The sequence below is a fragment of the Acomys minous genome (assembly GCF_964271855.1).
Source record: "Acomys minous genome assembly, chromosome: 12".
Classification (NCBI taxonomy): domain Eukaryota; kingdom Metazoa; phylum Chordata; class Mammalia; order Rodentia; family Muridae; genus Acomys; species Acomys minous.
In genome coordinates this window covers 66,759,318-66,831,406 of record NC_140493.1, presented here as the reverse complement: position 1 = coordinate 66,831,406, position 72,089 = coordinate 66,759,318, and the positions used below count along the sequence as shown (strand labels likewise).

Here is a 72,089-nt window from a genome sequence, read left to right as displayed (position 1 = left end):
ATGTCTGTGTCATCTCCTGGTACCACTGGATGCTGCCAGGTGTGTACTGTCCACAATAGCACCTCCCACCACTGCAGTTCTCTCTCTCTCTCTCTCTCTCTCTCTCTCTCTCTCTCTCTCTCTCTCACACACACACACACACACACACACACACACACACACACACACTATGGTTCATTCACTGCCTATACCCCACCTTCTCCAGGCCCTTACTCCCCTCCTTTTCCCCAATAAACCACCTCTACACCAGGAAAATGAAAAAGAATTTCAAGATGAAGCTCTACAACTGCTCAAGGAAAAATAGGGTTAGACTAAAAGATATTGGCCTAGGTAAGGATACTATAAATGGGATGCTGTTAGCTCATTATATGGAGAAATGCTACATCATGAAGTTAAAATGTTTCCATACAAACAGACACTGAACTGGAAGCACCCTGTAGATTGGGAAAAGACATTTGGCTGGTATACATATTACAGAGGATTAATATAAATATTAAAAACTGTAAATATCAAGAAAACAAACAACACAATAAAAATGGGCTCTGCACAATTGAATAAGATTGCATACCATATGTTTACCACATTTTCATTATCTAGTCATCAGTTGAAGATCTCTAGACTGTTTCTGTTTCTATATATTATGCACAGAGCATCAATAAACAAGAAAGAACACATATCTATGCAGTAAGATATGGGGTCCTTTGGGTATATGGCCAAGAGTAGTATAACTGGTTTAGTTAGTAGATATATTTCCTAGCTTTTTGAGACACATTCATAATAATTGGAATGGTGGTATCAATATATTTCATCCCAACCAACACCAAATAAGAGCTCCCTTTTCTCACATCCTCACCAGCATTTATCAACATTCATTTTCTTAATCTTTGCCCTTATGCCTGTGGTCAGATGAAATGTTATAGTCATTTTTATTTCCATTTCTCTAATTGCTAAGGATATTGTGTGCTAGGAGTGGGAGCACACCCATGTTATCCCAGCACTCAGGAGGCAGAGGCAGGTGGATCACTGTGAGCTCAAGGCCAGCCTGTTCTATAGAGTGAGTCCAAGACAGCCAGTGAGACACAGAAAAAGAAAAAGGGAAAAAAAGGAAAGAAAGAAAAGAAGAAAATGAAAAAAAAGGAAAAGAAAACTTTTTCAAAAGTTGTCTGATGTGTTATTTTTTAAAGAACTCTTTGTAGAGATCTAACAGATAATCATTTTTAATTCTTTTATTCTTTATTTTTACATATACATTTATATTATTACACATACAATAAACTGCATATAGCACAAAGTACCACAGAATAATTACAAATTATATAAATGTAAAATTCATAGTGTTTTGCCTATTTGTATTTAGCAACCTTGAAGAAAATATCAATCCTATCTTGATGAGTTTACAATTCTGAAGGTAAAACAATATCTATTATATCTCATCTCTATCAACCAAAAAGTCTCTATCTAGACCTAAAATAAACTTAACCCCTAAACAACTAAGCGTAATTACCAAACTAAAGTATCTGGTCCTCAACCTCACCATAGAATGGAGAAAGAATAAAATTAATTACCTGAGTAAACAGGAAGTGCAACATACCAGCTTCCAAAATGAGAAAATGACTCAGAGTTCAGTTCATGGCCTAGGCAATTCAATCATAATACAAGTTTACTTTCAATACTTTGAAGGTAGTCTTGCAGGATACTTAGGTAATACAATTTAATTGTTATCAACTCATGGTCATATAAACTACTAGTCTATTTTCATCACAAGAATATGCACCCTAGATTCATCAGATAGATATTATTCTATAGATAGATAAGGTAAAATGGTTAGATAAGGTCTTCAAAAACCACAAAGGCCAGCAGATTATAGCATTTAAAGATTATTTACATGATGGCATCGTAAGGTCTCTCTTTGTGAATTTTAATGAGTTAACTGCTCAGAAACATAAGGCTATGCATTCCGAAGACTTCAGGCCCACTAATCTATTGATGTTCCCAGCATCCTTGCAAAATGCTCTCAGGTGGGAGAGATGCACTTCCAGATGACTGAAGTAACAGATGATTTTCATGGTCCTCACACAGAAGTGATTTTTTCACCTCTGCATGGTAAGGCTGGATGATATCACAACATCTCAGCACATCTTAGAAATCCACAGACGAATAAGCAGGCTCTCAATGTGTGATGTTAAAAGTGGGAGCTGGGGGGGCAGTGGGTAGTTGTACTTATCTGTACAGGATTTTGGAGGCAGGAAAACATATAATTGAATTTTAGGTCTTCTTCTTAACGGCTGCAAGGTGATGACAAGTTACCCAACCTTTCAGAACATGCATTTTTATCACCAGAAACAGAATTGATGCTACTGATGGAATCATGAGAATAAAATTGTACGCAATGTACTTGGCATAGTGCTGAAACTGTAACAGGATTTCCTAACTACGTGGTCTCCAACTTCTGTTTAAAACAGAAAGTAAATAAAAGCTGTGATGTATCTTTAAAAAAAAAGATGTATTTATGATATTAAGAATCCTTTGACAGGACCTCTGGGCCCAGATCTGCCTACCATAATGTTCTACTTGTAGGTTTCTAGGACCCTCTGGATCCTTCTACTTTGCTATTCTCCCATGCTTCTCTCATCCAGAGTCTCAATGGGATGTCCTCCCCTCTGTCCCAGTTTCCTGGTAAGTGAAGGCTTTCATGAGACATGTCCCTTGGGCTAGTATGCAGATATAAATGAGTATATACCATTTGAGTCTTTCTGCTTCTGGGTTAACTCACTCATTAAGATCATTTCTAGCTCAATCCATTTGGAGATCTGGTGGCACTCAGAGGAAGGACAGCAGGTTACCAAGAAGAGACTTGATACCCTATGAGCATATACAGGGGGAGGTAATCCCCCTCAGGAACAGTCATAGGGGGGGGGGAATAAGGGGAAAATGGGAGGGAGGGAAGAATGGGAGGATACAAGGGATGAGATAACCATTGAGATGTAACAAGAATAAATTAATAATAAAAAAAAGACCAAAAAAAGAATCCTTTGACAATAAGACAGGTTAACTCCTGACAACATCCAGCCTACCTCAGGGAATAGGAAGAGCATCAAGTACCGCCTTATGGTGTTGGTTTCAAATGTGGCAAAGCAGCTACTGGGCAAAATGTTCTCATTTCTGTCACAGATAGAGTTCTGCCTAAAAAGTAGGCAAGGTTGGAAGCAGGCAGAGTCAATGGTCAAACTCTGCCAAGACAGGGTAAGCAGGTCCTTAACAGTTCCTGTTTCACAAATGTGTTTGCCACATATAATGGGCCTGAAGGCTGAAGATGATGCCCCAACATTATAGAGAGTTTTGCATGACTAACTGATAAATATTATTTGATTACTTATTTGATACTTTTCTTTTAAAGTTTTGAACTTTTGGAATTAGGGTTTTCTCCATCCTGTGCTCTTCTATTACACTAAGTTAACTGTTCTTTTGCTGTACAGAAGCTTTTGTAATTTTATGATGCCTTATTTGTTGACTCTTAGCAATAACTCCTACGCAAATGGAGTTCTGTTCAAAAAATCTTTACCTGTGCTTATATGCCTTTAAATTAAAGAAAATGATGGATGGAGTTGTAAAATTTATAATGAGATAGGTGATATTCAGTAAACAAACACTGTATGCTTTCCCCATAAAGAGAGCCTAGCTTAAAAATCTTTAAATTTTCATGTTTAATTGTATTAACTGTAGAAGACAATAAATTACAAAATGACCAGGAGCTTTTGGAAAAAGCATAATGGAGGTGAATAGTAAAGGACAGGTGGTATATAAAGAAAGTGGGTGGGTGACATTAAGGATGAAAAGGGTGTGGCAGTGTGAGCCAGAGGGTTTACTAAAACTAAAGATTTTGAAAAATATGCACAGCTAATCTTTTTAAGCTTCCATATTATGTTTATTATTTTATTCTATATATAGTACATTTATATTATTTGTACGAGCAAGACTAGCTAATTGAAATTTCCCAACATATATGGATAATGCTACTCCCAGAAGCCTTAAACACAAAGTTCACATGGGATACTTCCTTCTGCCTCAGAGAAGAATATGAACATCAAAGAACTTCCTTATGGAGTTGGCTTCAATTGTCTCGAACCAACCACTGGGCAAAATGTCCTCGTTTCTGCCACAGACAGAATTCTGCATAAAAAATGGGCAAGTATATATCCAGGCAAAGTCGATGGCCAAACTTTGCCAAGATAGGTTAAACAAGTCCTCAATAGTCCCTGTCTCGCAAATATGTCTGTCAGAGATATTGGGCCAAAAGACTTAAGATGATGCTCCAACACTATAGACAATGTTGGTGACTGTTCAGGCAGTAAACTGTCTCATTTTTTCATTTTGGAAGATGCTAACCTGTACTGCTGTTTCACTCAAGTATTTAAATTTTATCCCTTCTCAAGTCACTGATGGGTTTAAAGACCATATAGTTTAGTCTGTAAATTAAGCTTAGTAGGTTAGGGGTTAAGATGGTTTTAGATCAAGATAGATGTTTTAAGTTAATAGAGATGAGATATGATAGATATTAATCTCCATTCAGAAATTTAGACCCAATAAGATATGAAAGATGTTTACTTCAAGTTTGCCAAATACAAATAGCCAAATCACTATGACTATAACATTTATATAATTCCTGATTGTCTCATGGTTCTTCCTGCTGTATGTAGTTTATTTTACTCATGTGTAACAATATAAATGTATCTGTTTAAAAAGAAACATGATAAAAAATAAAAGAAAAAGAAAATGGATGTCTCACCAAAATCAATATACAGATTCAACGCAATTCCTGCACAAACAGCTGTCATTATTCACACTTAGGGAAAAAGTTAACATTCATATGGAAGCAGAGATGATCTTGAATATCCAAATAAATCAGTGAGTGAGTCCTTCAAATTGTAATAGAAATTCAATTGAAGATATTACTATACCTTATCTCATGGTATATTTCAGAGTCATAGGAGCAATAACAGCATCAATGGAGCACTACAAAGGTCCCATAAGTGCAGTCACACAATGTTTGACAATGATTCCAAATGCTCACAGACAAGAGAAGAGCCTAAATGAATGGTGCTGAGAAACTGAACATCTATGTGTGGGAAAAATCAATGAGTTCTCATTTCTAAATTTGCAAAAATATGAATTAAAAATGGATCCAAGCATTGAACAGTAGATATGACATAGTGATGGGTTCTGTTAGAGGAGAATCAGGGAAACAAACCAACAGACTAGAAGAGGTATGAAAAGAAGCCATTGCAGTGTCAGGAAATCATGGGCAGTTAGATATTCACAGAAGTGAATACACAGAGAACTTGAAGAAACAAATAAAAGGAAAAAATTTAAAATGGGCAAAGATTATATAGAGAGTTCTTGAAAGAGGAAATGTAAATTGCCAATACAAACTTTTTCAAGTATTAGACATCCCTCAGAACCAGGGCAATCAAAATGAAAATTACCTTGAAATTGCATTTCATTTCAGTAAAAGAGGCTATCATCATGAAAACTAATATCAACAAACACTGTCAAGGGCTTTATTCACTGTCATCCATGGTATATTGGTACAAAGATACGTTATGTGACAACAACAACAACAACAAAAAATAATTTTTGGTACAATGAGCTAAATAGACCTACCTTGAAAACATATTAATAGAAAGAAGCCATCCATGAAGAGATTACATTCATATGAAATATCAAGAATAAGAAAATCTTTAAGAACATAGAGTGGATTTGTCTGTGGATGTTTGGAGGTGAGAGTGTGTGTGAATGGGCACAGGAATTCTGTGGGGGATAATGGGTTCTAAAGTAGACTGTAAAATCCTTGAATGACACTAAAAATACTAAGGCCATTTAATTATACTTATAGAAGAAAACCTCAGAGTTCTTACAGATGATTGAATTAGAACTTGAGCCCACCATCCAACCATTTTTGTTTCTCATGTCAACCAAAACACAGAATAGATTTATCACCCTTCTCAGAGTAACTGAAACCAGTTGATTGGTAATAAAATGTGGTTTTTCTACAAACCAGAGCAGGCAGCACTGTGTCTAAATTCATGAAGACATCTTTAGATCCCATTTACTACATCCACATCCAAAGACAAAAGTTAATCATCTTTAGAACAGTGGAGGTTATACCAATAAGGATAAAAATTCCTTGGTGTTGATAGTTTGTGTCTCATTTTTATGTACAGACTTCATCCAATTGAAGACTGCCAAGTTTAGGAAATTAGCCTGAAGGAAGGAATTAATACATGCCACCAATGGCCTCATGATCAATGGTGAACTCACACAACTAACCGTTAAGAAGTACTCTCACATGTATGGAGAGGGGCTAGACAATGATTTTCACAGAGAGGTAAGAAAACAAAATAAGTGAACAGGCATGGAAACATGAATTGCTTCTATATTGGCTAAAGGAGACATTAAACATGGCGTATGTTTCCATGCCCTTTTCCCATACTGGCAAACATAGGATATTAGATGATGAAGTCTACATTTTTCCAGAAAGTTGCATGTCTGCCCTAAGTCCTTTTGCAGGTAGTCAGTAATTTTTAATTGAGATACTGTCCTTGGACAATTTCCCAGTGTGTGTGTGTGTGTGTGTGTGTGTGTGTGTGTGTGTGTGTGTGTGGTTTTCTACAGTCTCATTCTCCTTAAAAACTGTTAGTTGGGCTGGAGAGATGGCTCAGCAGCTAAAGGCTAGGCTCATAACCAAAGTTATAAAAACTACTGACTTTTTGTGCTAATTTTCATTGTATGGAACATTTTAAGTTATTAGTAATCAGAACACTTCTAATAATTTGGGGTGGTTTTCACTCACACTTCTTCACTCCCCCCAAAAAAAGTGGAGTACAATCAACAGAAGCCTGTTCATTACCTGAAAAGGCCATAAGTATTCATCCTCCCACACTTTTTTTTGGCTCTGTTTTACTTTGTTTTGTTTGATGTTGTTCTTTAAGTTCTACCTTTTCCTCAATGAAGAAAGGAATGATGGGGGCAGTGGAGTGATTTCTCAGAAGTTAAGATCACTGGCTACTCTTCCAAAGGGCCTAGGTTCAATTCACAGCACCCAATGGCAGCTCACAACTGTTTGTAACTCCAAGATCTGACACCCTCAGACATATAGGCAGGCAAAACACAATGCACATAAATTAAAATTAATAAAAAAGAAATGAGTGATTAGTGGTATAATTGGTCTCCACTAGAGATCCCTGAAGTAAATTGGTCCTAGGACTGTCCTGGATAATTGTTATGGCTTTAATGAGTTTTACACAGCATCTGGATTCCTTTGGGATGCAGGGTGCCTAAGGCCCAGGAATGACAGCAAGGGGATGTGGGTAGGGATGGTGCAGATAGATGATGAGGACAGAAGCTGCAAGATCCTGTGCCTGCAAATAAAACAAAGATGAACAGGAACCTGAACCAAAAACTGGGACTCACCTCAGCAGAGCTGGGTACATTCAGGAAAACAAGTGGATGACTTGCAGTCAATTAAAATTTCTATGTTATGCAGAACAGTACATCAGGTATGATAACTTTCTTCTACTCTCTGTCTTCCAAGACTTCCTCATACTATGCCAGTATTTGCTTCATGGTTATCATGTAACTGTTTTCATATTGATGGTTCCATTACAATTTCTCATATTTTTCTCTCACTATCATATCATTTCAACACAAGAGCAGCACTGTGAGGTAGAATTCACTGCTGTCTGGCTAAAGGGTTGCTTTCTATACTTTAACCTGTGGGATCTTAACAAACTCATCTTACCCAAGATGATTAATTTTATCTGCAAAGTTCACTAATCTGTGTTTTAAGGTTATTGTATGAGATTGCTCCTAAGCGCAGTTCATCATGGGTAGCATTTAACATCATCTAGAAGTTCATGTAACTGTACAATAAGAGCTACTCAATCAAACTCAATGCTTCTACAGAATACAAGGTGATGTGCAGGTGCGTAAAATGTTAGAAAACATTCCTTTGTGATTTTCTTTTTCTTTTATTTTTTATTAATTAACATTTTTATTTTTTACATATAAATTTCTACTGTTACACATATATGCAGTGAACTACCTATAGCAAAAAGAACCATGACACAATCAGGAATTATATAAATGTTACATTGTTAGTGTTTGGGCTATTTGTATTTGACAGCCTTGAAGAAAACATCTTTCCTATCTTAGTGCATCTAAAATTCTTAGTGTAAATCAATCTTCATCACATCTTGTCATTACCAACTTAAAACATCTGTCTAGACCTAAAAACATCTTAACTTCTAAACAACTAAGCTTCACTGTAAATCTAAGCTACCTGATCTTCAACTCTATCAAAGACTTGAGAAGAAACTTGATTACCTGAGTATGCAGGGAGTTCAGGTTAGTAATTTTCCAAATGAGAAGACGACAGAGATTTTGCTACCTGAATAGTCCCCAAAGCTCTCTTTAACAATGGAACATCATCTTCATCCTTCTGGCTCAATATATCTGAGAGACATATTTGTGAGGTGGGAACTATTGAGGACTTGCTTACACCGTCTTGGCAGAGTTTGGCCATTGACTCTGCCTGCATCCAAGCTTCTCCCCTTTTAAGCAGAATTCTGTAAGTGCTAGAAGTAAAGACATTTTGCCCAGTGGCTTACTTGCCACATTTGAAGCCATCTCCATAAGGAGTTTTTGATGCTCATCATCCTTTAAGATGTAGGCTGGGTGTTCTAAGGAGTTAACTTGTCTCATTTTCAGTAAATATTTAAAATAATAAAAAATTTAAATGCCATATTCTGCATGGCTCTGAAGTTTTTGAAGACCTTATCTAACTATACTTCTTTATCTTTCTATACAAATATATATATATATATCTTACATTTGAATTCTATACCACTGTATCTAAAACTAAATTAATTTTTGCATCTATATACAAAATTTTATACAAATGAATTAAAAATAACCTTGTGAGTGACAATTGAGGCATTAAGTTAAGAATTAAATTCACTAATCTACTTTTTGTTCTATCTTCCCTATATATTTCTATATCCACCTTTCTTTCTTTTCAACCCCTATCTCCTCTCTTGTGATTTTCATATGCTGTTTATTTTGAGGACTGTGGACTTAACATATAAAGAAGGTTCTGAAGTCCATTGGACCATCAATTGTAATAATTGGTGGTGATTTCCTTGGCTTATGATCTTTCCACACATGCATGCATAACACAAAGCTACTGTTTGTTTACATGAGAAGCAGAAACCGGGCATGGTGGTGACACATTCTTTTCATCTCAGTACTCAGGATGCTGAGAAAGGAATGTTGCATGTTTGAGGTCAATCTTGGATACATAAGGAAAGCATCTTGGTAAATTATGCATGCGGTTTTTTTCCTACAGGTTTTCCCTCTGTAACGCCAATCCATAATGTCTGAATATGCAAATTCTGAAGTCACCTGTATTAAATATGTCAGTTTGTAAAGGTACAAGAAGTCAGACTAGATGGTAGCATTTCAGAGAAAGTTTCTTAGACAACTTGGCACTTTTTCTGTTTTGTCAGCTTTGACTAGTGTGACATATTAATTATCTAGTTTTGTACCGAATCACAGGATAGTGTGTGTGTGTGTGTGTGTGTGTGTGTGTGTGTGTGTGTGTGTGTATGTGTGTGTGTGTATGTGTGTGTGTGTGTAAGAGAGAGAGAGAGAGAGAGAGAGAGAGAGAGAGACAGAGACAGAGACAGAGACAGAGACAGAGACAGACAGAGCCAGAGAGAGAGAGAGAGAGAGAGAGAGAGAGAGAGAGAGAGAGAGAGAGAGAGAGAGTCCATCCATGTGACTAGGATACAGACTGACAAGGGGAACATTTGAAGAACTGTCCTGAACGCTGGAGTCCATATGAAGACTGTATGGTGTAGACTTGCATCTAAGGCAGAAGATGCAATGTTTTTCTACACTGAATTGTCCTTTACCCCTAATTGCTTCATCTGAATGCAGGAAGATCACCATGCCATGAGGTGTTAGCTACTTTGCTCACTGTTTGCAGATTTTAATAACATATAGAGAACATATTCATAACAACTAGTATGATCAAAAAATCAGTACATGTTGCATAAACTAACCATCACATTCAGTATAGATATCTGGGGAATAACTCTAGTGACGATTCCTAAGTAACTTTTTGCTTCTTCTTTTTAATAATTTATAACTTTTGTCATCATATTTGTTTTGTGTACCATTATCAATGGCATTTTGAAAATTAAAACACATGGTTATAGTTTGGAGTCATCAGTATTACAGAGGAGGGATACAAATGATTAGCCCTAACACTGCAGGAACACAACATTATGTCTTTGACAATCAGTATAGAGTATAAAATTTAGGGTTAACTGCTCAAGTCTGTTTCATTAAATGGGAGCTTTTTCTACTTTTAAAGTTGAAGAAATCTGTAAAGTTTTAACAACAGGTAACAAATCCTCACTGGCCAAATTTATGCAAAATAACAGATATTGGCCCAAGTTGGATATTAAGAATGATTTTAAACAATCAAACAGAAGGAACATATATGTCAGCTTACCAGCATAAAGTTTATAATTTCTGGAAAGATAGATTAAAGCAGTGATCAAAGTATTAAGTGAATGGGATACATGTAAGATGCTAGGGAACTTGGCTGGATGTGTCACTAGTATAGAGAGACATAATAAATTTAGTTGTGGATGTGAAGAGCAATATGGCATATGAGTAATGATGAACAAGATGAAGGGGAAATAGAAAGGAAGAAGTGGTAGGGAAGGGAAGGAGGTACCCTAAAGTGTGAGAAGTGAAGAGATTACTCCAGCATTGAGTGATGAGAGAAGAGCATGACAGAACTTTTGGGGATGTGAGATATCAGGGGCAGCATTTGTGTCCCTGAAAGGAACTTTGTCCTTATCTTCAGAGCAAAGGTGCTAATCTGAAGAATAAGCCAGGAAAGATATGGAGGAACTCTTCCATTAGAATGCCTCTGAGTAATGAAGCTTGGTGAAAGAGAAGAGGATTATCAGGAGACAGAACATGAGCATGAACTGAGTCTGCTTCTCTATACCAGTGAGTATGTGTGAAAGCAAATGACTGTATAGGAATTCACATAGTTATAACTCAAACCTGAATATTATTAATCTCATATGACATGCTTAAAAGGTAGAAGAATGAGGAATGCTTTAGGAGACAATAAAGTGACATCATGAACTTCACCTGGGGCTTTTTAGCTTCTGATGTCTGTCATACGTGCTGTGTAAGAAAGATGGTTAGTGAAAGGTGAAGCAGAAATCTGTATGTTACAGGGACATGCATGTCCGGGTTTGAGTTGGCAATCTAATAGAAATGGCATAGAACTGTCTAGTAAAGGATAGAGGGTAGACACCTATTAAAAAGAAGTTGAGAAAAATTACTAATGTTATAATGATTACAGACATTAAGAGTTTTTAGATTATAATTTTATGATGGTTATAAGATCCCTTGCTATAATATGCATCCTTGATATATGTTTATTTTATTTTTTTTATTTTTAAAATCCTTACATTTTGTAATTAGATACAAAAGAAGAAGAATGATGAACAATAAAACTGTCATCTCCCAGTTTGTCCTCTGGGGACTGCCCATTGCCCCAGAGCAGAATAACATGTTCTATGCCCTGTTCCTGGCCATGTACCTCACCACCGTCCTGGGGAACCTCATCATCATCATCATCATTTACCTGGACTCCCATCTCCACACACCCATGTACTTCTTTCTCAGCAACTTGTCCTTTACTGACCTCTGCTTTTCCTCTGTCACAATGCCCAAGTTGCTGCAGAACATGCAAAGCCAAGACACTTCCATTTCCTATGTGAGTTGTCTGACACAAATATACTTCTTTATGGTTTTTGGAGACATGGAAATCTTCCTCCTTGTGGTCATGGCCTATGACCGCTATGTGGCCATCTGCTTCCCCCTTCATTACACCAGCATCATGAGCCCCAAGCTCTGTGCTTCACTAGTGCTGCTACTGTGGATGCTGACCATACTGCATGCCTTGATGCACACCCTGCTCGCAGGTAGATTGTCTTTTTGTGAAAACAATGTGATCCTAAACTTTTTCTGTGACCTCTTTGCTTTCATAAAGCTGGCCTGTTCTGACACTTACGTTAATGAGTTGATGGTTTTTGTTGTAATTGGTCTCCTTGTTATAATTCCATTCCTACTTATTGTTATGTCCTATGCAAAGATTGTCTCCTCCATTCTCAGGATTTCATCTACCCAAGCCATCTACAAGGTCTCCTCCACCTGTGGCTCACATCTGTCAGCAGTGTCTCTGTTCTATGGGACGATTATTGGACTCTACTTATGCCCATCAGATAATGATTCTACTGTGCAGGAAACTGTCATGGCCATGATGTATGCAGTGGTGACTCCCATGCTGAACCCCTTCATCTACAGCCTGAGGAACAGAGACATGAAACAGGCCCTGATAAGAGTTATCTGCAGTAAGAAAATGTCTTTGTTATGATAGCACATGGGATTTTTACTTAATTTTATGTAATAAAAATATTGGTGTTAATATTTTGTGTCAGATATTGTCCTTCATCATAGTACCTACATGAAAGGTCATAGTACATAAATGTTCAATACACAAAGGAAAGAAAGGGCAATACAGTAGTCAAAGTAAGGAAGATTGCTTTTGATGTCTGGCTACATCTTCTTTCTTACCTTGCATAAATGACCCTAGAAATGGATACAGGAAGACTTACTGTATAATATGATCTCCATTCCTTACATTGTTAAATTACTGTAACATTTTTTCATTTTATCCTGACTTCTGTGTATCAATTACAATAATTTAAATAATGAATTAATAACATTCGAAACAATGAACTCTGCCCACCACCCAGATTCCTGCTACAGGCTTTCCTACACTAATTTTGGCATAATTTTTCTCTTAGATACTTTCATTATTGTCCAAGTCATGGTATCTTTTTTTGACAGTCTTAACCATGAACAAATTTTGATTAATATGTTTTGTATCCTAATGTCATTTTTATAATTTTTGTCTTAATTTGAAATTGATATATTACTACGGAAAACGCAATTTATTTCACTATGATGAGGGAAAGAAGAAAGAAAGCTAGAAGCTGGTTAGGCCTCATGTATGTTCCATATTTTACTTTGTAAAACATCATTTATAGTGAATGGCTTTATTTTAACCTTTATATATGTATATATATAATTTATTTATTATTAATAAATATATATATATTTAATTAATTTATTCTTGCTATATCTCAATGGTTATCCCATCCCTTGTATCCTCCCATTCTTCCCTCCCTCCCATTTTCCCCTTACTCCCCTCCATTATGACTGTTCCAGAGGGGGATTACCTCCCCCTGCATATGCTCATAGGGTACAAAGTCTCTTCTTGGTAACCTGCTGTCCTTCCTCTGAGTGCCACCAGGTCTCCCACTCCAGGGGACATGGTCATCTATGAGGCACCAGAGTACGTGCAAAAGTCATATCCTACTCTCCACTCTACTGTGGAGAATGTTCTGACCATTGGCTAGATCTGGGTAGGGGTTTAAAGTTTACAGCCTGTATTGTCCTTGGCTGGTGCCTTAGTTTGAGCAGGACCCCTGGGCCCAAATCTGCCTATCATAACGTTCTACTTGGAGGTTCAACAACAACAGAAATAACAAAAAGCCTACATATATGTGGAAACTAAACAACTCTCTGCTGAATGACACCTGGGTCAGAGAAGAAATAAAGAAAGAAATCAAGGAGTTTCTGAAACTCAATGAAAATGAAGAAACAACATACCCAAATTTGTGGGATACAGTGAAAGCACTGCTAAGAGGAAAATTCATAGCATTAAGTGCCTTTAAAAAGAAATTGGAAGCATCGCACATAAGCACCTTAACGACACAACTGGAAGCCCTAGGAAAAAAAAAGCAGAACACCCAAAGGAGTAGACGTCTGAAAATAATCAAATTCTGGGGTGAAATTAATAAATTAGAAACTAAGAAAACAGTCCAGAGAATGAACAAAACCAAGAGCTGGTTTTTTGAGAAAATCAACAAGATAGACAGATCATTAGCCAAACTAACTAAAAGGCAGAGAGACAGTATTGAAATCAACAAAATCAGAAATAAAAAGGGACACATAACAACAGACACTGAAGAAATACAAAGAATCATAAGATGCTACTTTGAAGGCATATATGCCACAAAATTTGAAAATCTAAGGGAAATGGACGATTTTCTTGATCAATTTCACTTGCCAAAGTTGAGTGAAGAACAGATAAACAAGCTAAATAGTCCCATTTCCCCTACAGAAATTGAAGCAATCATTAATAGTCTGCCAACCAAAAAAGCCCAGGGCCAGATGGTTTCAGTACAGAATTCTACCAGACCTTCAAGGGCGAGCTAATACCGATACTCTTGAAGCTACTCCAAAAGATAGAAAGGGATGGAACATTACCAAATTCATTCTATGAGGTCATAGTCTCATTGATACCTAAACCTCACAAAGACGCAACAAAGAAAGAGAATTTCAGACCAATTTCTCTAATGAACATCGATGCAAAAATACTAAATAAAATACTTGCAAAACGAATACAGGAACACATCAAAGATATCATTCATCATGACCAAGTAGGCTTCATTCCAGGCATGCAGGGATGGTTTAATATATGGAAATCCATCAATGTAATCCAACATATAAATAAACTGAAAATAAAAAACCACATGATCATCTCTTTGGATGCAGAGAAAGCATTTGATAAAATCCAACACCCATTCATGTTTAAAGTTTTAGAGAGATTGAGGATACAAGGCACTTTCCTCAACATAATAAAGGCTATATATAGAAGCCAATAGCCAAAATCAAAGTAAATGGTGAGATACTCGAGGAAATTCCTCTAAAATCAGGAACAAGGCAAGGCTGCCCACTCTCTCCATATCTCTTCAATATAGTACTCGAAGTTCTAGCCAGAACAATAAGACAACAAAAGGAAATCAAGGGTATTCAAATGGGAAAGGAGGAAGTCAAATTATCCCTACTTGCAGATGATATGAAAGTGCACATAAGTGACCTCAACATTCCACCAGAGAATTCCTACAGCAGATAAACACCTTCAGCAAATTGGCTGGATACAAAATTAACTCAGAAAAGTCTGTAGCCTTCCTATACACAAATGACAAGCTTGCAGAGGAAGAAATTAGAAAAACCACACCCTTCACATTAGCCACAAGCAATATAAAAAAATTAGGAGTTACTCTAACTAAGCAAGTGAAGGACTTGTTTGAAAAAAATTTCAAAACTCTGAAGAAAAAGATTGAAGATGACATGAGAAGATGGAATGATCTTCCTTGCTCCTGGATTGAGAGAATTAACATAGTAAAAATGGCCATCCTACCAAAAGCAATCTACAGATTCAACGCAATCCCTATCAAAATACCTACACAATTTTTTAAAGACATTGAAAGTTCAATTCTGAACTTCATATGGAAAAACAAAAGACCCAGAATAGCTAAAACAATCTTGTACAATAAAAGGTGCTCCGGAGGAGTCTCCATACCTGATCTCAAACTGTACTATATAGCAATAGTAATTAAAACAGCATGGTACTGGCACAGCAACAGGCTGGTTGATCAGTTGAATGGAATCAAAGACCCAGATATGAATCCACACACATATGGTCACTTGATTTTCGACAAAGAAGCCAAATCCATTGAATGGAAAAAGGATAGCATCTTCAACAAATGGTGCTGGTCTAACTGGATGTCTATGTGTAAAAAAATGCAACTGGACCCATATTTGTCACCTTGCACAAAACTCAAATCCAAGTGGATTAAAGACCTCAACATAAAACCAGAGACACTAAGTCACTTAGAAGAAAAAGTGGGGAAGAGCCTGGAACATATTGGCACAGGAGACAACTTCCTGAACAGAACACCAACGTCCTAGGCCTAAATGTCAACAATTAATAAATGGGACCTCATGAGGCTGAGAAGCTTCTGTAAGGCAGGAGACACTGTCAAGAGAACAAAGCAACAGCCTACAGGCTGGGAAAAGATCTTCACCGACCCTACATCTGACAAAGGTCTAATATCCAAAATATATCAAGAACTCAAGAAATTAAACACCAACAGACCAAATAACCCAATTGAGAAATGGGGCTTGGAACTAAACAGAGAATTCTCAACAGAGGAATATCAAATGGCTGACAAACACTTAAAGAAATGCTCAACCTCCTTAATCATCAAGTAAATGCAAATCTAAACAACTCTGAGATTCTATGTTACACCCATCAGAATGGCTAAGATCAAAAACTCAAGTGACACCACATGCTGGCGAGGATGTGGGGAGAGAGGAACACTCCTTCATTGCTGGAGGGAATGCAAACTAGTACAGCCACTTTGGAAATCTATCTGGTGCTATCGCAGAAAAATGGGAATAGGGCTTCCTCAAGACTCAGCTATTCCACTTCTTGGAATATACCCAGAAGATGCTCCAGCACACAACAAGAACATTTGCTCAACCATGTTCATAGCAGCCTTATTCATAATAGCCAGAACATGGAAACAGCCTAAGTGTCCATCAGTAGAAGAATGGATTAAGAAACTGTGGTACATATACACTATGGAATACTATTCAGCTATTAAAAACAAGGAATTCTCGAAATTTGTGGATAAATGGATTGAGCTAGAAATGATTATAATGAGTGAGTTAACCCAGAAGCAGAAAGACTCAAATGGTATATACTCACTCATATCTGCATATTAGCCCAAGGGGCATGTCCCATGAAAGCCTTCACTTACCAGGAAACTGAGACAGAGGGGAGGACATCCTATTGGGACTCTGGATGAGAGAAGCATGGGAGAATAGCAAAGTAGAAGGATCCAGAGGGTCCTAGAAACCTACAAGTAGAACATTATGATAGGCAGATTTTGGCACAGGGGTCCCGATCAAACTAAGGCACCAGCCAAGGACATTACAGGCCGTAAAACTTTAAACCCCTACCCAGATCTAGCCAATGGTCAGAACAGTCTCCACAGTAGAGTGGAGAGTAGGATATGACTTTCTCACACACTCTGGTGCCTCACCTTTGACTATGTCTCCTGGAGGGGGAGACCTGGTGGCACTCAGAGGAAGGACAGCAGGTTACCAAGAAGAGACTTGGTACCCTATGAACATATACAGGGGGAGGTAATCCCCCTCAGGAACAGTCATAGGGGAGGGGAATAAGGGGAAAATGGGGGGGAGGGAAGAATGGGAAGATACAAGGGATGGGATAGCCATTGAGATGTTACAAGAATAAATTTTAAAAAAGGGAAAAAATATTTTAACTATGTCTGGCCTGAAAAACTCATTTGTCAACATAAGTCATCAAATCACAGATTATTTGAAAAAAACTTGAGAGAAAATCTATATATCACTATTTCAAACACTGAGCTGTTATATTTTATTCCAAGGAATATGAAAAAAGACAGAATGAAGATCCTGGGGATATGGATAAGCTGGAAAAATGGTTACCATGCAACTATGAGGTTCTGAGTCCAGTCTATAGAAACCAAATACAAAAAAAAAAACAAAGAACAAAAAATGTGTATGACAGTACACATCTGTGATGACAGTGTTTGGAAAGTAGAGAAAAGAAAATACTGGGTTCACAGCTATGCCAGCCTACACTATTTGCTGAGCTCCACTCCAGTGAGAGGCCCTATCTTAGTATGAAAACTTGTACAGATCCTGAGGAATTAACCACAGATTATCCTCTGACCTCACAGAAAGACACACACAAGGCTGCCCACACATTCTGAAGTTTACAAACAAACAAACACAAACACACACACACACACACACACACACACACAGGGAGAGAGAGAGGATTACAAGAAAATAAAAGTACTGTAAATACAAAACAACACTGTGAAGGCACAAAATACGGAGTGGGGAAAAAATCAGACTAAAGTAAAACAAAACAAAATATAATTAACTTTCATCTTTGTGTGTGGAAATAGAAAGTGGGTCTAAGGATGTGTTCAGGAGTTTAGACACAGTGCTGTCTATTCTGGTTGTATTGAACAGAAAAAAATTTGCTCAATAATCAATTCGTATCAATTACTTCAAGAAGAATGATGAAATAAAGATTAGATCAAGGATAAAAATTCCATTGGGTTAAAATTTTGTGTTATATTATTATTACGCATAGAACTTTACCCAACCAATGACTGCCATGTTCAGGAAATTATTCTAAAGGAAAGAATTTTAAGTGATACCTATGACATAATGATCAATGGTGAACTCATAGAACATGGCATTAGAATGTAATTTCCCGTATATGGAGATTGGATAACAGTGGTAGTAGGTTCAAATAAGCTTTTTATAGAATGGTAAGGAAAAAAAAGGAGTAAACAGACATGGGAACATGGATTTCACTATTGTCTCAGGAAAGCATTAAACATGCCATCTGCTTGCAATATTCCTTCCCTTTACACATATTGGCAAACATAGCATGTTGGATAAAGTAGTCTACATTTTTACAGAAGTTTCATATCTGCCCTAAGACTTTCTGCAGTTACTCACTAATGTTGAACTGAGATGTTGTCCTTGGAAATTTTTCCGTGTGTGTGTGTGTGTGTGTGTGTGTGTGTGTGTGTGTTTGTTGTTGTTGTTGTTTTATGATATCATTCTGCTTAAAAAATACTGTTGGGAAAGTAACCAGGGGCACAACCACAGATGCTGTCCTCTGAGCTACACTGCCACATTCCAGAGAAGGGCTGAAGGGACGCAGGTACATCCAGGCCTGCATAACCCCAGGGACATCCATGTTAAGGAGCCCCACCCTTCCTGCCAGTCATTATCCTGCCAGGTCCACTTGGGGCACAGGCAGCAGAGATAGACTGTATACTGTCTTCTGACCCTCATTGTCCACATTCCCAAGGAGACCAGAAGGTTCTCAGCAACATCCAGCTTAGGGTTCTTCCTGGCAATTCCCTGACTACCTGGACCTCCAGCAGCACAGCCAGCAGAATTGAGCTGAACTCTGTCTCCTGAGATACAGTGACAGGCCCATGGCTCTGCCTCCCTTCTGGAGGAATGCAAGAAATATTCAGATCCAACTAGGGCACAGGCAGCAGAGGTGAACATCAGGCTATTAACTGAGCCCCTTTTACCTCCAAGGCTCTGTGCGCCTGCCAAGGCATCTTGCCAGCATCAGGAACATCCAACCAATACTAGGGTCAAGTACTAAAGGCAAGCATAAGAACATAATCAACGTAGATGGCTATGAGGGGGGATTCCAAGATGGCGCCGACCAATAAGCCGCGTATCTGATCTACTCCGAGAAGACCAGGGACATAAATAGAGAAACAGATTGCTGGACTTTGAGAACTGTAGGTGAGTGGGGCCCCAAAGACTGCAGTCCAAACAGGGGGCCCACCCCCCTCCCCGGGGACAAACATCCCGGAGGTACAAAACGCACTCCCCAAACTCTAGAACGGAATCCACATGCAAACTACAGCTGCATAGAAAGCACCGACTCGCTGTTTGGGGAGGGATTTTCCGGAGACTCTAGCCAGGAGTCTCAATGAAGAGGGGAAATCTGCCCTAGGATTCCTCCTTCCACACCACCCCAAACTGCAGAGATCACCCGCCTGGGGCGAGTGGAAACGCAGGCGGAGGGTCCCAACAGGTGGAGGGACTGCAGCTCGCTGGCTATCCAGGGCCCAACCTAACACCAATCATAGTGGATTGAGCCTGCAAACAGCGGCAGTGAGAAGTCAGCTTGAAACTGCTTCCACAGACATATCAGGAGACGTGGGTCTTGCCTAGAGCGATAGCTGAGCGTCAGAGCCCGGCGGGAAGACCTGGTTCCAACCCGCGGGTTTCCTCCAGAGCTCCGCACCGCGATTGTGCCTACCCAGCCAGTAACAAGGCACTGGCCCTGCACTCCCTGAACTAGAGAGCCGATCCGGGGCCCTTGGCCCGACCAAGGCAGGCACTCTCACATTATCGGGAGTCGAGACTTGGGTGGGTCGTGTTTGCAGTGTCTAATTGCTGACCCAGAGCATTAGTGGAGCATCAGAGCCCGGCGGGAAGACCTGGTTCCGACCCGCGGGTTTCCTCCAGACCTCTGCACCGCGATTGTGCCTACCCAGCCAGTAACAAGGCACTGGCCCTGCACTCCCTGAACTAGAGAGCCGATCCGGGGCCCTTGGCCCGACCAAGGCAGGCACTCTCACATTATCGGGAGTCGAGACTTGGGTGGGTCGTGTTTGCAGTGTCTAATTGCTGACCCAGAGCATTAGTGGAGCATCAGAGCTCGGCGGGAAGACCTGGTTCCAACCCGCGGGTTTCCTCCAGACCTCTGCACCACGATTGTGCCTACCCAGCCAGTAACAAGGCACTGGCACTGCACTCCCTGAACTAGAGAGCCGATCCGGGGCCCTTGGCCTGACCAAGGCAGGCACTCTCATATTATCGGGAGTCGAGACTTGGGTGGGTCGTGTTTGCAGTGTCTAATTGCTGACCCAGAGCATTAGTGGAGCATCAGAGCCCGGCGGGAAGACCTGGTTCCAACCCGCGGGTTTCCTCCAGAGCTCCGCACCGCGATTGTGCCTACCCAGCCAGTAACAAGGCACTGGCCCTGCACTCCCTGAACTAGAGAGCCGATCCGGGGCCCTTGGCCCGACCAAGGCAGGCACTCTCACATTATCGGGAGTCGAGACTTGGGTGGGTCGTGTTTGCAGTGTCTAATTGCTGACCCAGAGCATTAGTGGAGCATCAGAGCCCGGCGGGAAGACCTGGTTCCAACCCGCGGGTTTCCTCCAGACCTCTGCACCGCGATTGTGCCTACCCAGCCAGTAACAAGGCACTGGCCCTGCACTCCCTGAACTAGAGAGCTGATCCGGGGCCCTTGGCCCGACCAAGGCAGGCACTCTCACATTATCGGGAGTCGAGACTTGGGTGGGTCGTGTTTGCAGTGTCTAATTGCTGACCCAGAGCATTAGTGGAGCATCAGAGCTCGGCGGGAAGATCTGGTTCCAACCCGCAGGCTTTCTCCAGAGCTCTGCACAGCTTTCCTGCTATTGGGCCTACCCACCCAGTCACAAGGCACTGGTCCTGCACTCCCTGGAATAGAGAGCTTATCAGGGGCTCTTGGCCCAAACAAGGCAGGCAATCTCACAATATCAAGAGAAAAAACGTGGGTCTTGCTTGCAGTATCTAATTGCGGACCAGGAGCGACCTTGGTCCCTCCAGGCATAGAGTTCTGGGAGAAGGTGAACACCTCTACAGGGTATAGAGACAGACCTAAAAGACAGCTACACCTCCAGAAGATCTGATTTACCTGGGATCTTGACTACAAAGCCACAGGAAGGACAGGCAGCAGAGATCAACCTACACAACCAGAACGTCTGTGTGTGGACCTTAATCTAGGTCCCAAAACTGCTGATCTGAATCACAGCAGTAAAATCCAAAGAGAAATCTACTTTGGATGACTCAGCCGGGAGCCCACGGTGCAGAGGAAAATCACCAGAAGGGAAACCAGATCAACTACCTGTTCCACGGAAATACTCCTTGATCCCCACAGGCAAGAGCACCTGACCTATAATCAGTCATCAATTAACCACTCTCAACCAGCGAAGGTCACTACAAAATATCTTCCAACATCAGAGACATCAAAATGACAAGAGGACAACGAAAGAATGCTAACAAAAACCAAAACAGTTTGGCATCTCCAGATCCCAGCATTCCCAATGAAAACAACCTGGAGAACCTAACAGCAATGGATAGTCAAGAAAAGGACCTCAAAGCCCTAGTAAAGACAATGATAAAGGAAGAATCAATTAAAATCTGTAAACAATTGCAGGAGGAGGCAAACAAGAGGGCTGAAGAGTTAAAAGAATCATATAAAGAGGCATTTGAAGAATTTCAGAAAAATATAAATAACCAGATGAAGGAAATCATTAAAACAGTCCAAGACATGAAGATAAAAATGGAAGCTATGATACAGGAACACACAGAAGAAAAACGTGATCAAGAGGCATCAAAGAAGAAAACAAAGATCTCAGAGGTGGCATTATCTAACAGATTGCAAGAGATGGAAGAACGAATATCGGGACTTGAAGATACAATCGCAGAACTGGAATCAACCATCCAGGAAAATGCTAAATCTGAAAAGCTCCTGACACAAAGCATTCATGAAATAAAAGATAACATGAAAAGACGAAACTTGAGAATAATAGGGATAGAGGAAAGAGAAGGCAACCGACTCCACAGTCCAGAAAATATCTTTAATCGAATAATAGAAGAAAATTTCCCCAATTTGAAGAAGGAGATGCATACGAGCATACAAGAGGCCTACAGAACACCAAACAGAATAGACTTGAAAAGAAAATCTTCCCGTCACATAATAATAACAACGCAAAATATACAGAACAAGGAAAAAATATTAAAAGCGGCAAGAGAAAAAGGCCGAGTAACGTATGAAGGCAAACCTATCAGAATTACTCCTGACTTCTCAGCAGAGACCATGAAAGCCAGAAGGGCCTGGACAGGGGTTCTGCAAACCCTAAGAGAACACAGATACCAGGCAAGACTACTATATCCAGCAAAATTATCAATAACCATTGATGGTGAAAACAAGATATTCCATGACAAAAACAAATTCAAACAGTACCTAGCCACAAATCCGACTTTACAGAAGTTACTAGAAGGAAAACTCTACCCCAACTGGTCTACAACCAAAACTACATAGGAAATGGGTAACTATACCATTGCAAAATCACAACCTCACAAAATCTTGACTCTTACAAATACCAAAAATGAAGGGACTTACCAATCACTGGTCATTAATATCTCTCAATGTCAATGGTCTCAATTCTCCAATAAAAAGACACAGACTAATGGAGTGGTTGCATAAACACGACCCAACATTCTTCTGCATTCAAGAAACACATCTCAACCACAAGGACAGACATTGCCTCAGAGTAAAGGGTTGGGGGAAAATATTCCAAGCAAATGGTCACAAGAAACAAGCTGGGGTAGCCATTCTAATATCTAATAAAATAGACTTTCAACCAAAATTAATCAAAAGGGATGAGGATGGACACTTCGTACTCGTCAAAGGTAAAGTCAACCAAGAAGACATCACGATTTTGAACATCTATGCTCCAAATACAAGGGCTCCCACATTTGTAAAAGAGTTATTAACAAAGCTTGCCCCACTTATTGATACCCACACATTAATAGTGGGCGACTTCAATACCCCACTTTCACTCAAGGATAGGTCTTTGATTCAAAAACTAAGCCAGGAAATAACCTCATTAACCAATGTCATGAATCAAATGGATCTAACAGATATCTACAGAACTTTCCACCCAAACGCAAAGGAGTATACCTTTTTCTCAGCACCCCATGGAACATTCTCTAAAATTGATCACATAGTTGGTCACGAAGCAAACCTCAACAGATACAAGAAGATTGAAATAATACCTTGTATCTTATCAGATCACCATGGTCTAAGGCTGGACTTCAACAATAACAGAAATAACAAAAAGCATACTAACACGTGGAAACTAAACAACTTTCTACTTAATGACACATGGGTCATGGAAGAAATAAGGGAAGAAATTAAAGACTTCCTGAAACTCAATGAAAATGATGGAACAACATATTCAAATTTGTGGGACACACTGAAAGCAGTGCTAAGAGGAAAATTCATAGCACTAAGTGCCTTTAAAAAGAAAATGGAATCATCCCACATAAACAACTTAACAACACATCTGGAAGCTCTCGAAAAAAAAGAAGCAGAAACACCCAAGAGGAGTAGACGCCTAGAAATAATCAAACTCAGGGCTGAAATCAATAAATTAGAAACAAAGAGAACAATCCAAAGAATCAACAAAACCAAGAGCTGGTTCTTTGAGAAAATTAACAAGATAGACAAACCGTTAGCCAACCTAACGAAAAGACAGAGAAACACTATCCAAATTAACAAAATCAGAAATGAAAAGGGAGACATAACAACAGATACTGAAGAAATACAAAGAATCGTAAGAACCTACTTTAAAGGCATTTATGCCACAAAATTCGAAAATTTAAGGGAAATGGACAAATTTCTCGACCGATTCCATTTGCCAAAATTGAACCAAGACCAGATAAACAAATTAAATAGCCCTATTTCGCCTATAGAAATAGAAGCAACCATTGATAGTCTTCCAACCAAAAAAAGCCCAGGGCCAGATGGCTTCAGCGCAGAATTCTACCAGTCCTTCAAAGAGGAGTTAATACCGATACTAGTCAAGCTATTCCGAAAGATAGAAATGGACGGAACATTACCAAATTCCTTCTATGAGGCCACAATTACATTGATACCTAAACCTCACAAAGACCCAACAAAAAAAGAGAATTTCAGACCAATTTCTCTTATGAACATTGATGCAAAAATACTCAACAAAATACTCGCAAAGCGATTACAACAGCATATCAAAGACATTATCCACCATGACCAGGTAGGATTCATTCCAGGCATGCAGGGATGGTTTAACATACGGAAATCCATCAATGTAATCCATCATATAAACAAACTGAAAGAGAAAAACCACATGATCATCTCTCTTGATGCAGAAAAAGCATTTGACAAAATCCAACACCCATTTATGTTTAAAGTTCTGGAGAGATCGGGAATACAAGGCACTTATCTAAACATAATAAAGGCTATTTACAGCAAACCAACAGCCAACATTAAATTAAATGGAGAGATACTCAAGGAAATCCCTCTAAAATCGGGAACCAGACAAGGCTGCCCTCTGTCCCCATATCTCTTCAATATAGTTCTTGAAGTTCTAGCCAGAGCAATAAGACATCAAAAGGAGATCATGGGGATCCAAATGGGAAAGGAAGAAGTCAAATTATCCCTATTTGCAGATGATATGATAGTGTACATAAGCGATCCCCAAAATTCCACCAGAGAACTCCTGCAGCTGATAAACACCTTCAGCAAATTGGCAGGATACAAAATAAACTCAAAAAAGTCAGTAGCCTTTCTGTATACAAATGACAAACAGGCAGAGGAAGAAATTAGGAAAACTACTCCCTTCACGATAGCCACAAACAATATAAAATATCTAGGAATAACTTTAACCAAGCAAGTGAAGGACTTATTTGAAAAAAACTTCAAACCTTTGAAGAAAGAGATTGAAAATGACATCAGAAGATGGAGGGATTTACCTTGTTCATGGATCGGGAGAATTAACATAGTAAAAATGGCCATCTTACCAAAAGCAATTTACAAATTCAATGCAATCCCTATCAAAATACCTACAAAATATTTTGAAGATATTGAAAGATTAATTCTCAAATTCATATGGAGAAATAAAAAACCCAGAATAGCAAAAACAATCCTATACAATAAAAGATCCTCCGGAGGAATCTCCATACCTGATCTCAAGCTGTACTACAGAGCAACAGTAATTAAAACAGCATGGTACTGGCAAAGTAATAGGCTGGTGGATCAATGGAATCGAATTGAAGACCCGGAGATGAACCCACACACATTTGCTCACTTGATTTTTGACAAAGAAGCCAAATCTATTCAATGGAAAAATGATAGCATCTTCAACAAATGGTGCTGGTCTAACTGGATGTCTACATGTAGAAAAATGCAATTAGACCCTTATTTGTCACCATGCACAAAACTCAAGTCCAAGTGGATTAAAGACCTCAACTTAAAACCAGAGACATTAACTCAGTTAGAGGAAAAAGTGGGGAAGAGCCTGGGACACATAGGCGCAGGAAACAACTTCCTGAACAGTACACCCACAGCCCAGGCCTTAATGTCAACAATTAATAAATGGGACCTTATGAGGCTGAGAAGCTTCTGTAAGGCAGCAGACACTGTCAAGAGAACAAAGCGACAGCCTACTGACTGGGAAAAGATCTTCACCAACCCTTCATCTGACAAAGGTTTAATATCCAAAATATATAAAGAACTCAAGAAATTAAACACTACAAAACCAAACAACCCAATTGCAAAATGGGGCTTAGAACTAAACAGAGAATTCTCAACAGAGGAATATCAAATGGCTGAGAAACACTTAAAGAAATGCTCATCCTCGTTAGGCATCAGAGAAATGCAAATCAAAACGACACTGAGATTCCATCTTACACCCATCAGAATGGCTAAGATCAAAAACTCAAATGACACCACATGTTGGCGAGGATGTGGAGAGAGAGGAACACTCCTTCACTGCTGGTGGGAATGCAAACTAGTACAACCACTTTGGAAAGCTATCTGGCGTTTTCTCAGAAAAATGGGAATAGGGCTTCCTCAAGACCCAGCTATCCCACTCCTTGGAATATACCCAGAAAATGCTCGAACACACAACAGGGACATATGCTCAACCATGTTCATAGCTGCTTTATACACAATAGCCAGAACATGGAAACAGCCTAAGTGTCCCTCAGTAGAAGAATGGACTAAGAAACTATGGTACATTTACACTATGGAGTATTACTCAGCTATTAAAAACGAGGAATTCCCGAAATTTGTGGACAAATGGATTGACCTAGAAATTATCATAATGAGTGAGTTCACCCAGAAGCAAAAAGAGACAAACGGTATATACTCACTTATATCAAAACACTAGTCCAAGGGATACGTCCCATGAAAAACCTTACTTACCAAGAAAGTGGGTCAGAGGAGAGGACATCCTATTGAGACTTTAGGCGAGAGTAGCATGGAAGAATGGGGAAATAACAGGACCCACAGGGTCCTGGAAACCTACAAGAAGAACTTTATGACAGGCAGATCTGGGTCCTGGGGTCCTCCTCAAACTAAAGCACCAGCCAAGGAGAAATAGGCAGTAAACTTCGAACCCCTACCAAGACCTAGCCGACGAACACGATATTCTCCACTGTTGAGGGGAGAGTGAGATCTGATTCTCACGTGAACTCTGGTGCCCCTTTTCTGACCATGTCCCCTGGATGGGGAGGCCTGGTGGCACTCAGAAGAAGGATAGCAAGTTACCAAGAAGAGACTCAATAATCTTAGAGCATACATAGGGGGAAGAAGTCTCCCTCAATCACAGACATAGGGGAGGGGAGAAGGGGGGAAGTGGGAGGGAGGGAGGAATGGGAGGAAACAGGGGAAGGGCTAACAATCAAGATGTAATATGAATAAATTAATTTAAAAAAAAAAAAAAAAAAAAAAAAAAAAAAAAAAAAAAAAAAGAACATAATCAACAAGAGCCAAGGCAATGTGCAATCACCAGGCCCTAAATATTCTACTAAAACAAGCCCTGGATATCCTAATACAGTCAAAGCACAAGAAGAATACTTTATTCCAAACTTATAAGATTATAGAGATCTTTAAAGAGGAAATAAATTCCTTAAGAAATACATGGGGAAAAAGTTGAAGGATATTAATCAAGTGATTCAAGACTCAAAAACAGAAATAGAAGTAATAATGAAAACACAGACTGAGGGGACCCTGGAGATAGAAACGAACTGTAGAGAACATAAACTGCAGATGCAATATTCATCAATAGAATACAAGAGATGGAAGAGAGAATCACAACCATAGAGCCACAGAGAATACTATTGAAGAAATTGGTACATCAGCCAAAAACTGTTGAATATAAAAAGTTCCTGACAAAAACATCCACGAAATCTGGAACACAACTTAAAATTTAAAAAATAATAGGAATAGAAGAAGACTTTCAGCTTCAATGCCTAGAAAATATTTTCAACAAAATCGTAGAAAACTTCCACAAGCTAAAGAAAGAGATGCCAATAAACATAAAAGGAGATTACAGAACACTAACCAGTCCGGCTGGTCGAGTTATTGGGGGGGCTGAGGGGGGTCGCAACCTGTGGATAAAGAAATGGGCGAGAGAGACGCAGGGCTCAGGGAAACCGTAGCTTGTCAAGAGCCGTTTATTGAGGGTAAGGGCAGGCTTTTTAAAACCTGCTTTAGGGAGGGCGGGGGTAAGCAAGGAGGGTAAATGGAAAAGTACAGAATCTTCTGGGGTTGAGCCCCTGGAACATCTGCAGGGGGAGGGGTCTTCCTGGTTGAGGCAAAGCAGGATGTCTCTGTGGTTATCTCAGGATCGGATCGCTCTCTTCTCAGGGCTAAGCTGGATGCCTTGCGTGCCTAGTGAGTGGCCAAGCAGGATGTTTGCTGCAGATGCTGAATGGGTGGGGGTCGGCCACGGGCCGTTTGGTCCCTGGCAGAAGACAAAATAGTTGGACCAGAAAAGAAAATCCTCCTACACTAAATGTACAGAAAAAAATGAAAAATATTAAAAGCAGCAAGGTAAAAGGGTAAAGTAACATAAAGGCAGACATATCAGAATTACACCTGCCTTCACAACAGACACTCAATGCCAGGAGGGCCTGGGAAGATACATTGCAGACTCTAAGAGACCACAGAAGTCAGCCCAGAAAACTATACCCAGCAAAACTTTTAATCACCATAGATGGAGAAAACAAGATATTCTGTGACAGAACCAAATTCACACAGTAACTAACCACAAATCCAGCCCTACAAAAGACACTGGAAGAAAATCTCCAACCCAAGGAGGTTAAAAAAAGAAAACACGGGAAATAAATAATTCTACAGCACAAAAAACAAAAATCACACACACACACACACACACACACACACACACACACACACACAGTCACCACCAAAATAAAAAAAATTAAAAATCATTGATCATTAATATCTCTCAACATCAATGGACTCAATTTCCCAACCAAAAAGACATGAACTAGAAGAATAGATGCAAACACAGGACCCATCATTCTGCTGCGTACACGAAACACACCTAAACAAAAATTATAGCCATTACCTCAGAGTAAAGAGCTAGAAAAGACCTTTTTCAAACAAAAGGACCTAAGAAGCAAGCTGTATTAGCCACTCTAATATTTGATAAAAGAGACATACAACCAAAATTAACCAAAAGGCATGGGGAAGAATACTTCATACTCATCAAAGTAAAAATCCACCAATATGACAACCCAGTTATGAAAATCTATGCCCCAAATGTGATGGCACACACAGTCATAAAAGAGATATTGCTAAAGCTTAAATCACACATTGAATCTCACATATTAAGAGTGGGAGGCTTCAACACCACTCTCTCACCAATGGGCAGGCCATCAAAACAGAAAGTAAACAGAAAGATAATGAAACTAACAGCATTATGAATCAAATGGACCTACCAGATACCTACAAAATACCCCATCCAAGCACAAAGGAACTTACCTTCTCAGCAACTCATAGTTCCTTCTCCAAAACTGACCACATAATAGGTCACAAAGAAAGCCTCAACAGATAAAAGAAAATTGAAACAACTCTTTGTATTTCGTCAGACCACCATGAGTTAAAGCTGGAGTTCAACAACAACAGAAAGTACTTAATGCCTACAGACTCATGGAAACTGAACATCTCTCTATTCATTGGCTACTAGGTTATTGAGGAAATAAGGAAAGAAATAAAAGTGGAAGAAAAGATTGATGGAGCCAGAGAGTTCAAGAACACCACAAAAAGATGCACAGCACCCAGAGGGGCTCACAGAGGCTGAACCAACAATCAAACAGAATGCATGGCTGGACCTAGGCCACCTACATATATGTAGCAAATTTGAAACTTGGTCATCATGTGGGTCCCCCAACAACAGGAGTAGGGTCTATCTCTGACTGTTGCCTGCCTTTGGATCTCTTTCCCCTATCTGGGCTGCTTTGTTTGCCCTGAGTGGGAGAGGATGCACTTGGTCCTACTTCAATTTCATGTGCCAGGGTAGGGTGGTACCCATGAATGGGCTTCCCTTCTCTGTGGCAAATGGGAGAGGATAATCAGGAGGATAGCTCAAGGATGGGACTGGGAAGAGAAGAGGGAAGGGTACAAACAGGCTGTGAAGTGAGTAAACAAATAGATTAATGGAAGTAAAAACTACTGTTGGATGGTCTGGAGAGATGGCTCAGCAATTAAAGGGCAAGCTCGCAGCCAAAATTTAAAACTACTCAAGGATTCTTGGGCTACTTTTTGTTGTGTTAAACACTTTAATGCAATAGTAATCAGAACGATTCTTGATCATTTGGGGCAGTTTTCACTCACCCCTTCTCACTGCTCCCCCAACAAAATGGGCTACAATCAAGCAGAATCCCTATTTAGTACCTGAACAGGTAACAAGTATGCATCTTTCCATGCTTTTGTGGCTGTTTTTGGTATTTGTTTATTTCTGTTGTTTGTTGTTGTTTCTTAAACTCTACCTTCTCCTAAGTGTATAAAGGAGTTATTGGTGCTATAATTGGTCTCAACTAGAGATCCCTGGGGTAAATTGGTCCTGGAAAGGTCCTGGGTAATTACTATATCTTTAATGAGTTACACAGGATCTGGACTCCTCTGGGATGCAGAGCTCATAAGGCTCAGGGATGGCAGCAGAGGGGTGTGAGTACGGATGATGCAAGTATGTGATGAGGACAGAAGATGCTAGATCCTCTGCCTCCAAATAAAACAAGGGTGAACAGGATCCTGAACCATAAAATGTGACACACCACAACAGGGCTGGCTGAATTCTAGAAAGCAGGCCTGGGTCTTGATGTAAATCCATATGGAATTCCTTTGTTATGCAGGACAGTTTTTCAGGTATAACAACTTTCTTCTTTCTATGTCTTGAAAGGCTCTCCCATATTGTGTTAGTATTTGTTCCATGGTCATCATGTAACTCCTTTCATATTGATGGGTTCATTACAATTACTCATTATGTAATTCTTTTCTCAATGTCATACCATTTCAACACAAGAACAGCCCAGTGAGATGGAGCTCACAACCATCATGCTGAAGGATTGTTTACTGTACGTTAACCTGTGGAGACTCAGCAAACTCTGAACTAGCATCCAAGATGATGATTTACTTTATCTGCAAAGCCTGTGTTTTAGAGCTATTGTATCTGATTGTTCCTGAGTGCAGTCCATCAAGGGTGACATAAATATAATCTATTACATTGTACATATAAATGTACAAATAGCCCTACTCAATCAAACTCAGTGCTTCTACAGCATACAAAGTAACATGCAGGTGCACCACATGTTAGAAACCTATCCCTTGTGATTTTCAAGTGCTGTTTCATTTGAGAACTGTAGGCTTAACATATAAAGAAGGTTTTGAAGTCCATTGGCCTATTGGTTGGCATAGTTGATCGTGATTTCTTTGGCTTCTGATCTTTTCACACATGCTTATGTAACACAAAGCTACCGTTCGTTTGCATGTGAGGCAGAAACGTCATGGTGACACATACCTGTCATCTCAGTGCTAGAAATCAGAGGCAGGAGTGTTGTTTGCTTGTGGCCCATCTTGGGTACATAAGAGAGCAACTTTTGAAATAGTGGATGATTTTTCCTATATGGTTTCCACTCTGAAATGCTAACCTGTAATGCACAATGTCTAAGTGTACAAACTCTGAAGTCAGCTGCATTAAGCAAGTCAATTTGTAAAGTTGCAAGCCGTCAGATGTGATTGCAGCATTTCAGAGAAAGTTGCTTAGATCTCTTGATGTTTGTCCTATTTTGTCAGCTTTGAGACATGTAGCAGATTCATTAGCAAGTTTTGTACAGAATCATAGGACAGTGTGTGTGTGTGTGTGTGTGTGTGTGTGTGTGTGTGTGTGTGTGTGATGCATGTGACTAGGATACAGGCTGCATAATGTTACAGACTGACAAGGGAAACATTTGAAGAACTGTCTAGAACATTGGAGTCCCTGAGAAGAGATGATTTATAGACTTGTATCTGAGGCAGAAGGTGTAACATTTTCTACACTGAACAGTCCTTTCCCCCAATCCCTTCATCTGAATGTAGAAAGCTCACCATGTGATGAAGTGTTAGTTGTTTTCTCAGTGTCTACAGATTTTAATGGCATTTAGAGAATATCTGCATAGCAACCAGTATGGTACAAAATCAGCATCAGGGTTTAACAAACTAGATAGATAAATTAACCATCATGTACGGTATAGACATCTGGGCATAACTCAAGTGAAAATTCCAAAGAAACATATTGCTTGTTTTGATAATATATACCATTTGTCATCCTACCTACTTTCTGCACCAATGTCATGATATTTTGAGGATTAAGGCACATGGATATGATTTGGAGTCATTAGCATGACTGAAGAGTAGTAAAAAAATGATTAACCCTTACACTGAAGTAATAAAATATTAGATCTCTGGAGATCAGTGTAGAGCTTAAAATTTAGTGCAAACTGCTAAAGACTTTTTAATTAAATGGAGATTTTTCTTACCATTGAATTTGAAGAAATCTGAATCAGTTTGAGAGTAGGTAACAAGTCTTCACTGGTCAAATTTATGCATCATGACAAGTATTAGCCCGAGTTGGAGATTAAGAATGATTGTAAATAAACCAACAGAATGAAGATAAATATGACCTTCCCTCCATATTGTTTATATTTGATGGAAAGATATCTTAAAGCAGTGATCAAAATATTAATTGTGTGGGATACATATAGATTATAACAATGCTGAATTTCTTAGTATAGAGAGAATAAATTTATCTGAGTATACATAAGCAATATGCCTGACATTGGAGTGAGGATAAGCCAGATGAAGAATAAACAGTGGTCAGGAAGTGATAGGTAAGAGGAGGAGCAAGTATAAAATGTGGAATTTGAAGCATCCTAACACCAGCCTTGAAGAAGACAGAAATGCAAGTGTCACTGTGAGGCCAAATGGGAATATACAACTGGCACACATGAGAAAATGAAAACGTTTTTGTGTCCCTGATAGGAGCTTGTCCTTATCCTTAGAGTAACAGTGCTAATCTAAAAGATAAATTTAAAAGATATTAAAGAACTCCACTGTTAGAATGCCAAGTGTAAATGAAGCATGCTGAGGAAGAAGGAAAGTACTGGGAGACATGAAAATGTAGACGTGAATTGAGTCTGCTGCTGTATTCCAGTAAAGACAAAACATGATTCTCGTATGCTGATATAATCTCACAGAGAGGAATGGGTGAAATGTGAGAACAGAGGAGAGACTCTGGATAATGTATGACAGCATCAACGTAAAAAAAGATGAATGGATCCAAATTCACATATGTCAGACTAAGACAAAAGAATTTATTTTATTATGCTAGGCAGGACTGGAGAGGTAGGAGAATGAAGAATATTTGGGAGACAATAAAATGGTGTCATGAATTTCCATTGGGGCTTTTGAGCTTCTGGTGCCTGTCACACATGCAGTGGAAGGAATATGGTTGCTTAACAGTCTGGAGCAAAAGTCTATGTTACAGGGACATACATATCATAGTTTGAAACAATTATATAAGGCATTGGAGGATGTGAGCTTTTTCTTGAATTTTATTAAAACTATTATAGTAAAGTTTATACAAATTCTTCAAGAACATCAATATACAAAATAACATAGAAAAATTACAAATTAATGAACTAGTTGCCCAGATTGGTCAGGAGGTAAAAGAGAAATGCACTAGTTTTTCTATATTGATAGAAATGGCATAGAATTATCTAGTAAAGGATGAGAGTTAGAAACCTGTTAAAGAAAAGTTGAGAAAACCGCTATTGATTGTAATGATTACAGACATTAGTTTTGAGATTATAATGAATATGATGACTGTCATGTCCATTGTTATAGGCTAAGTACATATGCTTATTTTGTCTTAAAATTTAATAGGTCGTAATATTTTCTTCTTAGGATACTGGAAAGGAAGAATGATAATGAGCAACAAATCTGTAACCTCCCAGTTCCTCCTCCTGGGCCTGCCCATCCCCCCAGAGCACCAGCTCCTGTTCTATGCCCTGTTCCTGTCCATGTACCTTACCACTGTACTGGGGAACCTCATCATCATCATCCTCATTCACCTGGACTCCCATCTCCACACGCCCATGTACTTCTTTCTCAGCAACTTGTCCTTCTCTGACCTCTGCTTTTCCTCTGTCACAATGCCCAAGTTGCTGCAGAACATGCAGAGCCAGGACCCATCCATTTCTTACATGGGTTGTTTGACACAAATGTACTTTTTAATGGTTTTTGGAGACATGGAAAGCTTCCTCCTTGTGGTCATGGCCTATGACCGCTATGTGGCCATCTGCTTCCCCCTCCATTACACCAGCATCATGAGCCACAAGCTCTGTGTGAGTCTGGTGTTGCTCTTCTGGGCACTTACTGTGCTGTATTCCCTGTTGCACACCTTACTCTTGGCCAGATTGTCATTCTGTGAGGACAATGTGATCCACCACTTTTTCTGTGACATATCTGAATTGCTCAAATTGGCCTGCTCCGATACTTATATTAATGAACTAATGATATTTATCTTGGGAGGGTTTGTTATTGTCATCCCATTCTTACTCATTGCTGTCTCCTATATACAAATTGTCTCCTCTATCATAAAGGTTTCTTCTACCAGAATTATCTACAAGGTCTTTTCCACCTGTGGCTCCCACCTGTCTGTGGTGTCCCTGTTCTATGGGACAATTATTGGTCTCTATATATGTCCATCAGCTAATAATTCAACTGTGAAGGAGACTGTCATGGCCATGATGTACACGGTGGTGACTCCCATGCTGAACCCCTTCATCTACAGCCTGAGGAACAAAGACATGAAAGAGGCCCTGATAAGAGTCCTTTGCAATAAGAAAATCTCTTTATAATGGCAACACTAGGATTTTACTTAAATTTGTATAGCAAACATATTGATATTAAAATTACAAAATGTATCCCTACAGGAGTTCCCACATACAAGAACATACTACATAATATTTCCATTTGCAAAAGGAAGTTCAGTTAGGGAAGGGGACCTCAGTGATGACATTCTCTGCCTTGCATGTGTGATGTTAGAAAATCATTAGGTAAGAACCCCTGTTCTATTAGATTTCTACTCCTTACTTCTTTTTTATTATAGAAAGTTGATTTTTCTCTCAAACAGTACATACCAGCCACAGTTTACTCTCCCTCCACTCCTCCTAGCTCCTTCCAGCACCATCAAAATGCTCTCCCTCCATTTCCTCTGCAGTAAAGAGCAGGCCTTCAAAAGAGGACGAATAAGCACCACAAAACAAGATACAATAAGACAAGGCAAAAGCCTTCATTTCATGCCTGACTAAGGCAACACAATAGGAGGAAATGGCTCCCAAGATCAGGCAAAATAGTCATAGATAACCTCCTCCCACAGTTAGGGCTCTCACTTAAACACCAAGCTAACAGTCCTCACACAGCAGATAATGTGGTACAGATGCCTGCAGGCCTCATGCTTATCTTTTCAGACTTCGTAAACTCTTGTGAGCCATTGTTTAGTTGAATCAGTGGGACTATGTTCTCCTGGTGTTCTCTATCCTCTTGGACTCCTACAATTTCCCTCCCCATCTTTGCCCTCCCTCTCTCGGGAGAGGGACCCAGTGGAGACCTCTGATTTAAACTTTCCATCTGCATAATGTTTGACTGCTGGTCTTGGCATCTGCTGCAAGAAGGATCCTCTTTGATAAAACCTGAACAAGGAACCTGTCTGTAAGTGGAGCAGAGTATCAATAAGGAGTCATTGCATTGATTTTTTTTCTCCAGTCATGTTTGGTTCTACCCTAGGTCGCTTCCTTATTCAGCCTCTGATTCCCTTCCACCTACGCCGTATGGAACACATGGCCCCTCTTTCGGAGAGGGACTCAAGTTAAATCTAATATTGTTTGGCGATCCCCACAGGTTCTGTACCACCCCTGCTGCAGTACATCTTGCAGGGAGAACACACTGTAGGTGGGTGGTTTGTGGCTGGATTGGTGTCCAGGTTTCTCTTTCTGTAGCCTGCAGTGTCTTCCCTCACCAAAGTGCCTAGAAGATAGGGGTGAAGGCTCCAAGCCTGCACAATTTCCACCTCTCTATGTTCAAAAATCTGTTTGGGTGGGGTCGTTGGCAATGGGGCCCAGATATCACTTTTCAGAGAACTAACCTGGATCCTAGCAGTCAACCTGTGTGGTTTGGGGATCTTACAGGACCCCCTCAGCCAACAACCCAACTGAATATAAAATGGTCCCACCACTGGAAGCTGTGCCTGGCTACAACAAAAAGGGCAAGTTCAGACTCTGCATCTTCCATTACTAGGAGTCCTTACTAGGGTGACCCTCATAGATTCTAGAAACATTCTAGTGCACTAGGTATCCACACTGCCCCAAATGCCCCACAATTCTGTCTCTGCACTCTCTCCCTTCATTCTGCCCCACCCATCTGATTCCTCCCACTCCTCCCCCAGTCCACCTGCAGAAACTATTCTATTCCCCTTCCCAAAAAGATCCATGATCGCCGACATAGCCTTGCCTTTTACCTAACCTGTCTGTGTCTATGAATTATAGCTTGATTATCATTTGCTTAACAGCTAATTCCACTTATAAGTGAATATACATCTTTCTGGGTCTGGGTTACCTCACTGTGTCCATTTGTCTGTAAAGTTCAAGATGTCATTTATTATCAGCTGAGTAATATTCCATTGTGTAAATTTGCAATATTTTCTTTATCCATATTTCAGTTGAGGGGGATGTTTTGCTATTTCATGTTCCTGGCTATTATAAATGAGGCCACAATGACATAGTTGAGCTAGTGTCCCTGGAGTGGGATGGAGTGTCATTTGTGTATATGCCCTTGAGTGGTACAGCTGGGTAATGAGGTAAATTGATTACTGTTTTACTCAGATTTTTTTTATTTTATCCAAATGTCTATGTTGAGGACAGTATAATATTTAAATATGAATAAATGATGTATCAGAATCCTAAGCTGATGCTCCATTGCATCCAAATACCTCAGGCACGCCTTTTCCTAATGCTTCTTACTATTTTTCCTACTTTATTTGTTTTACATCAATTCGTGTTTTAATCTATCATCTCATCTATTTTTATTTCTTTCTTCTCTTTTCTGACATGTCCTGACCCTGAAGAAATATTTGTAATCTTCCTGCATGACAGTGTTATTGGTGCCATTTTTCTTTCTTTTCCTGGAATTATTAGCTAATCATTATTTAAACATTATTTCTAGCAAATTAAAGAAAAAACAGGAAGTAAAACAAAATTTAGTTTTTCATATTCCACATCTTTTTAAAAATATATTTTATTAATTTATTCATATTACATAATTGTTATCCCATCCCTTGTATCTTCCCATTCTTCCCTCCCTCCCATTCTCCCTTTACTTCCCTCCCCTATGACTATGACTGAGGGGGATCTCCTTCCCCTGTATATGCTCATAGGGTATCAAATCTCTTCTTAGTAGCCTGCTATCCTTCCTCTGGGTGCTGCCAGGACTCCCTATCCAGGGGATGTGGTCAAATATGAGGCACCAGAGTTTATGTGAAAGTCAGCCCCTACTCTCCACTCAACTGTGAAGAATGTTCTGTCCATTGGCTAGATCTGGGTAGGGGTTCGAAGTTTACTGCATGTATTGTCCTTGGCTGGTGCCATAGTTTGAGCAGGACCCCTGGGCCCAGATCTGCCCATAATAATATTCTCCTTGTAGGTTTCTAGGACCCTCTGGATCATTCTATTTCCCCATTCTCCCTTGCTTCTTTCACCTAGAGTTCCAGTAGTATGTCCTCCCCTCTGTCACACTTTCCTGGTAACTTAAGACATTCATGGGCCATGCCCCTTGAACAAGAGTCCAGATATAAGTGAGTATATACCATTTGATTCTTTCTGCTTCTGGGTTAACTCACTCATTATGATCATTTCTAACTCAATCTATTTGTCCACAAATTTTGGGTTTTCCTTGTTTTTAATAGCTGAGTAGTATTCCATAGTGTATATGTACCACAGCTTCTTTATCCATTCTTCTACTGAGGGACACTTAGGCTGTTTGCAGTTTCTGGTTATTATAAATAAGGCTGCTATGAACATGGTTGAGCAAATGTTCTTGTTGTGTGCTGGAGTATCTTCTGGGTATATTCCAAGCAGTGGCATAGCTAGATCTTGAGTAAGCCTTATTCCCAGTTTTATGAGATAGCGCCAGATAGGTTTCCAAAGTGGCTGTATTAGTTTGCATTCACACCAGCAATGAAAGAGTGTTCCTCTCTCTCCATATCCTTGCCAGCATGTGGTGTCACTTGAGTTTTTAATCTTAGCCATTCTAATGGGTATAATACGGACATCTGTGTGTAAAAAAATGCAATTAGACCTATATTTGTTACCATGCACAAAACTCAAATCCAAGTGCATGAAAGACCTCAACATAAAACCAGAGACACTAAATTGGTTAAAAAAAAGTGAGGAAGAGTCTGGAACACATTGGCACGGGAGACAACTTCCTGAACAGAACACCAACAGCCCAGGCCTTAAGGTCAACAATGGAACCTCATGAGGCTGAGAAGCTTCTGTAAGGCAGGAGACACTGTCAACAGAACAAAGCGACCACCTACAGACTGAGAAAAGATCTTCACCAACCCTACAGCTGACAAAGGTCTAATATCCAAAATATATAAAGAACTCAAGAAATTAAACATCACCAAACCAAGTAACCCAATTGAGAAATAGGGATCAAAACTAAACAAACAATTCTCAACAGAGGAATATTGAATGGCTGAGAAACACTTAAAGAAAGAGGGGAAGACATCCTATTGAGACTTTAGGTGTGAGAAGCCTGGGAGAAAGAGGAAATAGAAGGATCCAGCGGGTCCTGGAAAACTACAGGCGAGTCTGGGCCCTCGGGTCCTCCACAAACTATGGCAACAGCCAAGGAAAAAATAGGCAGTAAAGCTCGAACCCCTACCGAGACTAGCTGATGGACAGGACATTCTCCACTGGTGAGTGGAGAAGGAGATCTAACTTTCACACAAACTCTGGTGCCCTATATTTGAACATGTCCCTTGGATGGAGATGCGTGGTGGCACTCAGTGGAAAGATAATAGGTCACCAAGGAGAGACTTGATGCCCTATGAGCATATACAGGGGGAGGAGGTCCCCCTCAGACACAGACATAGGGGAGGGGAGTAGGAGGGAAGTGGGAGGAAGGGAGGGATGGGAGGATACATGGGATGGGCTAACAACTGAGATGTAATATGAATAAATTAATTAAAAAAATAAAAATTTTAAAAAAAAGAAGTGTTGGTGATCTTAACAAAACTTGTACAAGATAAAACCAGCCAAAAATTCCAGCCTGAACACTTCCAACAGCAATTGATATCTCATGCCTAAAGGAAGAGCTATGGGAAATGAAGAGTTGCAGAGAGACAATGCATTCTTCTTCCCCAGTGATGAGCCCCTGAGGGACTTTCCAATACCAGATGGTCTATACTAGAAGCAAATACATGCAGGCAATGCTGAATGGACTCACTGGATGGTATTTGTATGTGCATTTGTTTATGTGTATGTGTAACAACAAAGGTTAAAGAGAGGAATCAGTGAATTTTGAATGAGATGTCACTCAAATATAAAAGTGGTAGGAGGGAGGAGAGGGGAAAAGAAGTGATGCAATTATGTTTTAAATTTTTTTAAAAATCAGTATGGAGGTGAGAGGGCATCCTAATGTCCTGCTCCTATCTGAAGAGCTATTGGCAGCTGGAGAATGGAGAATGGCTTTTCTTTGAGGGGTGGTGGCCATTGGTAGGTTGCAAACACTCTATTAGATAACCCCACAGCCATGTGCATATGGGCAACACTAATTGGACACTGGGCTGTATATAAAAAAGAACCTGAATTTGTAAAAGTGATGTATACATGAGTGTCGGGTCCTGGCCCGCTGGAAAAATCAAATCAGGGTTCACCTGAAAGAGAGAGTGGGGATTGAAACTAGGATACAGAGATGTGAGAAATAACGAATCAAGTCAGGAAATTTCTGATCAAGATTCACTTTAATGCCCAACTAGTAAGAATATAGAGAGATCAAGTTCAATAGGATCTATTCTAACCTCACTCACCCTAGCCCCCAGGCAAGAATACAATAGCCTGGGGGCTAGGGTGAGTGAGATTAGCCCTGTAAGAACTTCCTTGATCCTCTGAGTGGTTCCAAGTTGAGACTTCCCTACTTCTTTCAAAGGTAAATAGTCAGAGGATAGCCTAGAACACAAGACCTCATGAGGCAAAGGTCAGCAACTCGAAGGTCACAGCATGCAGCCTAAGCACAGGATTTCTGACATGGCCGAATTTGGCATGGCTCCTCACACATGAGGAATGCCAAAGAAAGTTAGAGGGAAGGAGTTGAGAGAGGTATGATTAAGCTGTACTGAATACATCTAAGAAATTAAAAATTATTAAGAATAAATATTTTAGAACAAGGGAGCATTTACCCTTACTCAGAGGCTATAAAGATTTAATGACTTACAATTGAATATTTGAATGTATCTGTACACATCCATAGAAAGCATTGAATATATTCTTATTCATACACATATACCAAAGCATTGGTTACACTCACTCAAAAAAAGGCTTAGGAAGGTGACTAAATTAAAACAAAATTAAATCATGTGCAAGTAGTCAGTTGATTCCATTATCATATTTTATGCACAGGAGATGCTTTAATCATATTTAATTTACTGTTTCATATGACCCTCTCCTTCCTGGGTGTATCTTTTCTTTCCTATTCACTAACAACTGCTCTTCAATGTCACATATTGTTCTTGTCCCACACACAAGAGGAGACAGATGATGTTCATCTTTCTCCTTCTGCCATACTTGGTATAACATGACATTCTTCACTCCATCTCATGGGCAAAGGCATGGCTTTATTTTTTAATTACACAATATATTCTATGAAGTGTAGGTATGAGACAATATTTCTTTACTCATTGTCTGTGAGCACTTGCATGCTCCTATGCCAAGGATCAGCTTCAACATCACAGAGTAAAGTGATGTGAGACATACAGTGAGAAACTGATCACTCAGACATTTCTTTAAGGGAATAAAGCTTGATTCACTGGGCAGGTACTGCCTATGACCAGCACGAGACTCTGAACTCTCTGATCTCCTAGGGAGCAAGAAAAGGATTTTTTAAAAGGGAAAAAAGAATCATTCAGTCTCTCTCTCTCTCTCTCTCTCTCTCTCTCTCTCTCTCTCTCTTAGTGGATGAAGCAAGACAAGCTCCAGTAAGCAAGCTACAACAGTTTCACACATATTTACATACATACATACATACATACATACATACATACATACATACATACATTATTACGGGTAGAGCAAAATTCCAAACAACTACACTTATATTCATATATACACTTTTATGGATGGAGCAAAATGCCAACAACCTTATTCTTTCTCCCAGAGATTATATATCCAAGCAAAAAATCTTTTAAGCAATACAAAAATCACAGCGTATTTATATTCTATTTTAAGTGAATTATTACAGTGAGTAAAAAAATTTTTTTAAAACAAGATCCCCAATACCCTCATATAATCAAATGTTTTACATATTGTGGATGAAATGATCATAATGAGTGAGTTAACCCAGAAGCAGAAAGACTCAAATGGTATATACTCACTTATATCTGCATACTAGCCCAAGGAGCATGTCCCACGAAAGCCTTCACTTACCAGGAAACTGGGACAGAGGGGAGGACATCCTATTGGGACTCTAGATGAGAGACGCATGGGAGAATAGCAAAGTAGAAGGATCCAGAGGGTCCTAGAAACCTACAAGTAGAACATTATGATAGGCAGATTTGGGCCCAGGGGTCCCAATCAAACTAAGGCACCAGCCAAGGACAATACAGGCTGTAAACTTTAAACCCCTACCCAGATCTAGCCAAATGGGCAGAACATTCTCCACAGTTGAGTGGAGAGTGGGGTATGACTTTCACATGAACTCTGGTGCCTCACATTTGACCATGTCCCCTGGAGGGGGAGACCTAGTGGCACTCAGAAGAAGGATAGCAAGTTACCAAGAAGAGATTTGATACCCTATGAGCATATACAGGGGGAGGAAATCCCCCTCAGGCACAGTCATAGGGGAGGGGAATAAGGGGAAAATGGGAGGGAGGGAAGAATGAGAGGATACAAGGGATTGGATAACCATTGAGATGTAACAAGAATAAATCAATAAAAAATTTAAAAATAAATTTAAAAAGTATAAAGGAAAAAACCAAAAAATCATTCAGCAAAATCCACATATATTTGTAACTAAGCTACTTGTTATAGATGAACAAAGTGTAAGAAGCAAGGAAATTTTCACAGCCAGTTTCTCTTTGTGGTTACAAAGAAAGAGTTACTTATCATAGTATTACAAAGTAATCTTGTAAAAATATCTAGTTAATCAAAAATCTCAGATTTTATATAAAAACACTTAATTATTTTTACTTTAAATCCTAAAGGTGCATACCTACTAATTAAAACTTTTTATTAAATAATATCAGGAAGCTGAAGGCAAAAATGTGTACAAGAAATTAATTACTTTGGTCATCAGCCCAGCTTCAGCCAGAGTCATGTCAGCCAGGACCAGTCAGACTGCCAATGTTCTTGTCCCCTGACCTCAAAACATCCCCAGCTGAGGACATCCTATTGAGACTCTAGATGAGAGAAACATGGGAGAATAGCAAAGTAGAAGGATCCAGAGGGTCCTAGAAACCGACAAGAAGAAAATTTTGATAGGTAGATTTGGGCCCAGGGGTCCTGCTCGAACTATGGCCCCAGCCAAGGACAATACAGGCGGTAAACTTCAAACCCTTACCCAGATCTAGCCAATGGACAGGACATTCTCCACAGTTGAGTGGAGAATGGGGTATGACTTTCACATGTGCTCTGGTGCCTCATATTTGACCATGTTCCCTGGAGGGGGAGACCTGGTGGCATTCAGAGGAAGGATAGCAGGTTATCAAGAAGAGACTTGATACTCTATGAGCATTTGCAGGGGGAGGAAGTCCCCCTCAGGCACAGTCATAGGGGAGGAGAATAAGGGGATAATTGGTGGAAGGGAGGAGTGGGAGGATACAAGGGATGGGATAACCATTGAGATGTAGCAAGAATAAATTAATAAAAAATATAATTTTACAATATAATAATAATAATAATAATAATAATAATAATAATAATAATAATAATAAAACATCCCCAGCTGAACTATTAAGAGGGTGCCTTCAGGAGATAACTTCCTGAACAGAACACCAACAGCCCAGGCCTTAATGTCAACAATTAATAAATGGGACCTCATGAGTCTGAGAAGCTTCTGTAAGGCAGAAGACACTGTCACGAGAACAAAGCAACAGCCTACAGACTGGGAAAAGATCTTCACCAACCCTACATCTGACAAAGGTCTAATATCCAAAATATATAAAGAACTCAAGAAATTAAACACCAACAGACCAAATAACCCAATTGAGAAATGGGGCTTGGAACTAAACAGAGAATTCTCAACAGAGGAATATCAAATGGCTGACAAACACTTAAAGAACTGCTCAATCTCCTTAGTCATCAGGGAAATGCAAATCAAAACAACTCTGAGATTCCATCTTACACCCATCAGAATGGCTAAGATCAAAAATTCAACCACATGCTGGCGAGGATGTGGGGAGATAGGAACACTCCTTCATTGCTGGTGGGAATGCAAACTAGTACAGCCACTTTGGAAATCTATCTGGTGCTATCTCAGAAAAATGGGAATAGGGCTTCCTCAAGACCCAGCTATTCCACTCCTTGGAATATACCCAGAAGATCCTCCAGCACACAACAAGAACATTTGCTCAACCATGTTCATAGCAGCCTTATTCATAATAGCCAGAACATGGAAACAGCCTAAGTGTCCCTCAGTAGAAGAATGGATAAAGAAACTGTGGTACATATACACTATGGAATACTACTCAGCTATTAAAAACAAGGAATTCCCGAAATTTGTGGATAAATGGATTGAGCTAGAAATGATTATAATGAGTGAGTTAACCCAGAAGCAGAAAGACTCAAATGGTATATACTCACTTATATCTGCATATTAGCCCAAGGAGCATGTCCCACAAAAGCCTTCACTTACCAGGAAACTGAGACAGAGGGGAGGACATTCTATTGAGACTCTAGATGGGAGAAGCATGGGAGAATGGCAAAGTAGAAGGATCCAGAGGGTCCTAGAAACCTAGAAGTAGAACATTATGATAGGCAGATTTGGGCTCAGGGGTCCCACTCAAACTAAGGCACTAGCCAAGGACAATACAGGTGGTAAACTTTAAACCCCTACCCAGATCTAGCCAATGGTCAGAACAGTCTCCACAGTTGAGTGGAGAGTGGGATATGACTTTCTCATGTACTCCAGTAACTCACATTTGACCATGTCCCCTGGAAGGGGAGACCGGTGGCACTCAGAGGAAGGATAGCAGGTTACCCAGAAGAGACTTGATACCCTATGAGCATATACAGGGGGAGGTAATCTTCTCAGGAAGAGTCATAGGGGAGGGGAATAAGAGGAAAATGGGAGGGAGGGAAGAAGGGGAGGATACAAGGAATGGGATAACCATTGAGATGTAACAAGAATAAAGTAATAAAAAATGTACTATTAAAAAAAAGAGTACAGAAAAAGAAAAAAAAGAGGGTGCCTTAATAAACTTCAAATTGTTCCCTAAGATTTTATAAATCATGGCTGCTAACAAAAACATCTTAACATAACTTTTCTAACATATATGTCTCCAAATATATTCTCAAATATTTACTAACAATACATTTCTCCAATTTCTTTCTAATATTTGTGAACATTCTTAACATTCTATCTGAGGACGATGGATGAATAATTAATCTGCTCCAGCAGAGATTCTTAAAAAAGATCAAGCACTATTAGTGTAAGTGTCAATGATACTGCCCAGTGAGGAGCTGGAAGCCCCCTTAAAGTTTTCATGCAATCATAACTTGACAAATATGTGAAGATCACAAGAGCAACAAGCAGAACCATGCTCCATAATGGCATGAGCTCCTCAGAACATGCAGTGCTCGGGGCTCTGCCTCACCATGGCACACCACTGTGGTTGTGCCAACTGGTGGGCCACATTCCATGAGCACTAAGGCTGTTTGTTGGTCCTCTTGCACGGGCCTTGAAAATCCCAGGAATTGGGAGTGACCAGCCATGCAACAAGAAACACAGGTGTGTGCTTTTCTACATTATAGGCTGCTTGCATTCCATTGAACATGTACTCAGGCATGGAATATGTGGATCATTTTAGTTCATCTAGTTTTAGATTTTAAACTATATTTTGGCCTGAAAAGTTCATTTGTCAACATAAGTCATCAAATCACAGATTATTTGAAAAAAACAGGAGAAAAAATATGTATATTACTGACACTAGACCAACCCACTAGTCCCGAGGAAGCCCCAGGGGCCAGTGTCCAGGTGAGCGGGAGTGCAAAACCTAAAACCAGAGGCAAGGGTCTTAGCCTCCCCTGTGCCCCCTGTCTTTCTCTCAGACCATTCATAGGCTCGTTGCCCCAGGAGGAACAGGGAAAGTGGATCTGAGCCTACCAGTCCATAGAGAAACCCAGGGGACCAAGCAGCTGTGCATATCGCCCCCAGACACAGCCCTAAAGTGGTACACTCAGATGGTCTAATCTAAGAACCAGGAGGAAGGGTGCACATTCCCTAACAGCTGAACAGGTTCCTGCCAGTGATAACCAGGAACTTGGTATCTGAGACTGAACGGCGGGCAGTGTAACTCCAGACTGGGACTACTAGCCCAGGAAAAACACAGGACAACAGGTTGTTCTGATCTCAGAAAAACCTGCAAGTCCTGAGAAAGCCTCAGGGTCTAGAAACCACTGCAACATGAGCACAAGACCAGAACCCTGAGCCAAAGGTGTTTGCATCAATTGCACCCCTTGTCTTCCTCCCTGACCACCAGCGGCCATGCCAGCCCAAGAGGAACAGAGAGTGTACATCAAGCACACCAGCCCTCAGAGAGACCCAGGGCCCACACAAGGTCTCAGGTAGTGCAATTACACCTCCAGCCACAGCTTTAAGGCTTCCCGCAGCTGAGCAGGAATGCCTGTGAGAGTGTCACACCTGCCCACTCTCTGTCTCCCTCTCTGGATGCTCAATGGGCCTGTTGGCCCAGGCAGAACAGAGAGGGTGGATCAGGGCCCCAACTTCAGAAACAACAAAATGACTAGAGGTCAACACAAAACCTTAAACAACAACCCCCCAAAAAATATGGCATCTTCAGATCCCAACTATCCCAATGAAAACAACCCTAAGAACTCAAACACAATTGAAATACAAGAAAATGACCTCCAATCTACAGTAATGAAGATGACAATGGAGCAAACAAATAATATCCAAAAGCAAATGCAGGAAGAAGCAGCCAAACAAATTGAAGACATTAAAAAGGCCTATAGAAAGGAACTGGAAAAAATCCAGGAAAAAACAAACAGCCAGATGATTGAAATCAATAAAACAATTCAAGATCTGAAGGCCCATAGAAAGTCGCTGGAAGAAACTCAAGAAAACACAAACAGCCAGATGAAGGAAATCAATAAAATGGTTCAAGATCTGAAGATGAAAATGGAAACAATGATAAAAATACAGACAGAAGAAAGATAGGAACAAACAAACTCGGAGAAGCATGCAAGTAATACAGGCCTAAGCTTCTCTAACAGAATTCAAGAGATGTAGGAACGAATCTCGGCAGTAGAAGATTCTATGGCAGAACTTGAAACACACATTAAAGAAAATGCTAAATCTGAAAACTTCCTGACACAAAACATGTAAGAAATAAAGGGCACCATGAAAAGACAAAATCTGAGGATAATAGGAGTTGAGAAAAGAGAAGATGCCCAGCACCAAGGACCTGAAAATATCTTCAACAAAATCATAGAAGAAAATTTCCCCAATCTAAGAAAGGAGAAGCAAATAAACATACAAGAGGACTATAGGACACCAAATAAAATAGACCAGAAAAGAAAATCCTCCCACCACATAATAATCAAGACACAAAGTATACAGAATAAAGAAAAATATTAAAAGCGTCAAGGGAAAAGGGCCAATTAACATTTTATGGCAAACCTATCAAAATTACACCCCACTTCTCAACAGAGACCATAAAAGCCAGAAGGGCCTGGACAGAGGTCCTGCAAACCCTAAGAAACCATAGGTTCCAGGCAAGACTACTCTACCCAGCAAAACTCTCAATAAATATTGATGGAGAATACAAGATTTTCCATGATAAAAACAAATTCAAACAGTTCCTTAACCACTAATCCGGCCTTACAGAAGTTAATACAAGGAAAACTCCAAACCAAAGTGACAAACTACAACTGACACTATATGGAATTTAGATAACTATACAGCTGCAAAAACAACCACATAAGTACTCTTCTGCAACCAACATCAAAATCATGGGAATTAACAGTCACTGGTTGTTGGCTCTGTTTCTTAACAATATAAACTTTATTATACAACCCAACTAGCTTACACAAGGAGGAAAAAAGGTTAAAGGACAAAAGAATGAACCTTCCAGTATCCGTTCCACGGCCGGGTCCTTAGGTGTCTCTGGCCTGTGTGCTGGTCCAGCCTGTTCACTGTTCCATGTGTGCTCAAGCCCAGTCTGAACCTGTTGTTCTTTCCTCCCCACCTGTCTGAGTCACATGGGAAGGGCGGTCTCCTTCTCCCATTGAGTGCCAATTAGAAAAACAATAGTCCAGGTGGGGTTTTCAGGTCAACTTCCTGAATTCCAGGCCCAGGATGGCTCCACTCAGTCTGTCACAAGGTATCTATGGGGTGTCCCAAGGGTAAAGCCCGCCAAGACTGTTTTTACCTGTGACAAAGCTTAATCTTTCTCACAATTGGTCACTAATATCTCTCAACATTAATGGTCTAAAATCTCCAATAAAAAGACACAGACTAATCGAATGGATGCATAAGCAAGACCCAACATTCTTCCGCATCCAAGAAATACATCTCAGCCACAAAGATAGACATTAGCTCAGGGTAAAAGGCTGGGAAATAGTATTCCAAGCAAACGGACACAAGAAGCAAGCTGGTGTAGCCATTTTAATATCTAATAAATTAGACTTTAAACAAAATTAATCAAAACAGATGAGGAAGGACACTTTACACTAATCAAAGTTAAAGTCAAAGAAGATGACATCACAATGCTGAACATCTATGCTCCAAACACAAGAGCACCCACATTTGGAAAAGACCTATTAACAAAGCTCAAACCACACATCAATCCCTACACACTAATAGTGGGAGACTTCAACACCCCACTTTCCCTGAAGGATAGGTCATTGAAACAAAAACTAAACCAAGAAGTAACAACATTAACCAACATCATGAATCAAATGGATCTAACAGATATCTACAGAAATTTTCACCCAAACACAAAGGATTATACATTCTTCTTAGCACCCCATGGAACCTTCTCCAAAATTGACCACATAATAGGTCACAAAGTAAGCCTCAAGAGATTCAAGATTGAACTAATACCTTGTATACTATCAGATCACCATAGTCTGGGACTGGACTTCAATAACAACAGAAACAATAAAAAGCTTATACACATATGGAAACTAAACAACTCTCTACTTGATGACACCTGGGTCAGGGAAGAAAGAAAGAAAGAAATAGAAGACTTTCTGCAATTCAATGAAAATGAAGGAACAACATACCCAAATTTGTGGGACACATTGAAGGCAGTGCTAAGAGGAAAATTCATAGCACTAAGTGCCTTTAAGAAGAAAGTGGAAACATCCCACATAAGCAACTTAATGACACAGCTAGATGCCCTAGAAAAAAAGAAACAAAAAAACCCAAGAGGAGTAGATGTCTGGAAATAATCAAACTCACGGCTAAAATCAATAAATTAGAACAAAAAGGACAATTTAAAGAATCAAATCAACAAGATAGACAAACCATTAGCCAAACTAACTAAAAGGCAAAGAGACACTATCCAAATCAACAAAATCAGATATGAAAAGGGAGACATAACAACAGACACTGAAGAAATACAAAGAATCATAAAATCCTATTTTAAAGGCATATATGCTACAAAATTTGAAAATCTAAGGGAAATGGACAATTTTCTTGATCGATTCCACTTGCCAAAATTGAATCAAAAACAGATGAACCAATTAAACAGTCCTATATCTCCTATAGAAACAGAAGCAATTATTGATAGTCTCCCACCCAAAAAAAAAAAAAAAGCCCAGGGCCAGATGGTTTCCGTGCAGAATTCTACTAGTCCTTCAAAGAAGAGCTAATACCAATACTCTTCAAGCTACTCCAAAAGATAGAAATGGATGGAACTCTACCAAATTCATTCTATGAGGCCATAGTCACATTGATGCTTAAACCCAACAAAGACCCAACAAAAAAAGAGGACTTCAGACAAATTTCTCTTAGGAACATTGATGCAAAAATACTCAACAAATTACTCGCAAAGTGAATACAACAACAAATCAAAGATATCATCCACCATGACCAAGTAGACTTCATTCCTGGCATGCAGGGTTGGTTTAATGTCTGGAAACCCATCAATGTAATCCACCATATAAACAAACTGAAAGAAAAAAACCACATGATCATCTCTTTAGATGCAGAAAAAGCATTTAATAAAATCCAACACCCTTTCATATTTAAAGTTTTGGAGAGATCGGGAATACAAGGCATATATCTAAAGATAGTAAAGGCTATATACAGCAAGCCAATAGGCAACATCAAATTAAATGGAGAGATACTCAAGGAAATTCCTCTAAAATTGGGGACCAGACAAAGCTGCCTACTTTCTCCATATCTCTTCAATATAGTTCTTGAAGTTCTACCCAGAGCAATAAGACAACAAAAGGAGATCAAGGGGATCTAAATAGGAAAGGAGGAAGTCAAACTATCCTTATTTAGTGACGATGTTATAGTGTACATAAGCGACGACCCCCAAAATTCCACTGGAGAACTCCTACAGCTGATAAACACCTTCAGCACATTGGCTGGATACAAAATTAACTCAAAAAATGTCAGTAGCCTTCCTATATACAAATGACAAACATGCAGAGGAAGAAATTAAGAAAGCTATTCCCTTCATGATAGCCACAAGCAATATAAAATATCTAGGAGTAACTCTAACCAAGCAAGTGAAGGACTTGTTTGAAAAAAACTTTAAATCTCTAAAGAAAGAGATTGAAAATGACATCAGAAGATGGAAGGATGTCCCTTGTTTGTGAATTGGGAGAATTAACATAGTAAAAATGGCCATCTTACCAAAATATATTTACAGATTCAATGCAATCCCTATCAAAATACCTACAAAATATTTTAAAGACATTGAAAGATCATTTCTCAACTTCATATGGAGAAACAAAAAACCCAGAATAGCAAAAATAACCCTATACAATAAAAGAATCTCTGGAGGAATTTCCATTCCTGATCTCAAGCTGTACTATAGAGCAACAGTAATTAAAACGGCATGGTACTGGCAGAGCAATAGGCTGGTGGACCAATGGAATTGAATTGAAGACCCAGAAATGAATCCACACACATATGGTCACTTGATTTTTGACAAAGAAGCCAAAACCATTCAATGGAAAAAGGATAGCATCTTCAACAAATGGTGCTGGTCTAACTGGATGTCTACATGTAGAAAAATGCAATTAGACCCATACTTGTCACCATGTACACAACTCAAGTCCAAGTGGATTAAAGACCTCAACATAAAACCAGAGACACTAAATCAGTTAGAAGAAAAAGTAGGGAAGAACCTGGAACACTTTGGCACAGGAGATAACTTTCTGAACGGAACACCAACAGCCCAGCCCTTAAGGTCAACAATTACTAAATTGGACCTCATGAGGCTGAGAAGCTTCTGTAAGGCAGGAGACACTGTCAAGCAAACAAAGCAACAGCCTACAGACTGGGAAAAGATCTTCACCAACCCTTCATCTGACAAAGGTCTAATATCAAAAATATATAAAGAACTCATGAAATTAAAAAACACCAAACCAAATAATCTGATTGAGAAATGGGGCTTGGAACTAAACAGAGAATTCTCAACAAAGGAATATCAAATGGCTGAGAAACACTAAAAGAAATGCTCAACGTCTTTAGTCATCAGAGAAATGCAAATCAAAACAACTCTGAGATTCCATCTTACTCCCATCAGAAAGGCCAAAATCAAAAAATCAAGCAACACCACATGCTGGCAATGATGTGGAGAAAGAGGAACATTCCTTCATTGCTGGTGGGAATGCAGTCTAGTGCAGCCACTTTGGAAAGCTATCTGAAACCATCACAGAAAACTAGGAATAAGGCTTCCTCAAGACCCAGCTATTCCACTGTTTGGAATATACCCAGAAGATATTCCAGCATACAACAAGGACATATGCTCAACCATGTTCATAGCAGCCTTATTCATAATAGCCAGAACATAGAAACAGCCTAAGTGTCCCTCAGTAGAAGAATGGATAAAGAAACTGTGGTACATATACACTATGGAATATTACTCAGCTATTAAAAACAAGGAATTCCTGAAATTTGTGGACAAATGGATTGAACTAGAAATTATCATAATGAATGAGTTAACCCAGAAGCAGAGAGACTCCAATAGTATATATACACTTATATCTGGACACTAGGCCAAGGGGTATGTCTCATGAAAATCTTTACTTAACAGGAAAATGGAACAGTGACAAGGACACCCTAAGGTGGGAGAAATATAGGAGATAGGGAAATAGATGGATCCAGAGGGTCCTAGAAACTTACAAGAAGAAAAGTATGATGGGCAGATCTGGGCCCAGGGGTTCTGCGTGATCTAGGGCACCAACCAAGGACAATATATGCAGTCATCATCAACCCCAATTCAGACCTAGCCAAGGGACAGAGTATTCTCCACAGTTAAGTGGAGACTGAGGACTGACTTTCACACTAACTCTGGTGCCCCTTATTTGGCCATGTCCCCTTGATGGGGAGGCCCGATGGCACTCGGAGGAAGGATAGCAGACTACCAAGAAAAGACTTGATAACCTAGCATCACATTCAAGGTGAGGAGATCCCCATCAGTCACAGTCATAAGGAAAAGGAATGGGGTGAAAATGGGAGGGAGGGAGGAATCGGAGGATGCATGGGATGGGATAGCAATTGAAATGTAATATGAATGATTTTATTTTTCAATAAAAAGTGTTTTTTAAAAAACTCTGCCCAGAATCGCAGGAAGCCGAGTGATCAAACAATGACTGGCTTAACATGAGGCCCAAACCACAAGGGGGAGCTCATGACTGAAACTGCCTGGATGGCCAAGACCTGGAAGCTGGATGTGCAGAGATGTGAAATAAAACAAAACATAACTGATGTAACATCCCTCACCACCAGGGCAATCAAAATGAAAATTACCTAGACATTCCATTACTTTCCAGGAAAAAGGCCATCATCAGGAAAATAAATGTCAAAAAACATTAGCAAGAGTCTGTATTCACTGTGCACCATGGCATATCAGTGCAATAACACATTACGTAACAATAAAAAAATCAACTATTGGCACACAGAACTACACAGACATACTTTGAAAACATTCCAATAGAAGCCATCCATGAAGAGCTTATATTTGCATGAAATGTCTGCAATGGGAAAATGTGTGAGAACATAATGTAGAGTGGATGTCTACGGATAGGTGGAGATGAGAAAATATGTGAATGGGCACAGGGATTCTTTGGAAGGGATAATGGGTTCTAAAATACTCTATAGACTGCTTGAAAGACTCTAAAAATACTAAAGCTATTTAACTACACTTATATAAGTAAATATCAGAGTTCTTTGGAACCTGAGTTCACCATAAAACCACAGCCACTTTTGCTTCTCATGTCAATGAAAACACAGAAGAGATTCATCATTCTTCTTGAAGTAATTGATACTGATTACCGAGGAAAATGTGGCTGCTCAACACAAGCAGAAAAGGCAGCACTCTGTCTAAAATCCTGAAGTCATAATTAGACCCACTTTCTATTTCCACCCACAAATATGAAATTTACTAATGTAAAAGAATCTAATAAATATTAAATCAAGACCAAGAAAAATTCCATTGGCTTGAAACTTTGTGTTTTATTATTATTAGGTAAAGAACCTTACCCAACCAATGAATGCCAAGTTCAGGAAATTATTCTCAAGGAAGGAATTTTAAATGCTACCTATGACCTCATGATCAATGGTGAAAATGGCATTAGAAAGCAATCTCACATGTATGGAGATTGGATCACAGAGGTAGTAGGTTTAAATAAGCTTTTCATAGAAAGGTAAGAAGACATGAATGAACAGGCATGGGAACATAGACTTCTCTAATGTCAGGAAAACATTAAAACATCTGCTTTCAATATTCTTTCACTTTTGACATACTGGAAAATATAGCATGTTAGATAATGAAGTCTACATTTTTCCAGAGAGTTGCATATCTGCCCTAAGTCTTTCTGCAGGTACTCAGTAATGTTGAATTTAGATGCTGTTCTTGGAAACTTTTCCATGTGTGTGTGTGTGTGTGTGTGTGTGTGTGTGTGTGTGTGTTTTGTTGTTGTTGTTGTTGTTGTTGTTGTTTTCTATGATATCATTCTGCTTAAAAGCTACTGTTGGAGGAGTAACCTGGGGCACAACTAGTAGAAGTGAGCTGCTTGTTGTTCTCTGAGCCACACCATGACATTCCAGAGGAGTCCTGCAGGGACCTATGTACATCCAGGCCTTCTTGGACCCAGGAACATTCAGGGACATCCAGGTTAGGTACCCCCACCCTTCCCTACCAGTCCTCTCCCTGCCAGGTCTACTTGGTACACAGCCAGCAGAAATGAGCTGTATACTGTCCTCAGAGCTCCATTGTCCACATTTCCAAGGAGGCCAGGACAGCCTTAGCAAGATACAACTTAGGGTTCTTCCCTCCAATTCCCTGATTGCTTGGTCCTCTAGTGGCATAGCCAGCAGAAGTGAGCTGAGCTCTGTCTCCTTTGATACATTGTCAGGCCCATGACTCTGCCTCCCTTCCTTCTTGCAGAACCCAAGAAATGTTCAGATCCACCTAGGGCACAGCCAGAAGAGGTGAAAATTGGGCTATTCCCCTGAGCTCTATTTACCTCCAAGGCTCTGACTGTTTGTTTGTAAGGCTTCTTACCACCATCAAGAATATTCAATACCAATACCAGAATCAATCAGATAACTAAAGGCAAACATAAGAACATAATAACAAGAGCTAAGGCAATACGGAATCATCAGAGCCCAGCTATTCTATTACAACAAGCCCTGGATATCCTAACACAGCCAAAGTGCAAGGAGAAGATTTTAAATCTAAACTTATGAAGATGATAGAGGCCTTTAAAGAAGAAATAAATAAATCCCTTAAGAAATACATGGAAACATAAAAAGGTGAAGGAAATTAGTAAAATGGTTCAAGACTTGAAAACAGAAATAGAAGCAATAAAGAAAACATAGACTGAGAGAATCCTGGACATATAAAACCATGAAGAGAACATACACTGCACATGGAAGCATCATCAATAGAACGTAAGAGATGGAAGAGAGAATCTCAACCATAGAAGATATTATTGAAGAAATTGATACATCAGTCAAAAAAGGTTAAACTTAAAATGTTCCTGCAAAAAAAGCATCCAAGAAATCTAGAACACAATAGAAAAATAATAAGGATAAAAGAAGAAGACTCTCAGATTCAAGGACCCAAAAAATATTTTTTAAAAAATGATAGAAAACTTCCATAACTTAAAGAAAGAGATGCCAATAAACATACAAGGAGATTACAGAACACCAAATAGTTGGACCAGGAAAGAAAATCCTCCCACCACATAATTATCCACACAATAAAGAAAAATATTAAAAGCAGCAAGGTAAAAAGGTAAAGTAACATATAAAGGCAGACATATCAGAATTACACCTGCTTTCACAACAAAAGCAAGAAAGGCCTGGGCAGATATATTGCAGACTCTAAGAGACATGAAAGGTCAGCCCAGACTACTATACCCAGCATAACTTTTAGGCATCTTAGATGGAAAAAACAAGATATTCTATGACAAAACCAAATTCAAACAGTATCTATCCACAAATCTGGCCATACAGAAGATACTGGAAGAAAATCTCCAACTCAAGGAAGTTAACTATACCAAAAAAGAAGAGGAGGAGGAGGAGAAGGAGGAGGAGGAGGAGGAGGAGGAGGAGGAGGAGGAAGAAGAAGAAGAAGAAGAAGAAGAAGAAGAAGAAGAAGAAGAAGAAGAACCCTGAAAAACAGATAACCCTACAGCACCAAAACCAAAACACACACACACACACACACACACACACACACACACACACACACACTACCACCACCAAAATCAAAACAACAAGAATTAAAAATCATTACTCATTAGTATTTCTCAACATCAATGGACTCAATTTCCCATTAAAAAGACATGGGCTAACAGAATAAATGCAAACACAGGACCCATCATTCTGCTGTATACAAGAAACACACCTCAGCAAAAAATGATAGACTCTACCTCAGAGTAAAGAGCTAGAAAAAATGTTTTCCAAGCAAAAGATGTAATAAGCAAGCTGCATTAGCCATTCTAATATTAAATAAAAGAGACATTCAACCAAAATTAACCCAAACAGATGGAGAAGGATACTTCATACTCATCAAAGGAAAAATCATCAAGATGACAACCCAGTTATGAAAATCTATGCCCCAAATGAGATGGCACCGACTTTCATAATAGAAAAATTACTAAAGTTTAAATCACATATTAAAACTCACACATTAAGAGGGGAGATTTTGGAGACAGAGTCAGGGAGATCAATGTGAGCTGGAGGCAAGCCTGGTCTACAAAGCAAGTGCAGGACAGCCAAGGCTACACAGAGAAGCCTTGTCTTGAAAAATAAGAAATAAACAAAACAGAGTAGGAGCCTTCAACACCACTCTCTCACCAATGGACTGGTCATCAAAACAGAAAGTAAACAGAGAAATAATGAACCTAACCAACATTATGAATCAAATAGACTTACCAGATATATACAGAACATTCAATCCAAACACAAAAGAATATACCTTCTCAACACCTCATAGTACCTTCTCCAAAATGGACCACATAGTAGGTCACAAAGAAAGCTGTGAGAAAGATTGTAAGCTTTGCCACAGGTGAAAGCAGTCTAGGCAGGCTTTGACCTTGGGCACACCATGGATACTTCCTGAAATTAACTTTGAGATAGACTGGGTGGAGCCATCCTGGGCCTGGAGTTCAGGAAGCTGACAGGGACTCCATCTGGATTATTGTGTTTCTAATCAACCCTCGACTGGAGGAGAAGACCGGCCCTTGCACATGAGAGGCAGACAGGCAGCAAGGATGAGAGAGGCAGCAAGCAGGTTTGGACTGAGCTTGAGCACATGTGGATCAGGAAAAGGACCAGCGCACAAGTCAGAGACACCTAGGGACCAGTGCCATGGAATGGATACCAAAAGGTTCAATCTTGTCCCCTTTAACCCTTTTTCCCTCTTGTGTAAAATAGTTGGGTTGTATAATAAAGTTTAATTGTTAATAAACAGAGCCAACAGAAAGCCTCAACAGGTACAAGAATATTGACACAACACTTTGTATTTCATCAGACCACCATGAGTTAAAGCTGAACTTGAACAACAGAATGTACAGAATGCCTACAAACTCAGGGAAACTGAACAACTCTTTATCCATTGACCACTAGGTCAGGGAGGAATAAGGAATGAAATAAAAGTGAAAGAAAGAATTGAGGGAGCCAGAGGGTTCAAAAACATGACAGGAAGATTTACAGCACCCATGGGCTCACAGAGGTTGAATCAACAATCAAAGAGCGTGCATGGGCTTTACCTAGGCCACCTACGTATATGTAGTAGATGTGCAACATGGACATCATATGGGTTCCCGACCATAGGAGAGGAGCTGCCTCTGACTCTTGCTGCCTTTGGATCTCTTTTCCCTATCTGGGCTGCCTTCTCTGTCCTCATTGGGAGAGGGTGCACTTGGTTTGACTCCTACTTGATGTGACAGGATGGGATGGTACCCTTGGGTAGCCACCTTTTCTCTGTGGAGAAGGAGAGAAGGGAGTCCTGAGAATATCTCAAGGATGGGAATAGGAAGAAAAGAGGGAAAGATTACAAGCAGGCTGTAAATGGATTAAACAAATAAATTAATGGAAAAAAAACTAGTGTTCGTTGGTCTGAAGAGATGGCTCAGTAGTTAAAGGCCAGGCTTACAGCCAAAATTTAAAAACTATACAAGGATTCTTGTGCTAATTTTTGTTGTGTGGAACACTTTAATGCAATAGTAATCTGAACAATTCTTGATAATTGGGGGCAGATTTCACTCACCCCTTCTCACTACCCTCCCAATCAAAGTGGGCTGCAATCAAGCAGAATCCCTATTCATTACCTGAACAGGTAACAAGTATGCATCTTTCCATGCTTTTTGGTGCTGTTATTTGGTATTTTTTTGCTTGTTGTTGTTCTTTAAATTCTGCATTCTCCTAAGTGTAGAAACAAGAGATTGGTGCTGTAATTGGTCTCCACTAGAGATCCCTGGGGTAAATTGGTCCTGGAAAGGCCCTTGATAATTACTGTGTCTTTAATGCATTACAGAGGATCTGGCCTCTTCTGGGATACAGGGCACCTAAGGACCAGTGATGGCAGCAGGGGATGCAAGTAGGGATGATGCATGTAGGTGATAAATACAGAGGCTGCTATTCCTATGTCTGCAAATAAAACAAAGATAAGCAGGATCCTGAACCATAAACTGTGTCTCACCTCAGCAGAGCTGGCTACCTTCAAGAAAATAGGCATGTGTCTTGCTGTAAATCTATATGAAATTCCTGTCTTATGCAGGACAGTTTTTCAGGTATAACAATTTTCTTCTTTCTATGTCTTCAAAAGTTTTCCCATATTGTTCTAGTATTTGTTCAGTGGTCATCATGTAACTCCTTTCGTTTTGATGGGCTCATTACAATTACTCGTCATATAATTTTTTTCTCAATGTCATACCATTTCAACACAACAGCAGCCCTGTGCGATGGAGGTCAATACCATCATTCTGAAGGATTGTTTCCTGTTGACCTGTAGGGACTCAGCAAACCTGAACTATCATCCTATCCAAGATGATGATTTACTCTATCTGCAAAGTCTGTGTTTTAGTGCTATTGTATGTGATTTCTCCTAAGTACAGTCCATCAAGGGTGACATTAATATCAACTATTACATTATATATGTAAATATAAAATGAGAGCTACTCAACCAAACTCAGTGCTTCTACAGCATACAATGTGATATGCAGGTGCATCAAATGTTAGAAACCTATCCCTTGTAATTTTCATGTGCTGTTTCATTTGATAACTGTAGGTTTGCCATATAAAGGAGGTTTTGGAGTCCATTGATAGCAATAGCTGATGGTGACTTTTCTGGTTTCTGATCCTTCCCCATATGCTTACATAACACAAAGCTACTGTTCATTTACATGTGAAGCAGAAACTGGGCATGGTGACACATGCCTGTCATCCCAGAGCTTGGAAATCAGAGGCAGGACTGTTGAATGCTTGAGGCCAATCTTGGATACATAAAGAGATCATGTTTTTAAATAGCGCAAGATTTCTCCTCTATGGTTTCCCCTCTGTAACGTATAATGTCTAAGTGTAAAAACTCTGAAGTCAGCTACATTAAACATATCAGTTTCTGAGGATGCACGCTCTCATATGTGGTTGTAGCATTTTAGAGAATGTTGCTTAGATCTCTTGATATTTATCCTGTTTTGTCAGCTTTGAGACATCTGAGAGTTTCATTGGCAAGTTTTGTAAAGAATCACAGGATAACATGTGTACGTGTGTGTGTGTGTGTGTGTGTGTGTGTGTGTGTGTGTGTGTGTGTCCATGCATGTGACTAGGATACAGACTGCATAGTGTGAGAGACTGACAAGGGGAATATTTGAAGAACTAACTGTCTAGAACACTGGAATCCCTGCAAAGAGTGGATGTTACAGACTTGTATCTAAGGCAGAAGATGCAACATTTTCTACACATTTTCTTTTTTTCTCACTCCTTCATCTGAATGCAGGAAGCTCACCATGTACTGAAGTGTAAGTTACTTTCTCAAGTCTACAGATTTTAGTGACATTTAGACAATATAAGCATAGCAATCAATATGGTCCAAAATTGCTATCAGAGCTTCACTAACTTGATGCATAACTTAACCATCACTTAAGTATCTGGGGAATAGCTCTAGTGAAGATTCCAAAGTAACATGTTGCTTCCTCTCTTTGATAATTTATACCATTCATCATCCTATCTGTTATCTGCATCAATATCAAAGACATATTGAAGACTGAAACGTTGGATATTACTGAGAAGTGATAAAAATTATTATCTTTTACACTGAAGTAATACAACATTAGATTTCTGGAAATCAGTATAGAGTTCAAATTTAGTGCAAAATGCTGAAGTGTATGTAATTAAGTGGAGATTTTCCTCCATTTAAAGTTGAAGAAATCTGAATCAGTTTGAGCAGCAGGTAACAAATCTTCACTGTCCAAATTTATGCACCGTGACAAGTATTAGCCCTAGTTGGACATTAAGAATGACTGTAAATAAACAGAGTGAAGATATGTGTGACCTTCCTTCCATATCATTTACATTTAATGGAAAGATAGCTTTAAGCAGTGATCACAGTATTAATTGTGTGAGGTACATATAGACTGTAACATGGCTGAATATCTCGTTTAGAATATATAGAGAGAATAAATTTATCTGAGTGTGTGTAAAGCAATATGCTTGGCATATAAGTGTAGATGAGCCAGATGAAGTAGAAACAGTGGACAGGAAATGATAGGTAAGAGGAGGATCAACTATAAAATGTGGGAGGTGAAGAGTGCTAACACCAGCCTTGATGAAGAGAGAAATGCAAGTGTCACTGTGAGGCCATATGGGAATATACCACTAGCACACGTGAGAAAACAAAACAGCATTTGTGTCCCTGATAGGAGCTTGTCCTTATCTTCAGAGCCAAAGTACTAATGTGAAAAATAAATAGGGAAAAATATGAAGGAAGCTACTCCTCTGTTAGAATGACACAGTGTAGGGCTGGAGAGATAGCTCAGAAGTTAAGAGCATTGTCTGCTCTTCCAGAGGTCTTGAACTCAATTCACAGCAACCACATAGTGGCTCACAACCATCTATAATGTGATCTGATGCTCTCTTTTGGTATATATGCATGAAGAGTACTGTATGCATAATAGTAAATAAATAAATTTTTTTTAAAAAGAATGCCACAGTGTAAATGAAGCATGTTGAAAGAGAATTGAATTGATAGGGGACATCAGAACATGGACATGAACTAAGGCTGCCTCTGTATTCCAGTAAAGACAAGATGTCCTCCTCATATATTGATATAATCTCACATACAGGAATGGAGAAATATGAGGATAATGGGAGACAGACTCTGATTAATGCATGACAGCAGTTCAACGTAAGAAAAAAATGAATGGATTGAAACTCACATAGTTCTGACTCTAACGTGAATTCCTTTTTTTAGAGATTTTATTTTGTTTATTGGCATATACATTTATATTATTACACTTAAATAAAAAATTACATACAGCAAAAAGAATCACAAAACAATAAGGAATAGGTGAATGTTACATTCATAATGTTTTGTCTAATTGTATTTGGCAACCTTGTAGAAAACATCTTTCCTATCTTGGTGATTCTAGAATTCTGAATGAGAATCAATATCTATCATATCTCATCTCTGTCAACTTAAAACATCTATCTAGAACTAAAAATATCTTAACCCCTAAACAACTAAGCTTAATTGTAAGACTAAACTATCTGGTCTTCAACCCCATCATAAATTTGAGCACGAATGAAATTTAATTTCTTGACTGAACTGTAAGTGCAGGTTAGCAGCTTCCCAAATGAGGGGGAAAATGACAGAGACAGTTTACTGCCTGAACAATCACCCAAAATTCTCTATGATGTTGGAGCATCATCTTTAGCTCTCTGGCACAATATATGTTACAGACATATTTGTGAAACAGGAACTTTTGAGGACTTGCTTACCCTGTCTTGTCAGAGTTTGGCCATTGACTCTGCCTATATCCAAGCTTGCCATTTACAGACAAAATTCTGTCTGTGGTAGAAACGACTTGTCTGGTGGCCTGTTTACCACTTTTGAAGCTGTCTTCATAAGGAGGTTCTTTGACACTCATTCTGTAGACCATGCTGGAAATGAACTCAAAGAGATCTGGCTGTGTCTGCCTCCCGAGTTCTGGGATTAAAGGCATGCATCACCACTGCCCAGGCTCTGTTCTGAATTTCTTTTATTACACTAGGAATACTGGAAAGGTTTGAGAATGAGGAATGTTTGGGAGACAATAAAGTGACCTCATGAATTTCCACTGGGGCTTTGTGCTACTGATGCCTGTCACACAGGCAATGGAAGGAAGATGGTTAGTTAACAATGGAGTAGAAATCTGGATGTTACAGGGACAGTCATGTCTGGGTTTGAAATGGTAATCTAAGGCATTGGGTTTATTTAAAATTATGATAATAAAGTTTATGTAAATGCTTCAAATATATTAATATACAAATTAACATCGAACATGTTACAAATGAGCAAACTGGCTACACAGGATGGGCAGAAGTAGAAAAGAAAAGCACTAGTTCATTTAGTATCTTAGTATAAGTGGCATAGGACTGTCTAGGAAAGGATAGGAGACAGAAACCTACTAGGGAGAAGTTGAGAAAAAACAGTAATGATTGTAATGATTGCAGACACTGGGAGGTTTGAAATTATAATTACTATGATGACTGTCAGAACCATTGTAGTAGAATATATGTCATAGATATATGTTCATCTTCTTTTAAGTTTTAATAGAACCTGTTATTTTCTCATTAGGATACTGGAGAGGAAGACTGATAATGAGCAACAAAACACTGATCTCCCAATTCCTTCTCCTGGGCCTGCCCATCCCCCCAGAGCACCAGCTCCTGTTCTATGTCCTGTTCCTGGCCATGTACCTCACCACTGTCCTTGGGAACCTCCTAATCATCATCCTTATTCACCTGGACTCCCATCTCCACATGCCCATGTACTTCTTTCTCAGCAACTTGTCCTTCTCTGACCTCTGCTTTTCCTCTGTCACAATGCCCAAGTTGCTGCAGAACATGCAAAGCCACAATCTATCCATCTCCCATGGAGGCTGCCTGGCACAAATATACTTCTTTATGGTTTTTGGAACCATGGATATCTTCCTTCTTATGATCATGGCCTATGATCGCTATGTGGCCATCTGCTTCCCGCTCCATTACTCCCGCATCATGAGCCACAAGCTCTGTGTGAGTCTAGTGCTGCTGTCCTGGGCACTTACTGTGATGTATTCCCTATTGCACACCCTACTCTTGGCTAAGTTGACATTCTGTGAGGACAACGTGATCCCCCACTTTTTCTGTGATATATCTGCCCTGCTCAAATTGGCCTGCTCTGACATTTATATTAATGAACTAATGATACTTATCTTAGGAGGGCTTGTTAGTGTTGTCCCATTCTTGCTGATTGTTGTGTCCTATGTACAAATTGTCTCCTCCATGTTAAAGGCATCTTCTACTCGGGTTATACACAAGGTCTTCTCCACCTGTGGTTCCCACCTGTCTGTGGTGTCCCTGTTCTATGGGACAATTATTGGTCTCTATATATGCCCATCAGCTAATAACTCTACTGTGAAGGAGACTGTCATGGCCATTATGTACTCAGTGGTGACTCCCATGCTGAACCCCTTCATCTACAGCCTGAGGAACAGAGACATGAAAGAGGCCCTGATAAGAGTCCTTTGGAAGAAGAAAATCTCTTTATAATAGCAACACTGGGTTTTTACATAATTTTTCTAGTAATATTGATATTAATTTTACAAAATGTATCCATACAAGGAGTCCCACATACAAAAATTTACTAGATGATATTCCATCCCTTACAAGATAAGGGGTGAGACAAAACCACCCGCAACAAATGTAAAGAACCCAGTAACAATATACCTAGGGTACGCATAAACTCTAAAATGGGAGTTTACATAAGTGTGAAAGTCCAGGTACAAAATGCCTAGGGTATGTATAAACTCTAAAGTGAGAGTTTATATAAAGTTTAAAAGGTGTAAGTGTACATCCTCAATGGAGATAAGGAGTGAGACAAAAACACCTTTAATACATGCAGAAACCCGGATACAAGATGCCTAGGGTAGGCATAAGTTTATTTAAGGCTTAATGCCTCTTCTTTTGCTCAGGGCAATTGGCTTGTCTCTAAAATGGGATACATTTCCTCAGGAGACAGGTAGCAGCCTGGCCTATACATCAGGTGCCATAATGCCTAGAGAAAGACATTTAGAACTACACAATCTTGTTTTGATTTCAGTAAATAATGACTGTATGTTCTTTGGTAATGGTAATACTATACTTCCTCTTTGAAAGAAGTCATGAAGCAGACTGTGTTTGGGGGATGGTCTAGTGTGTTTTGATGCTAATTACTATTTGCTGTCTCTGTGGCCCACCTTTTGATTAATAAAAAGCCATCCCACCTGGGCAGGGCAGAGGAGATAGAGGGGTGCCTAAAGTTCCCGTGCGTAGACAGAGAAGAATCCTGGGAAGAGGAAGAGGTCAGGGTCCCAAGGAGAGTGAGAGGAAGGCTGTCATGGGTTAGATCGAGGAGAAGCACATGTCTGGTGTGGATGGAGAATCCAGCCCAGATGAAGAACATTAGCAAGTATTTGGGTTATGGATGGGAGGTAGCTTAATAGAAGTTATTAGAAGCAGGTGGCATGGGATTGGGGCATACATATGTAATACCATCTCCACTATGTAAAGTAGTTTAGGGGATTGATTTTTGCCCTACCCTAAGTAAACTAAGACTATTTTAAAATATAACAAGTGTCAGTGTCTTAATTGATTGCTAGCTGGGCATACTGATAATACAGATAATTAAAAACAACAGACCTGGATGAGAGGGAGACTGCTAACTTGTCAGTCTATAAGTACATGCATTCAAACTACAGAACCAGCCTTGAATGTTCTGTGCATCCTGCATACCTCATGCATTCATAGTTTTAGAACTGTATAATGCTTATGAGAAATTATATATTTTCAGAGCAAAAGAACTGGACACTGATGGTGGATCAGACTTGACAGAATTCATCCTCCAGCATGCTGAGGTGCTGAGATCCTGCATTCTTCATGTTCCAGCCACAAGTGCTGTGTGCCATCAGAACAGAACAGCTCTCAGTAGAGCTTTGGGAAAAAAGCTGATTCCAATTGGGCCAGCATTTCTGACTGTCTCACACAAGACTTTTATGAAGCCCGAATTTCTCAATATTTAGACACTGGACCACAGATGCTGTCTCTAGCTTGTTTAACCATTTTTCCATTTTATTTGGGCCCCTTCATAGGAATTATTTGTCCCAAATCAGCCAGAGTAAGCATTAAAAAGAGTGGCATCCCATTTCCTTTAAGGGGGCTGGGTAAGGTTTTGGGCTATGGATGTTTATTTTCACTAGGACTTGGTTATGTTATTATTGGTCTTATTCAGAGAAAGAATAAGATTGGACTCAGGGATTTTTCTTTGAGAGCATAGAAATATATAAGGATGATAAGACAAAAAGGTAGATTATTGAATCTACTCTTCAACTTAAGTCCGTAATAGTTACTCACAAGGCTATATTTAATTTATTGGTATAGAATTTTGTATATTGATGTAAAATAAGTTTATTTTTACTTCATTGTAATATTCAATTTTGTCATAAGAATATACATCCCAGGTTCAATAGATAGATAAGGAAACATATTTAGATAAGGTCTTTGAAAACCTCAGAGACCTACAGAATATGGCATTTAAAGATTTTTTTTATTGTGTTGAGGGTTCTTTGAAAATGAGATAGGTTGACTCCTGGCAACACCCAGCCTCCCTCAAAGAAGATAGTGAGCATCGATGAACCTCCTTATGAAGATGGCTTCAGATGTGGCAAACCAGCCACTAGGCAAAAATGTCCTTGCTTTCTGCCAAAGACAGACTTGTGCCAGAAATGGGGCGAGCTTGGATGCAGGTAGAATTGACAGCCAAACTCTGCCAAGACAGGGTAGGCAAGTCCTCAATAGTCCCTGCTTCACAAATATGTCTGTGACTCTTCAGGCAGCAAAGTGTCTCTGTCGGTTTTGTTTTGTTTTTTCATTTTGGAAACTGCCAACCTACACTTCCTATTTACTCAGGTAATTAATTTTATTACTTTCAAGTCTGTGATTGGGTTGAAGACAGTAAAACATTATGAGTATAACATGAATATAAAGATTGTTTTGTGGTTCTTCTGTGTGTGTGTTGTGTATTTCTGTGGTAATATAAATGTATAGGTAAAAATGTTTTTTATTATTAGACTAAAAAGGGGAATTGTAGAGTGAACTTAACGACTATCAGTAAAGTGCTGTTAACCAATCAGATGGGCACAAGGATAGGAAGTGGAAAGTGGGACTTCCTGGAGAGTGGAAGGAGTCAGGAGTTGACAGTTAAGTTGAGGGTTGACAGTTGACAGGAGAGTTGGAAAAGAGAACCCTCCCGAGAAGTATCAGATTGGCAAGTGCTTAGGATATATGCAGGTTATGAGGATTAGAGTTTATATTAGTTTATTGTTACATTAGTAGCAGTTTAGATTCTGCCCAGTGTAGTGTTTGCAACTTTGAATTACACTTCAGTCTCTTTGTGTTATTGGCTTCCTAGGCTGAACAGATAGAATTTACTGTAACATAGATGCAGCATTCTTCTTGGAGTAATTGAAACCAACTGATTAGCAAGCAAAATGTGCTTGTTCTACATAACAAGAGCAGGCACCAGTGTGTCTAAACTCCTGAACATCTCCTTAGACAAATGCCTGCTATTTTCACACACAAAGACAAAGGTTAATCATCTCTAAGAATCCAATGAAGGTTAGACAATATGGATCAAGATTCTTTTGGATTGAAAGTTTGCATTTAATTATTATGTACAGATTCCATCCAGTTGATGACTGCCAAGTTTAGGAAATTATCCTGAAGAAAGGAATTATAAATGCCACCAAACATTTTTAAAATAACTTTTACATATGGTTTTCCTGATTGCTTCATAACTATTCTTACTGTATGTGGCGATATATATATTCCATGTGTAATATATAACTAAATAAATAAATGCCATCTATGACCTTGAATTCATAGTGAATGGTGAATTCATAGAACATGAAATTATAACATAATCTCACATATATGGAAAGAGTTTGGATAGTGCTGGTAGTACATACAGTCAATGTTTTCAGAGAGAAGAAAGAAGACAAAATCAGTGAACAGACATGGGAACAAAAACAGCATTTCTAATGCTCAAGGAAGCATTAAACACGCCATCTATTTGCCATAGTCATGTCCTTTTCACATATTTGTACACATAGAATGTTAGATGATGAAATTAAAATTTTCAAAAAGGTTGTATATCTGCAATTTGTTCTCTTGCAGATAGTCAGTCATGAAGAATTGAGATGCTGTCCTTGGATGGCTTCCCAGTGTGTGTGGTTTTGTATGGTCTCATCTTCTTAAAATCTCCTGTTGGGTGGGCTGGAGAGATGGCTCATCACTTAAAGGCTAGGCTCATCACCAAAAATATTAAAACTATTTATGGCTTCTTGTATACATTTTTGTTGTGTGAGACACTTTAAGTCATTAACATTCAGAATATTTCCAATAATGTGGGGCTGCTTTCCATTGCACTTCTTCACTATTTTTGTTTTCTGTTTTTTAATATATTTTATTAATTTATTCATATTACATCTCAATTGTTATCCCATCCCTTGTATCCTCCCATTCCTCCTTCCCTCCCATTTTCCCCTTACTCCCCTCCCCTATGACTGTGACTGAGGGGGAACTCCTCCCCCTGTATATGCTCATAGGGTATCAAGTCTCTTGTTGGTAGCCTGCTATCCTTCCTCTGAGTGACGCCAGGACTCCCCATCCAGAGGATGTAGTCAAATATGGGGCACCAGAGTTCATGTGAAAGTCAGTCCCCGCTCTCCACTCAATGTCCTGTCCATTGGCTAGATCTGGGTAGTGGTTCAAAGTTTACTGCGTGTGTTGTTCTTGGCTGATGCCATAGTTTGAGCAGGACCCATGGGCCCACATCCACCCATCTTAATGTTCTTCTTGTAGGTTTCTAGGACTCTCTGGATCCTTCTATTTCCCCATTCTCTCTTGATTCTCTCACCTAGAGACCCAGTAAAATGCCCTCCCCTCTGTTCCACTTTCCTGGTAAGTGAAGACTTTCATGGGACATGTCCCTTGGGCTAGTGTCCAGATATAAGTGAGTATATACCATTTGACTCTCCTTGGATTATACCCAGAAGATGCTCCAGCACACAACAAGAACATTTGCTCAACCATATTCATAGCAGCCTTATTCATAATAGCCAGAATATTTTTGTTTCTTAATTTCTACCTTCTATTGAGTGTAGAAAGGAGTGATTGGTGCTGTAATTGGTCTCCATTAGAGATCCTTTAGGTAAATTGGTCCTTCAAAGATCCTGGGTAATTATTATGTCTTTAATGTGTTACACAGGGTCTGGACTCCTCTGGGATGCTGGGCACCTAAGGACCAGTGATGGCAGCAGGGAATGCGAGTAGGGATGGTACATGTAGGTGATGAAGAGAGAGGCTGCTATTCCTATGTCTGCAAATAAAACAAAGGTGAGCAGGATCCTAAAGCAGAAACTGGATCAGACAAGCTGGCTCAGATGAGCTGGCTATACTCAGGAAAACAAGCAGGTGTCATGGTGCAAATCAATTTAATTTCTCATGTGATACAGGATAGTTTTTCTGGTATTATAACATTCTTTTCCAGGTCTCTCAAGGCTTCACCATACTGTGCAAGTTTGTTTTGTTTTGTTTTGTTTTGTTTTGTTTTGTTTTGTTTTGTTTTGTTTTGTTTTGTTTTGAGTGCTTCCAGGAAAAGGTTGGTTTTATTTTTATTTGGTTAATCTGTTCATTATGACTAATATACACTTATAAGTGAATAGATACTATGAATATCTTTCTGGGTCTGGGTTACCTCACTCAGAATGATCTTCATAATTCCTTCCATTCATTATGTCATTGTTTTTAATAACTGAGTAGCAATCTATTATTTTATTTGTATTGATGTTATATTTTATATGTGATTATTATTATTGTTGTTGTTGTTAATATTATTCATTTACTTTAAATCCTGATCTCTTTTCCCCTCCTTCCTCTCTTCTGAGTCCCTTCCTCTTGCCTTACCTCCCTCTCCTTCTGCACCTCTTCCCTTTCTTCTCAGAGAAGGGAGGTCTCCAGTAGAAGATAAACAACCTTTACATATCAAGTTGAAGTAAGACTAGGATCGTCTTCTCCTACTGATGCTAGACAGTTAGGAAAAAGGAACTTCAAGGCAGGAAAATAAATCAGAGACAGCCCATGCTCATACTGCTAGGAGTCCAACAATAGGATCCAGATGCACAGCTGTTACATATGTGCAGAGTGCCTAGGTCAGTCCCATGCATCTCTTTGGGTGGTGGTTCAGTCTTTATGACCACTAGTGGGGACAGGTGAGTTGATTGTATAGAATTTCTTGTGGTGTCCTGACCCCTATAGTTCCTTCAATCCCCCCTCCCCCTCTTCTATAGGATTCCCCAAGCTCCACTTAATGTTTGGATGTGGGTATCTGCATCTGTTTCCATCAGCTGCTGGGAGAAGCATCTCTGGTGGCAGCTATGCTAGGCTCCTATCTGCAATTACAGCCAAATATTATTAATAGCATGAGGAGTGGGCTCATTCTAGTGTCATGGCCTTGAGCTGGGCTTAATCTCTTAATTTCTGCTTCATTTTTCCCCTGCACATCTTGTAGGCAGGACAAATTGTGAGTCTAAAGAGGGTGACAGGGTTGGTGCTCCAAACCCTTCATTGGAAGTCTTGCCTGGTTACAGGAGATAGCTGTTTCCAGCTCCAACTCCCATAGATCTAAGGTCACTCTCAGATTCCTGGGATTTTCCATTGTCCTAGGTTTCCAGCCGATCCCAGAGATGCTCCCCTTTGAATTGTCACATCAGGACTCTCTCCCTCCTTCCTCCCCTGACCTTATCTCTTCTCTCCTCATCCCTACCTTCTCCCCTCCCACTCCCTTCTCTCCCCCTACTCTCAATGTCTAATCTATTTCTCTTTCTCAGTTAGGCTCAGCTGTCCTCCCTTGTATCTTCCTAGTTGCTTGGCATCTTTAGGAGTGTGTGTTGTAGCATGGTTATTCTGTACTTCTGACTAATACCCACTTATAAGTGAGTAGATACCATGAATGTCTTTCTGGGTCTGGGTTACCTCACTCAGAATGATCTTCATAGTTCCTTCCATCCATTCACCTGTAAATTTCATGATGTCATCCTCATTCACCTGGACTCCCATCTCCACACGCCCATGTACTTCTTTCTCAGCAACTTGTCCTTCTCTGACCTCTGCTTTTCCTCCGTCACAATGCCCAAGTTGCTGCAGAACATGCAGAACAAGGATACACCCATCCCCTATATAGGCTGCCTGGCACAAATATACTTATTTTTTTATTACGCATGTATAAGACAAACTACATACAGCAGGGAGAACCATGTGACAATCATGAGAATAATGAGTTCTATACATGTTACATTCATAGTGACTTGGCCATCTTCATTCGTCTCATTTGAAGTGTTTTTCCTGTCTTGTTGGGTCTAGATTTCTGAATGAGATTCAATATTTATCCTATCTCAACTCTAATAGCTTAACTTCTTTATCTTGATCTAAAATGATCTTGTCCCCTAACCAACTAAGCTTGGTTGTAAAACTATACTATCTTGTCTTGAATGCCCCTCAGAGACTTGAGAATAAAACTTAAATCCCTGAGTGAACCAGCAGTGTGGGTTAGCAGCTTCCAAAAATGTATATATTGACTTAAGACAGTTTACTGCCTGACCAATCACCCAAAACACTATATAACATTAGAGCCTCATCTTCAGCTTTTTGGCTTAATATCCCTGCCAGACTTGTTTGCAGGGACTATTGAGGACTTGCTTACCCTGACTTGGCAGAGTGTGGCCATCAACGCTGCCTGCATCCAAGTGGCCCATTTTTAGGCAGATTCTGTTTGTGGCAGGAACAAGGACATTTTGTACAGTGGCTATTTTGCCACCTTTGAAGCCATGTCCATAATCATCATCTGGTTGTTGTCAGGAGATAACTTGTCTTGTTGTCAAAGAAATTTAGGATTCTAATAACAGTTTTAAATGCCATATTCTGTGTGTCTCTGAGGCTTTTGAAGACCATATTCAACTATTTTCCCTCATGTATTGATAGAGTCTATCTATCTGTTACTTAGGTTATATATTCTTGTATTAAAATCTGCCAAGTATTTGACATGCCCATGATTTGTATCAATATACTAAATTCTATAGCCATGGCTTAGACATAACCTTCATTATAAGTAACAATTAAAGCCTTGAGTTAAGGAGCAGGTTCAATCATCTAGCTTTTGTTCTGTCCTCCCTCTATGTTCCTAAATCTCCCTTTCTTTCTTTTCAGCTCCCATCTCCTTGGCTACGTATGTAAGATAAAGACAGAGAGAGAAATTCCTGCGTTTCCCCTAACTTTTTCTCTGTATAAGACCAATAATGACTTATGACTACCTCCCGATGAGAATAAGCATTTGCAGATCAAGTGAGCAAATAGCAACCTATACAACCCTCTCTTTGAGGGAATGGGACATTGTTCTCTTAAGGTTTTTTCAGGTCTAATTGGGGCACATAATAACTTGTAGTGGGCCCCCAAAAATTGGAGGGAATGGTTAAGCCCTCTAGTGATTGCATTTGTGGTTCACTTTCTAAATGTTGAGAGATTCCAGGCTTAGTAGGAGATTGAAGTGGTGGTCCAAATTGGATCAGAAATTTTCTACATGTTGTTCAGGAAGCTGTCTAACTCTGATGAGTTAAAAAAAAAAAACAGAGTCATCCAGGACTGGAACTAGGAGGATTTAGGATGTCAGTGTCCATCGTGCTGGGAGGAATGATTCCTGTCAGGTCTCATCCAGCTGGTTAATTTGTCTTGAAAACATAATTTCTAATTAGTATTATACATTTCTCACATAATAATTGTATGAGGTGTGATGGATGTACAGAAGCATTAAAGCTAGTTTTCTGGTCATTGTATGGGTTGATGTAAGGCATTTACAAATCTTCCTTCTTGCCTTACTAGTAGTGGCCTCTAATAGTAAGTCACAGAGAATCTGTGGTCCACATGAGGCCTCTCTAAGCCAGTCTCAGAACTATTCCCATGTAGTGGGATTAGGAATATAAATTACCTGCTTGTTCTGGAGTTTGAGTTCTTTATATCCCAATGGTGGCCCCCTCTCTCATCCCCTCCTGATCCCATCTCCTCCCTCATCTACCCCCTATCCCATCCCCTCTCTCAACCCCTTTCCCTCCCTCCCCTAGTCCTTAGGTAGGGGAGCTCTCCTCCCCTACCATCTGATCTTAGTTTATCTAATATCCCCTGTACTATATATGACCTCTTCCTGTGTGGCCTGACTGGGCCACTCTACAAACTCAAGACTCTGTGTAGTGTCCAGCTTTAAGTCTCTGTAACTGTCCCTGTAGTCTGCTGGGAGGAGTCTCTCCTAGGCTATGTTGGTTTAAAATCCACATATGAGTGAGTATATACCATGCATGTCTTTTGGGGTCTGGGTTATCTTGCTTAGGATGATCATTTCTAATTCCATCCATTTGCCAGCAAAATTCAAAATTTCCTTGTTCTTAATAGCTGAATAGTATTCCATTGTGTAGATGTACCACAGTTTTTTAATCAGTTCTTCAAATGAGGGACATCTTGGTTGTTTCCAAGTTCTGGCTATTATGAATAAGGCTGCTATGAACATAGTTTCACAGATGTCTTTGTTGAATGGTGGGGCATATTTTGGGTATATGCCCAGGAGTGGTATAGCTGGGTCTTGGGATAGAGCTATTCCCAACTTTCTGAGAAAGCGCCATATTCCTTTCCAGAGTGGTTGAACAAGTTTGCACTTCCACCAGCAGTGGAGAAGTGTTCCCCTTTCCCCACATCCTCTCCAGCATGTGTTGTCATTCGA

General features: G+C 39.6%; 2 protein-coding genes across 2 annotated transcripts; both read left to right on the top strand.

Moving 5' to 3' along the window:
* Positions 1-11,590: 11,590 nt before the first annotated feature.
* LOC311578374 (olfactory receptor 1496-like) lies at positions 11,591-12,526 on the top strand (the record flags this gene model as incomplete). The annotated part of the gene is made up of 1 exon (XM_084748208.1): positions 11,591-12,526. The coding sequence occupies one exon, from the start codon at positions 11,591-11,593 to the stop codon at positions 12,524-12,526; it is 936 nt and encodes a 311-aa protein (XP_084604334.1).
* Positions 12,527-33,759: 21,233 nt separating this feature from the next.
* LOC311578373 (uncharacterized protein) lies at positions 33,760-62,817 on the top strand (the record flags this gene model as incomplete). Its single annotated transcript, XM_084748207.1, has 2 exons — positions 33,760-34,687; positions 61,827-62,817. 2 exons carry the CDS (start codon positions 33,760-33,762, stop codon positions 62,780-62,782), a joined length of 1,884 nt encoding a protein of 627 aa, XP_084604333.1. The 3' UTR covers positions 62,783-62,817.
* Positions 62,818-72,089: the final 9,272 nt, after the last annotated feature.